Source organism: Chelmon rostratus, chromosome 7 (genome assembly GCF_017976325.1).
Source record: "Chelmon rostratus isolate fCheRos1 chromosome 7, fCheRos1.pri, whole genome shotgun sequence".
Classification (NCBI taxonomy): Eukaryota; Metazoa; Chordata; class Actinopteri; order Chaetodontiformes; family Chaetodontidae; genus Chelmon; species Chelmon rostratus.
The window spans coordinates 27,785,942-27,851,569 of NC_055664.1; the positions used below are offsets into that span (position 1 = coordinate 27,785,942).

A 65,628-nucleotide genomic window follows, 5' to 3' on the forward strand; every position below is an offset into this window, starting at 1 on the left:
TGTGGGTTTAATATCTACCACACACACACACACACACGCACACACACACACACACACACAAACAGAGGCAATCTCAATGCGGCTGATTTCTCTCCAATCCATATGAACTGAGCTGGTGTTTGTTGGTCAGCCTGACTCACCACTCCCCGAAATGTCATCAGTACCCTCTCCCAGCAGACACACACACACACACACACACACACACACACACAGCTGCAGGAACACAAGTGTTATTTGTGTGTTTTTACTGTATTTGCTGCTTTAATATCAGTGATTACATTTTGGAGCCGCACTGAGACTAAACAGATATGAGCCTGATGATAAATCTGAGCTCCGGTTTCAAAATTCGTTCTCGAAACTATGAATGTGAAAACAGATCTGCAAAATGTGTCTGTGAAACCTTTACTGCCGACGTGTTTCAGCTCCAACATGATTCATGTTTCTGGCCAAGCCATCAGCGAGGCGTTCAAGGTCCCAGAGGATGAAGCCCCCCCGACTGTTAATGTAGCACCACCCGCAGGTCAGACGCCACTCATCCTCTGACGTACTTCAGTGTTTCACTCGATGGATTCTGGTACGAACATTTATGATCCCCAGGAGATAAATCCCACTGATCCAGCAGGTTGGATTCTTTGCATCTCAAGGCGCCTGGTTCAGGTCCAGGAACGACTGTCGTTTTGGTTAAAGATTGAAAAGTCGAAGCTGATTTGAAGTGGAAACAGTGCTGAAGTGTTAAACGCTTCATTAGTTAACTGGACCACCAGCTTTCCTGTGAATGAACAAAGGTAGCACCCTGTATCCAGAGGAACCAGGTGATTCCTCACATCACAACGAGCCAGTGTTCGTTAAAAAACACAGTCCTCCTCACTGTCCTGCTCCTCATCTTCCTGCCTGATAGATGATGAAGGTGCTCCTCTCAGTGCCTGGTGGAGTCTCAGATCAGCTGTCTCCATCCACCGGTCAGCTGGCTTTGGTCACATGTCTCTGTGGTCGTCTCTCACAGGTGAATGTGGATCAGGGCTGACAGACCAGATCTGGACTTGGTCCTGAGAACCTCCTGCATGCTGCTCTGCTCAAAGGCAGCGGCAGAGACGGTTTGAGCATCTCGCTGATGTTCAGGAACAATCTGGATTCTTGTATTTCCTGTTTGGACGCTGCCGAGCATCGTGCTCCCTCAGTGGAGTCTGTCAGGCTGAAGGTGGTTTCTGTGAAGTCCTGGATCAGCAGCAGACTGCAGCTTTGCTCTGGTCTGACGTTCCTTCTTCAGAATGTGTGTGTTCGGCCTCACGAGCTGTTGGCGAAAAGCTTGTCGTTGGTCTTCATTCAGCTTCTTTTCGCCATTTAACACAGCTGTGATTGGTTATAGACGTATTTCTGATTTTGAGTATAAGTTTTGTGCCCCCTGATTACAGATATTAGTGTAAACCGCAGTTCTCAGCCTCATTTACTGTGATAACATCCCAAGAATAGCTCAGTATGTGTGTAGCAGAGCTACAGAACACCCTGATGTGTGCAGGCAGTCAGAAAGTAGAGCACGGCGGTAAACGGAGTTCAGAGCATGCAGATGTGTTTTTATATCTGTGTATAATGTCTGAAACTGACTGTCGTTCAGCCGAAAGAAGCCTGATTTTCCAACAAAGTCGACGTTTTGCAGATATAATGTTTTCACCGACATCACCCCCCCCCCCCCCAACAGACACATGAGCACACAAGCTACACGCCGCACAGAAGTACACACTTTAATTCAACACATGCTGGCTCCCTCCAATAAAATCCCACCATCCCACATCAGCGATTACCACAGAAAGGGTGAGAGAGGGGCGAGAGACACAGGCAGCGACGGGCAGATAGCATCGCTGTGCACTCTGCAAAGCCACGAGGCATCAGGGCCTCGTTCGCTGTGCTTTTATTATCCGAGCCTGGCACCGAGCAGCAGGGTGGCACAGTGACTAAACTGTCAGCGACCGCCACAGAGCCGGCGGCGCTGCGCAGAGCAACAGTGACACCTGCTGGCCCCAGCGAGCTCTGCCACCGGTTCACATGCTCTTATTTTTACCCTCGTGTATCCGGGGAGAGTAGAGGGACGCCGTCGCTCACGTTTATGCATTCACACATTGACACTGGGAGTGAAAGCGGCATGTTCAGACAGCCTGCATTCATTGTTCTCAACAACAAAAGAAAAAGAGTTGTGGCACAAACAACAAAAAAAACTTCTTTTTTGTATGTCTGAGGACATGAACCCCAGTCTACAGCACCTCGTCCCAAAAACATCACCTTCCTTTTGACTGTGCAACACAGAAACATTATATTTCTTCCTGCGTCTGCTCTGAACGTTGGCGTCAGATGGATCCGTGTGACGCAGAACGATGTGATGATACTCGGACAGCGTTCTCATCAAGACTTCAATTTAAAAGAGAACTGTGATTAATTATTAGCTGGACAAAAATTAGGTGAAACACAAGCAGTTAGAGGACTTTAAACAAGCCGCCAGCTCAGCTAAACGAGCTAAACGAGCGCACCTGAAATGTCTGTGGTCATCCCTCATTATGAATGCTCACAGCTGGGACAAGTCATTGAGCAGCAAGTGTGAAACACACACTTCACTGTTCTGAGATCTGTTAGTGAGCATCATGTTGTCGGAGCTGATAAACCGACGGCTTGAGCTGCAGCTCAGTCTTTTACAGTTTAGTTTTATTTGTACAGCTGTCACCTCTGAAGGTTTTGATCGTATTTCACTCAGAAGCTGGAAACAGCAGACAAACAGTGCACAAAGTTTAACCGTTTTATCCTCAGTGAGAGCATCAGGAAACAGAGTTATAATCATCAGACGACAGGAACGTGAAACAGAGCCTCCATGTGCATGTTCCTCGTTTTCACTGTCAGAGGTGGTTTAACTGTGAGAAGATAACAAAATAAATTCTGCATCAATCTTTGAGTGCACATTAAGAGAAAGCAGTGAAACCCCGACTCATCTATTTTCTGTTTTCACACAGAGGCTTCAGAAAGCCTTCGACTGAATGAAACAAAGTCAAAGTCATTTTAATCTGCGTCTGAAAAAGACCTGCGTGTTTGTGCAGAGGAGGCAGAAAGACGGACGGACGGATTGTGGGTTTAGTTGGAGGAGAGAGACGCCCAAAGAAAGACAAAGCGAGAGAGACAGAAGTGAGGATTACAGACTTATATTTAGTTAGTGAGACAGGAGGAGAAAAAATGACAGAGAAACAGGCAGCGAGAGAAGTACAGATGAGTCACTGAGCCCCGAGACGCCGTTATTGACGAGAAAAGATGGAGGGATAAAGAGAGAGGGGGAGAAAATGAAAACTCACGGATGAGGGGGAGGTGGAGGAGGGACGGAGCGAGGGATTGGGAGGAGATTGGACATGAAGAGGATGAGAAGTCTGTAAATAGAAAGCTGAAGCCCAGAATTTACAGCTGACTGAGAAAAGGCAGAACGGTTATTTATCCATCTGGAAAATCTGAATTAGCATCGATTCACCCGTTAGTTGTCGCTCTTTGTTTATTCGCTGCTGTCCTCTGTCTCTATCGCTGTGAACAAAGTGAGTTTTTGGACTGAAAAGAGACATGAAGACTTTCCAAACATGACATTCGTCACTTTTGTTCTTTTCTGAGAGCAAACAGTTGAAAAATCAGCTGATTTCCTTAAAAATAGCAGATTTCCTGATTAATTGATCAACACGTTAAAGGATAACTTTGGTTTTTTACAACCTGGACCTTATTTGTAGCATTAAATACGCCCATTTACTCACCCAGACAACTTTGGTGGCATTTGGAGTCGTTTTGAAGAAATTAGCCCCAGAGGAGCGGCGCGTATATCCGTATAATGCGAGTACTCGGGGCATCCATGCAGCCTCTATATAACGCATAATCTGCAGAAACTCGTTCATATTCTAATATTTTGTTATGATATGCTGGTGCTATTCCCCTCTGAGCCCGTGGTGGCATGTTATCACCATCCGGCGTCTCTAGGCAACTACCTCTGACGTGGATGATGTCATTACCAAATGCCGGGCGCTGCGAGCAGCCAGCCACAACACGGCTGACTCTGCGGCGGTCAGCTACAAATACGCAATAACGAACCACAGCTGTGCCAAACTACAGCTAAACTAGCCGACCGCCGGCTCAGAGGGGAATAGCACCAGCATATCAGAACTAAATATTGGAATATGAACGAGTTTCCGCAGATTATGCGTTATATAGAGGCTGCGCATGGATGCCCCGAGTACTCGCATTATACGGATATACGCGCCGCTCCTCTGGGGCTAATTTCTTCAAAACGACTCCAAATGCCACCAAAGTTGTCTGGGGGAGTAAACGGTCGTATTTAATGCTACAAATAAGGTCCAGGTTATAAAAAACAAAGTTGTCTTTTAATACTCTGATTTATGGCGCCTTCGTTTTATTGCACTCGTAGCGGTCAGGTTAAGAAGCAGCAGCGAGAGCTCCGGGAGCTGCTCCGCCCTGAGTCTTCACTCCAGCTGCACCAGCGAGGGCGGAGGAAGTCCTGCTGAGGGTTCGGAACAGCTAATATTCCCCCCACACGGCGGCAGTCGATGTGAGTTTGGTCTGGCTGCAGGAAGTCCCAGCGCCAAGACTCGGCCTGGCACCGCCACAACACGTCCTGCTCACACCTCCTGCTTTTGATCTCAACAAACGCCATGCAGCATGTTGATTAGTGAGCTGTACAGGTGGATGTGATACCTGGACAGACCCAGCACACCTGACCCCCCCTCCCGTCTGCTTTCTATCGATCCATCAGTCTGATTCCATCTTGTCGTTTCTTTGTGTGTGTTTTTCAGATTTACTTACATTCAGCTTCACAGCGCTGGAGGCAGAGGAGGCGGGAGAGGTGAGAGATCACACACACACACACACACACACACACACACACACACAGGTGAGAGGGGAACCACTCATTGTTCCATCAGAGGAGCAGGAACGTAACATCTTGAGGGAGAGGGGGGTGGAAACACGCCAGGCATACTCAAACAGGAGAGATGAAAGCGGAGGGTGGGAGAGTGAATGAGGAGGAGATGGGGGGGGGGCGGCCATTAGCAGGCCTGGAGTCAGTCTGCCTCTGAGTGCTCTGTAAATATCGCCTTGCCTTAGTAAACAACATTATTCCTCTTTATTGGGCCATTATATAATGGCCTGATCCCCCACAGTATGCAGATTGGTGTCGCTCCATTATGTAAGCTTTCTCTTCCATTATGTAAGCGTTCTCCTCCACTCCTCCCTCTTTCTTCTCCTCCTTCTCCATCACTTCCTCATCACTCTCTCCTTATCTTTTTAACTCTTTTCAGTCTTTGTTTCTTTCTTTTGTCCTCCTCTCTCTTCTTTCCTTTCTTTCTCCTTTATTTGTCCTTAATTTCCTCCTCTTTCTACTTCTTCTTCTCCTTCTTCATTTTTTATCCCTTCCTCTCTTGCCTCCTTTCATTCATCTCCTCCCTCACCTGGCTTCTCTCCTCTCCTCCTGTCTTCCTTCTCCTCCTCCTCTGTCTATATTTGTCTTACACTGGCTGCTGATTTCAGACGGCTCCATCGCAGCTCAGCGGGACGAATCTCGTTTCTCAGCTGCAGACAAGTGAAACAAACTGAATGAGTTCAGACGTGCAGGAAGCAGCTGAGCAGAACCGAGCAGAGCTGCAGCACTGGCAGCTGGACTGTACTCTTCACTTCATATTCATGTCTGAACGCGCTCACGCACTGATGCTTTTTACATCTCAAACCTCTGAATGCATCTGATTTCTGATTCGTATGAAGCCCTCTTCATCTGCCTCTTCTTGTGTCTGCATCAGAAGCACAAACGCATGAATCAGCTTGTATTCATCTTCACTTTACCTGTTTTTGTAAACTTTGAGCTTGTATGTAGAACTTCATGCCGTCCCATGAGTCGGAACAGTGCTGTAAAATTTGCTAATTAATTAATTGTATTTCCTGTTTCTGTTTGAAGATGATTTTTGAATTTAGTGATTAACTCACTTCATTCGTTAACATTTTTCATTTCACAGTTTTCATAGTTTGCTGTCTTTTAAAGGTGAGCTCTGATTGGCCGAGCACGTAGCAGCTGACCACTCAGAGCTTGTGATGCAGCTTTTTAAAATGTATTAATATATGCATTTATTATAATGAAATACTTCAAGGCCTGTATTTATTCTGGTGGCTCACTCGAGGCTCGTAGCACAGTAGAAACCCAACAACTATTGACCAAGTTGTCATGTGATTATTGATTATTGTGATTATTATTGAGTTGATGAGTTGTATAAGTCTCCTTCTGAACATACTTTTCCGTGATTTGCAATTACTGCACTTTGGTTGAACTACTTCAATGTCTTTGACCTTTATGAGTCAGACGGTCGTCACCAGGTCGTCTGTGCGGGCAGGTTCCACCCATAGGACGAAGGTGGAGCTTCACAGGTCCGACCTGTTGCTGGTCCTCTCCAGCTGTGATTATCGTTCATCGTCTGTCGAACTCTTCAGGTTTGAGGACGGGTCGTGTCAGTGGTATCTCCCCGTGCTTCGCGGTGCAGCTTCACCATCTGCTTTATTTATCAGACAGTGTTGTGATGCCGTTTGTTTGCCCACGGTCTGGATTTCAAGTACAAGTACAAAAGAGCTTGTGGGTGTGAAGAGGTAGTTTCCAAAGCAAAGTTCAGGCAGGAAATGGGTTTTAAAGCCTGGAGTCTCAGCAGTTTGCCAAGCTGCCACTGAGTCATCAGTGCTGAAGAACAACCTTACGGACCCCTGCAGATACTGTGGGTTTTTGTGATTTTGGACAGGGTGGGCGAGGATATGTGCACTCCTTTTCTCTTGTCCAAAAAAAAGCGATGTCTGAAGTGGAGGTTCAGAAACGCAAAAACAGCAAATACTCAAAGAACGTGCAAACTGTAAGAGAACGAGCTCCACAAGAGGCCGGCGGATAAAACCAGTTTATTTATAAGTGAGAGAAGAGAGAAGAGAGAAAAAACCCAAAAATGTTTCCAACAGAATGAATTTCAGTTAAGAGACGTTTCTGCAAGAGCAGCAGAGAGCTGAACTGTTCTGCTCCATCTCAGAGCCAAATACTGTACTTTGTACTGCACTCCATTTATTTGACAGCTATTGTTTCTAACTTTAAGATGAAGATTTCAACCCCCCCCCCCATGAGTTCAGTTTATACAGCATGATGCACTGCAGAAATTAAACCCTTCTCAACCTGATACACACACACACACACACACACACACAAACACACACACACACACACACACACACACGTTAATGCATCAGCTATATAATAATACAATAATACTATAAAAGAATAATACAATATATAATCATGAAACACTCAATGCTGCATTGAGTACTTTTACTTTTGGTACTGTAACTATATTTTGCAGATAAACTTCCATTATTGCAGTGGAGTATTTTTAAATCGGGATGTGGTTAATTTATACTGTCAGAAAATGTTCACCATGAGTTCACACTAATTTCAAACTTCATGCACCTTTAACTGCAGCAAGCAATCAATCAATCAATCAATCAATCAATCAATCTCACCAATCTGTACCTGTCCCCCCCTCTCATGTCTCCTTCAGGTGCCCCAGGTGGTCACATGGTCACATCCTTCCAGTGAGCCCCAGTGATCAGGGATTGGACCCAGAGACACACTGAACCCTCCGACGCCACCCCACACCAGAACCAGACGGGGTGCGATGTGGACCTCCTGTGGCAGCCAGAGGGGGACGCACGGCCCCCCTGTTGACACGCAGAGGTCTCCACAGCGCTGGACATGTCGGGTACAGGTCATGCTCTGGGCTCTGAACCCCACCGTGCTCGGTGCTTACCCGGGGCTCCAAGCATTGGATCGGAGGGATCTGAGGGAACACGATCTGGGATCTCTTCCTCTTCTGAAGGGAGCGTCCGATGATCTGACGGAGTTTTAAAGGGAGTCGGGTGGATTTAGCCTCTGCGTTTGACAGTCGGAATCCATGCCGACACTAAATGCTGCTCTGGGAATGAACTGAATGGATTACTGTGGATTTGGGAAAAACCCTTTTTGTGACATTTTTCCAGGATGTTCTCGGTCGTGGTTCGTGGATGGTCGGCGGCACCGCTCCTGTCCTTCCCCAGCATACAGTCACATGCCAAAGGATTACTACAGTATTATGACAGCATTATTTCGATAGTGGGAGAATATGCAGACTTCCACAAGCACACCTCTCTCTCTCTCAGCAGTCGAAGAGAAAATACATGTTGGGCCTTGGATTGAAAATACGAGCACAATGTCGGCGTCTTGTCTCGAAGCATCAATAATAAACAGTGAACTTCTCTGGCACTTTAATCGTATGTTTTCATCTCATCTCTCTCTCCCTCTCTCTCTCTCTCTCTCTCTCTCTCATTCTCATGAACAGAATAGTATACTCTCCAGTATTACCAGTCTAACTCGTCTGGCTCTGAATGACTTAGATAATGTTGAAATAATCGGTGTGTTTGCGTCCACGGTGGATTGATTCTGTCTGTGTCGGAGTATAAAAAAAAAAACCTTGGTGTCCTGAGAACGGAGCCTTGAGGAACACCGGCGAGGATTCGTTCGAAGCCCAACTCAAAGCACAGACGTCCGGCTCTACGTTTGATGGTGAAAATGGTGAATTCTGATGTTCTGTTTGACGATGGAAAGCAACTGTACTTGTACGAGACTATGGTGAACTTGACCATAAGTGTTCCTATTACTAAAAGCTGGCACTCGAGATCGTTAAATGTATTAAACGGTTCTAAAAGATGGCCAGCGGAACTTGCGCTGTCCCGTCCCCTCCCTCGCCCTTCCTCCCCCTTTGCCGTTTGACAGTGTCTGTGTTTGTATGTGACATACACCTTACAGTCTTCAATGGTTTGATACCCATGATTTACTTTGAATATAACGAAACAAATGACCACTACAAGGAGAAAAAACACAACAACGTGCGAAATGGGGATTTTATGCTTTCATAGATACAATTATGTGGATTTCTAATGAAATAAAAAGGTATTTTTCTTGGAAAAAAGTGTGTGTTGTTCAGATTTTAATAGAAGCACTGTGTTTATTTGAGGAGGGGAATTAAAGATGGTGCTAGTCTGTTTGATGTTGAGCATTAACAGTGTGGAAATACTCCCTCCACAGGAAATACTTCTTTGTTCTGCAAATGCTGAAGATTTTGGCTGCATTGTGTCGTGTCTGCTTGCTGATTACATCAACCGTCATCACATTCTGTATTCTTGTTTTGAAATGTGTACAAATTTTAGCATTTTTTATCCTGAAGGATCAGCTGTAGACCTGAATAATTGACTTGAGTGTAAGTTTAAACAACTTTTGTTGTCCTGATAACATTACTGAGACTGTAGTGACCTTTCTGTTTATTTAGCAGCTAATGAGACTGTTGCTCTGTTTGCAGGTCTAGATCAACACAAGTCAGTCAAAACACACCGTGTGAGAGTCAGACAAGGACCACGAAACGTTTAAAATCAGTAATCGTGTGCAGCTCCAGCTGGTTCTGCACAGTCACGTCTGAACGCTGAGATTTTGTCACGCACAGATCCAAAAGCTGACTCGTGCTGCGACGTCTTGGTGACGGTTGCCATGTTTCACGGCGCTGGCGACCGTTTCTGTGTCGCCTGATTGCGATCGTCGGTTTTAAATACACGAGCTGAGCTGCTTGTCGTGGTCGGACAGGGGTGAATGTTTTCAGATGAGCCTGAATTGCCGCTTCAGTTACCCAGAAGAGAACTTTTAATGATGACAGGCAGCACTGCGTATCATCTTCATCATCATCCTTCACACACATCTCCAAAATGTCAGCCTGTCAAGAGTAAGAAAAGCTCATTCTCCACTTTGACGCGTTCATTTCTCATGTTTTACAAAGGATTGTCAGTGTTTGGCTCAGACTCTGGGTAATATTGGACTTTTTGTGCCTGAGGAACAATATCTGCCTTCAATAAGGCTTTAAATAGTTTCCTTGGCACTTTTACCTGGCATCAACTGTGGAGATACAAGGTTGTCCTTCAGGATCTCAATTTAGCAAACAATGAAGTCAACAATGAAGGCTCCTGAGCATAAAAATACACAGTGCGTGCGTGCATGCGTGCGTGTGTGTGTGTGTCTGAATGTGTGTTTTAGGACCCACGGCTTGGTCCAGTGTTTTGGTTCAGTCTCACGGCTCTCATCGACTTTGTTTGTTTGCAGCTGTTTTCAGGAACAAAGTGTCCTGATAAATCAGCTGTACACAACCTTCTCAGCACCGAGCAGCAGACAAACACAGAGACGACCAGGTGAAGAAAGTGGAACGTCTTCGTCTGAGTCGGAGGAGATCAAACCAAATGCTGGACTTCCATGAGCAACAACATGAATCCAAATGAAAGATAATGTTGTTTTCTATCTGCTGCACATGTACAAGGACAACTGTTCAAACTTCATACGCCAGATGTTGTGTTCACAGCTTGTTCCAAGAAACCAGCCATGGCTGCGTTCAAAAACCTGTCACATGACTTCAGCTGAGGGCTTTTTGATGATCTGTATTCGTCCACATTCCCAGCTGCCTTTTGCTTTTAGGACAGAGTAACAGTATAACTGTTTTTTTATGTGTGCATCCTGCATGAAGGACACACTGTGTCCATCTCAGAACCACTGAAGGCTTGTGTGTTTTTAAATTAAAGACTAAATTAAAGAATTAAAGGGATTATGGAAGACTTGTAACGTCAAACATCATCATATCTTTGCCCTGTGCAATGGTTTAAACGTTGGTAATTTTACCTTTTTTTGGTATGAAATCCATATTTTACCCTCTTTGACATCAGTGCTGAGTCCTCTCCAGAAAGGTCCGGATGTGCAGCTTGAAGATGCTTCCCGAGCTCCCGCCTCTTCACCCATCAAGTCTTCATCGCCTTCACCGTCTTCGACGCTGTCCTCTTGTCTTGATATCTGCCCTCTGGTGGCCAACAGAGACATGGTCACAGAAGCTTCATGCTGGTTTCAGTTCAGTACTGATTCATTTTATTGTTTTTCCTCATAGTCTAATTACAGATTACGTTTTGGTATTTGTGGATGTTAAAACACTTAAAACACTATTAGCTTCCACAACCTGTCAAATAAATGCCAGTAAAAACACAGAGAGGCTGTATTTTTACATAAAAACAACACAGTGACGTGATCCTCGCCTTTCTCTACTTTTTAACACAAATGCTGTTTTCATCCTTTTTTTTTTTTTACCACTTGCTTCTACTTTTCTGTTGCTGTTGCACCATCATCAGGAGAAAAAAATCATTTCCTGCAGATGTTTCAAATTAAAAGTCAACCAGGGACTTTTTATGTGAGACGTCAGTACAGAAAACACGATGTTACAGAGCAGATATGCAGACTGCAGCAGAAAAAAATAAAACTCAATTTCAGTGCATTTTACATTTTTAGTGTTTGAATTCCTTTTGTGCACTTTTTATTCTCTGTCCTCTATTTTGATATTATTGTTCCTGTAAAATGAGCCTAACACGCTGATCCAAGGCAGACACAAAGAAACCTGAAAGCTGTTCCTGAACCATCTGGACTACATACAAGGTTCTGGTCTCTGCTGAAAGCTGAAACTCTGATCTTTTATCACCAGCAGTCAGAATCACTGTAGAAGTTTGAACAAACTGAAGTAGAACATTTTGAATATACTGACTGTCTGCACAGCATGAAGCCTGACTCTAGTCCAAGTTCAATAAAAACAGATATAATAACACCACAGAAATTGAATATTTTAGGTTTGTCCTTCTGTCTAGATGAATATTTATATTCATATTCAGGCCATCTGTATCATCTATATGTAATATCTGAATTTGCATTTGCATCCTCCTTCCTGAATTTCATTGGCTAATAGAAACGCCAGTCATCTGCATCTTTTGCAATTGGTTCAATCCTTGCATGAAAGAAGACAAGGCCCGTCCATCCAGCACAGACTCTCATTGGCTGTTACGAGCTGTGAGGATGAAATGGAGGATCCTGATTGGTCAAGTGAGGTGTTAATTACACGGTCAGAGTGCGGCAGCCATTTTGAAACCAGCATGTCACCTGTGCATGCATGCCCTCGGGAGTTAATAAAACAACTTTCCGTGGATTATTATCGTGTTTGTGACTAAATATTTAACTGGACTGAATCATCTGGACTTTTGCCGACGTAACCAGCCTGTTTTTGTTGATTGGTGGATTGCTGTGAGGCTTCATTGGTGAGTTGCTCACTTTGGAAATGTTTGTTTCTTTGTTTGTTGTCGGCATCGATTGTTCCTGCTGTCGTGATTGTATTTTAAAATTGTTTCATCAATCGAATCACAAGAACCTTAACTTTCCACCGATGTGTCGCATGAGGGTGAACTGAAACACAGCAGCTTTGTTCATAGACGGGGGGGGCCTGAACGCTACCACAGGACCGCCGTCCTGCTGCAGACCCTGAGGAGACCTGATCTGACCTCATCCTCTAGTTGTTGTTGTTGTGTGGTTCCTCTCTGAACATCATTAACATATAGTACTGCAGTACTCTTTATTCTCTGTATTTCAGTCAAGTGTGAAGGAGTTCTGTCATCTGTGAAGCAACTTTTAACGCTGTAGTGGCACTCTGTGTCTTCAAAGTTCGTGTGTCACCTTTGCAGCTTGTCTACAAACAGTATTTGAATCACTCGACTGAAACCAAGTCTTCCTTTTATGCTTTTTACTTAAAGAACGTGTATACACATTTTACAGAATAAAAGGGGTTACAAATTGTTTCTGTAGTTTCAGTACGGTCAAAAAACTGTGTTGCTTCCTTCGCGTCCAGCTGCAATCTGCCTTGACGTTCATGCAAGCAAAATTAAAAAGACGTGTGACGCATTACGTAATGGAAGCCAAAATTACATTTCACAGTAAAAGTTTCTTTTTAAATTAACTAAGTTATGTATTCCTATGAAATATAATACACATCATGAATTTCTTAAAATTAAATTAAGCATATTTATAAATTTTTTAACTAAATTATTATACTCTATAAACTCCCCATTAATTGGCTCTTACAAACGCCATCGATTGGCTTTTTTGACTGTTTTTAAAAGTATCAGTTCATCTTTAGTTTCTCTTCACAGTGAACACATCACGTCACCAGAGTGCATTAAACTTTTCATTTACTAGACTTTACACTTTCTAAAACAACAGAGGACGAGCAGAGGTTTGTGACTAGAATAAGACATTAATTAGCAACGTTAATCACTTTAATATATCAATTTGTCACCATCGTCTCTGACAGTCGTGTTTTGTCATTCAGGGTAAACAGCAGCTGTCGTTCACTTCAGTTCACTCAGTGATAATGATATGAAATCCGTCTGACCACGATGACAAGTTCCAAACTCTCTTTAATGTCTCCTACGTGTGTGACAGACGAGAAGAATTCATCATCCGGCAAATATTTCATTTGAAAAACTAATTTGACTCTTGTCTTATCGCAGTTATGACGCTCGGCTCTTATCGTTTCAGGACGTGTAATTTCATTTCTGGTTGTCGCTGTGTGTTCGCGCTGCTCTCTGTTCAAACGCAGCTGGTGATTCAATGAGAGGAGTGCAGATATGATGCTGATGCTTGTCTGTGTGGATTAATTGTGCGTCGACCTGTTGGTAATACCTCGGGGCTCCAGTAGGGGGCTTGCGCTCCTCTTCCTCACTCAGTACAGACGGGTGAAGGTGAGAGCTGTGCTGCCCCGCAGGAGAGGAAGCAGTGACCCGGTGGAAAAAATACAAAGATCAGCAACTGCTGTAAATCAGACACCTTTGCATAATTATTATACATTATTCACATCAAACTTGTCTCTGCAACCAGCAGATGGAGCTGTTGAGACAAATTTCTCTCTTTTCATGGAGCAGCATTCAGCAGGTCGGAGAAATAAAACAAGAACACAACCTCACGAAGAGAGACGAGCAGCTTGACAGCCTCGTTCACAGGTGTGGCTTTCAGAGTCTGGACCACCGAAGTGTAAAACCACTCGTCTGCCGTTGGACCGTGCGTTGAATCCAGGAGGAATCGAAGCGCTGCTCCTACACTGCAGAGAGGCTGCAACCAGTCGAACGAGCAGTCCTCAAAACCCACACAGCACCCTGACTCAGCCAGTAATATGCTGAGTTAAGGCGGTATTGTACAAAAAGTAAACCTAAATATCAAAAGTAAATAGTCATAAGTCATATCAAGACCTTTGTGTAAAAGTTTATTTCACAAAAACACCATCAGTCATAAAATGAATTGAGAGTGTCAGTAAGGTGAAGAAAGGCTGTGACACCGGTGATCCTCTCTCAGTAAAAACGTGAAGTGGAGCCACTGGAGGTCAGGAGGTGTGAAGTTCTTCCGTCAGCGGGGCTCCTGGACTCTGCTGGCCCGGAAAGACGGGATGAGGGTGAACTCACTGCTCTCCTCTGACTGCGTATATCACTCTGAACACTCAGTTTAACCCGTGAATGACTGTACCTTAGAGTGGAGGCAGAGCGCAGCGATGAGTGACGTTATACCCAGCAGGAGGACAAACAGTCTGATGATCAGCTCTGTTAGAGATGCTGAAACACATTCAGAATCAAGTGGTCACATGACTTCATTATAATTAAAGGTAAAGTCGCCTGAAGTTAAGCCATTAAATAAAAGTAATGATCAATATTTAATTAATTAAAATCATCTCAGCGGCTTTGTGAGCAGGAACAGGAAGAAGAAGCTGCGTTTAAATTTCAGCTTCCTTCGATCACTTCAGTGGATCAGAAGTTTAATATCAGTTTCCTGACTGATAAATAGTCACATGCAGAGTCGCTGCAGAAAATATCAAAGTCACCAGAGCAGTCCAGTTCCTGTTTTCACTCTTTATGTCGACTTTGTGTGCATTCACATCATGTTTGATTATTTTACTGAACAGTGTAAACTGAACCTGCGGAGGCGTGAACCGCGTCGGACGGTTGCTTCCGCGAATTGTGACTCGTTGTGATGCGTTGCCAAGGTAACCAGCTCTGGCCACAGAACCTGCAGCTCTTATATTAGGCCTAATCAGGGCAGTTAAAACCTTAAGAGACTTCCTAGCTCAGAAAAACATGGACATCAACTTTGAGAGCTCACTGCCACTACTCTCAATGACATTTTGCGACTTTCATGCGTCTGTCCAGTCGACTGAGGAAGGAGGAGAATACAGTGCTGCCAGTTTTAGGAGTTTGAGAGCCGGCATTAATCGACACTTTAGAAACGTCAACATCATTAGCGACACTGTGTTCAAGGGCAGTAATGCTGTTTTTAAGGCGATACTGAAGCGTTACAGAAAGAGTGGGAAAGACGCCAGCTTCCACCATCCTCGTATCCCCGAGTCGGACCTTGAGATAATCAGATGTTCATCTGCCCCTCGGCCTCGTCAGAAAGTCTTCAAAATGATCAAATTCACCAAATAGGTTAAATGAAACTATAAAATCACTCATGTTTTGTCTACTGTCTTGCCGTTGTGATAAATAAACTGTGAAATAATTATAATAATAATGTTCTGAGTTTCTGTTGCCATGGTTACCAACTGGCGTTTGAGCCAGCGCAATAATTTAGAACAATCAGGCTATTTGACCGGAACTTCTTTTATAGGTGTCCTATGACACTTTTTAACGGACACCCTGCAGCCAATCAGAATCGAGTATTCACCCAGACCATGGTATATGTACTAATATTTGTGTCACACACTGCTGGTACGCAGGAATTCAGGTAACAGTCTGATAGCAGCACACTGATGTTTATTTGAATTAAACCTGCGCGTTAAGACGTTAACATTCAGTAAGAAGTTACCTGAGACAGCGAGATGGAGCGGCTGGCTCTCAGAGGAGACGTTCTGGGAGAAAACATGGACGTGATAAACACAGCGGTAGCCCCCCTGGTGGGTGTGGTCCGCAGCAGGGAACAGGAAATGAGCGGAGTGGTTGACGGCTGGCAGGGTGTAGTTCTGTGCTGTGCTGGAGGTGGTGAAGATCAGCTGGAAGGAACCCCCTTGGTACTGTGGTTCAATAGAGCATGTGATGGTGAAGTCGGAGCCCATGAGCACCTGAAGCTCCTGCCGCTCGGCCTTGGAGACCCTGTTAGTGGAGGGGGAGGCGGAGATGTTTGGCTGGGCCAGAAAACCTGTTCAAAAACAAGGAGATGGAGGCTGGTGGAGTAGATCAGAGGGCGTGGTGATTATTCCATACACTCTCAGCCAGTCACATCGCCGGTCTCATAGATCTTAAAGAATTGAGCCAATCACAGTGAAGCTCTACAAATGGGAGCATGCCACATCAGGAAATTGTATAAAACTCAGTATTACCTGAGCATATCACTTCAAGGCTGAGATAGCTTTGAAGATCAGCAGTCAGTATTAAGCAGTCCCGCAGTGCAGATGCTGACTGGACACAGGAAGACTTGATCCACCACACAGGTCTCTCTGAGTCCTCATCCTCAGCCAGCTTTGTTGAAACAGCAGAACCACAATCCAGCAGTCGACACACTGCAGCCGCAGACTTCTGGTCCCAGTTGGAATCCAGGTGAACCACTGGTCTCCACTCGCCCTGGTTTGTCATCTCTAGTGTACCGGCGCAGCGGCTGGCCTCTCCCACCAACCGGATATCACCTGGATCTGAACACAGACAGGACATTGGTTAGTCGAGGAAGCAAGCTAGTGAGCCAATCAAAGCTGCAGCTCTTCTACCTGAGCAGGTGAGTCCAACAGCTTTTCTAGAAAAGCAGGTGTGTCTAGCTGAGCCAGACCCTTCACAGTCCAGGAGAGCAGACTCATGGCCTTCACACTGGAACGCTTTGGTCCAGACTGGAACATCGAAGTCTCCATAGAGCGCCCCCTTGAGGACTAAAGGAACACCACAGCCGAGCTCCCTGCAGACCACCTCTGCATCCCGCCGGTTAAAGTCATCGTCACACACTGAGGACCAGGACTGGTTAGACTTCACCTCCAGTCTGCCTGAGCACAGGTTAGCCCCGCTCACCAGCCTGACGGAGTCTGCGGATGTGGCAGTGATGGAGGAAGCAGAGCAGAAACACCACAGTGCAGAAAAACAAGTAAAAGACCTGAATCAGACAAAAGATCTGCACACTGCACCAACGGCAAGAGTTTGCATGTACAACAGGTGTCATCAATGGTGTTACCTGAACAGGTGATTTCCAGGGTGGAATCGCTGGTCTGATCCCTTGTCGTCACACATTCCTTCAGCTTATAGTTAGACTGGACGCAAGAAGAGTTGATCCACCACGCAGGTTGTTCTGTGGAATTAATTTTGGCCCCTGCTGAAACAGGAGAGCCACAGTCCAGCTGTCGACATATGATGGCTGTGACCTTCAGGTCCCAGTCTAAGTCTCGGTTTTGCGCTGCTTTCCAGTCGTCGTGGTGTCTCACCTCTAGTCTACCTGCACAACGACCAGTTCCTCCCACCAACCGAACCTCATCAGGGTCTGAACAAAGACAGTGATTAGATGACAATTAGAAAGAAAAAAGACTTGAAATAAAAGAGAATCAAAGCTGCAGCTCTACCTGAGCAGGTGAGTCCAACAGCTTTTCCAGGTGAGCAGGTGTTGCTGGCTGAGCTGTCACAGTCCAGGAGAGCAGACTCATGTCCTTCACACTGGAACTTCCTCATCCACACTGGAGCCTCCACATCTCTATAGATCGCCCCCTGGAGGACTAAAGGAGCACCACAGCCGAGCTCCCTGCAGACCACCTCCGCGTCCTGCTGGCTGAAGTCTTCTTCACACACTGAGGACCAGGACTGGTTAGACTTCACCTCCAGTCTGCCTGAGCACAGGTTAGCCCCGTTCACCAGCCTGACGGAGTCTGGAAAGAGAGAGAGGAACTTTATGATGGCGAATCACAAATTCTTTGAAACAGTAAAGAACAAGACTCACACATCCCAGGACCAAACAGGATGGGAGCTGGATCACAGACTGCCTCGCAGAGCAGAAAAACAGAGAGACCTGAACACCAGAGACGGGGTCTCAAGGACTTTAATTAGCTCATTGATTAACGTCCTTCAGCCGGAGCTGAATACACAGCAACCTGGATCGCACTCAGCAGGTAACAACGCCACAAGGTGACAAAGTTCCCTGTGTTAGGGGCATTTAATAGAAGCATTCGTACCAATAAATTAAGCTGAAATAGGAGTTTAAACGGAGAGCGACGTGGTGCCGTGTTTCAGTACTGATCTGGATTCTGATTCAGTTCTTCAGCGGTTGAAGGTGCTCTGTGGAGTCGTCTCGTAAATAAAGTTATGTTGAGGTCCATGTTCACAGATCATGGTTTAGGATCATGACCAAAACCAGGATGAAGGTGTGATGGCATAGATTGGTTAGACCACATATGTCAAACTGGCTCCATAAAGGGCCGTGTGGCTGCAGGTTTTCGTTCCAACCAAAGAGGCGCACACCAGGCCAACCAATCAACATCAAGGGATCACTAGTTATCAGCTGAAGACTGAAATCAGCTGATTAATTGATTCCAGCCGGGTGTGCTCCTCCTTGGTTGGAACGAAAACCTGCAGCCACACGGCCCTTTACGAATCAGTTTGACATGCCTGAGTTAGACAGACTCTCCCCACACCTTCACCTGGACCTCGTCATGATGACAAACCTTCTACTCCTACACCTTCTACCTTTTTCGGACAATGCAACATATGAACTTAAGGTACACAGTAAAATAGTTGATATTAAGCCTGATATTTTGGGTCAGTTGGTAAAGTTTAAAAGTCAGGTTCTTCTTTAAACATCCAACAAACACAGAGGAACATTACCTTTGAGTTTAGAGAGACTCTGAATGTCTCTCAGTGTGTCTGTCTGCTGTTTGAGGCTGAGTAGTGATCAGAGGTTTTATTTCATTTCCCACCTCTCTGGTGAATGTTCAGGTAACAAAGCACTTAAACTCTCTTTGGCATTGCTTTTGTCCTGGATGACGTTGTTAAGTAGACAGTGAATATCAGTAATGTTTACCTGAGCAGGTTAACTCAAGGACGGCAGAGGAATATTTCTGTCTTTTGACACATTTCATCAGTGAAGATTCTTCACAGTCAGATTTGAATCCCCAAACAATGCTGGTCGAGGGCGTCCTTCTTCTTCTGGTTGAAACAACAGAGCCACAGTCCAGCAGTCCACACACTCTGCCCGCTAACCTCAGGTTCCAGTCCGTCTCATCCACTGGTTTCCATTCGCCCAGTTCGTTCATCTCCAGCTGTCCATCGCAGCGGCCGGCTCCTCCAGCCAACCTGATGTTAGCAGGTCCTGGTTTGAAACAAGAAAAATCCAAACAGACATGAACTGACAGGACTGCAGCCAGGGCTCACCTGGGCAGGTCAGGTCAGTCACAGGGCTGACAACTACTCACACTCACATTCACACCTGCAGGAAATGAAGGCGGGAAACAGGCGGGAATGTTTTCTCCTACCTGAGCAGGTGAGTTCAACTGCTTTTCCAGAAAAGCAGTTGTTTCTAACTGAGTTGTCACAGTCCATGAGAGCCGACTCGTGGCCTTCACACTGGAACCCTTTGGTCCAGACTGGAGCGTCCAAGTCTCCGTAGAGCGCCCCCTGGAGGACTAAAGGAGCCCCACAGCCGAGCTCCCTGCAGACCACCTCTGCATCCCGCCGGTTAAAGTCATCGTCACACACTGAGGACCAGGACTGGTCAGACTTCACCTCCAGTCTGCCTGAGCACAGGTTAGTCCCGTTCACCAGCCTGACGGAGTCTGGAAAGAGGAGAAGAGCAGCACTAAGACCTGCACCTGAGACTCATCCTGCTGGTATTTGTTAAACTGTGGATTCTGCATGTCCAAAAACGTCTTTTGTTTTGTGAGAAACAGCTGAAATTCATTTTGAAAAGGCAGCTGCTGCTTGCTGTGGCTCTCGATAACCTCACTTTCATCTCCCCATGTTTCCCGTCTGCCTCTATATGATCCACTGTCTAATAAGGGGGCGTGGGAGACCACTGTTTGCTTCCTGTTTCCATGGTTTCTGACCATGAGCGTACCTTGCACAACAGCAAAGCTCCCCTAACCGAACAAAGAACTTCTTCCCAAACCCTGACGTTTTCAAATTAACCAAGTTGGTTTTGTGCCTAAACCAAACCAAACCAAACCTTCATACCAGTGTCAGATCAAGTCTTATATGTGTGGTTCTGGAGACTAAATACAACCATGGTGTGTGCAAAACCTAGTTTTAAATCCTTTAGTGATGGACAGAGAGAGAAAGTGAACTGCGGTAGCAGCAAACATCACCGTCGATGACACCGACCTGAACACTGGATCTCCAGATTGGACGAGAGAGATTCATGTGACACCACATTAAAGATCTGTAGGAGGTCAGAGCTGAAAAAGTCAGGAACGATGCTCTGTGTCGCAGAGAAATTCTTTCTTTGGAAAGAAACAACAGGGCCACAGTTGAGCTGCCTGCACACCCCGGCTGCCTGCGTCAGGTTCCAGTCATTGTACTGGTCAACCACTGCTTTCCAGTCCCCCTGGTGTTTCTCCACCAGCCTACCAGCACAGTGGCTGGCTCCTCCCACCAGCATGATGTCGTCAGGTGCCACTCTGTTACCTGAGCTGTGAGTGTCTTCAGCCCAGAGCCCTGCAGAGAGAAATCAACAGGAAGTAAGGAGGTTTCATTCAAAATCCTCAATTTGTAGCTAATAGGTGCCAATAGGTTCATCTGGCCCAGCAGAGGATGTACTTCCTGTTCCAGCTCAGGAAGTTCAACCTGCCTCAGGAGCTGCTGATCCAGGTCTACTCTGCAGTAAGCCAGTGTCAGTGAACCACAAACAGGAACAGAACAGCAGACACAGTAAGGACCGCAGGTGCCGACCTGTCCTCCATTCAGGACTTCTACAAACACCACTGCAGAGCCGTCACACCCGGGACACCACCTGTTCCACCTTCTCCCCTCTGGTGGACAACCAAAGCATGTTCGTATCACCGTGCACTGTGAAGAGAAACCCTGCCCGCTGTATATAATCCTCTCCGCTGTTTGTATTGTTTACGAGTTACAGAGCTCTGACTTATGTTGTGTCACAAGAACAGACGAGACTGTTTTGTGTGTGCATGAAAAAAGTCATATATGTTCATTATATACTCATTTTTTGTGCATAAATCTCCTGTTTTTTCATGAACACACCAAATAGTCTCATCTATTCCTCACGTTTACTTGTTCGGCTTTGTTGTCCTCATTCATTTCCTTGTATTTGCACACCCACTTGTGACTCTTCTTCTGATTCTGTTTGTTCTTTTGTCTTCATCGGTTCCTGTTAATGTGGTCCATGCATCATCCGATCATTCAGTTTCAGACCTCCTGTGTTGTTTCCTGACTGAAATCTGACCTTCGACCTTTACGTTGTGGTTCAGGTGCTGGATTCGGTCACATGGTGTAAAAGGTCCAAACAGGGAGCACTTGGTTGAACGGTGCCAGTCTGAGCCTGCTGGCCGTCTTTATTTATTTGAACTCATTGAAGAGCACTTGGTGCCTGTGCCAACCTGAGTGGAGGCTGTGTGGTGGGGGCGCAGCACTAAACTCGGTACCCTGCACATACACGTTCCCTATGGGCCCCTCCTCACACCCCACAGCTGTTCATTCTAGTGCCCCCCCCCTCACATGAAAACCCTGCAGACTCAGTCCAAAACACATTCCACCCTCCTTTTAGTGGCTGAATACAAGAGGAAAAGTTAATGTAGTGTCCTAACGAACAGCATGCCAGCAGCTTCAAACAGAGCGCGCTGCCCTCTCCTGGACACCTGCGTCAGGTGTGGTTAAGCCATTAGCGTAACTGCTGACAGGAAGTTACTTCCTGACTTCTCCCAGGTGTGGAGCAGTGGAGAACTACAGGTGAATCCTGTTATTTCTGTGTACTAAAAAGTGACTGAATACGAAACAAACTGGAATCATGTCTGCAGGACGTGGCGAGTTTTTCCTCATTAACCGAGAAACAGATGAGATAATTATGAAAGTCTTTGAAAAACTAGTTTGTTTAGAAATTCTGAAAAACACAGAGAATGCAATTGATCAATTTCAGTTCGCCTACAGGCCGAAAAGGGGAGTAGAGGATGCCACACTCACTCTCCTTAACTTGCTTTTTAAACATCTCGAAGGGAGTGGGTGTCACGCACGTCTTTTATTCATTGACTTCTCCTCTGCTTTTAACACAATTCAACCGCACATTTTAACACAGAGACTTTTAGAGCATTTTAACTTGAGCAATAACCTTGTGGGCTGGATTTTAGTTTTTTTAACGAACAGGACACAGAGGGTCAGAGTTAATGGCTTTTTATCTGACAAGGTGTGCTCCTCCACTGGCTCACCACAAGGGTGCGTGCTCTCACCCTTGTTATTCATACTGTACACTAATATATGTCAGAGCACTTTTAAGAACCGTTTCATTTTAAAATACGCAGATGACTCGGTTATTGTTAGCCTGCTCCAAGGAACAGAGAACAGTCTTGGCCCTGTCGTTGACAACTTTGTCAAGTGGTGTGAGGACTCACACCTACAGGTCAATGAAGCCAAAAGACATGGCCATTGATTTTAGGAAAAATGCCAATACACCTGAACTCATCACAATCAAGGGACGAGCCATTGAGCAAGTGCAATCTTATAAGTATCTTGGGACTATCATCGACTCCACTTTGAATTTTAAATTAAACTGTGAAGCTGTGAGCAGGAAGGGACACCAGCGTCTATTCTGTCTGCGGAAGCTGTCCCGCTTCCACGTTGATAGGACCATGATGACACTTTTTTATCGTGCTTTTATTGAGTCGGTTTTAACTTTTTCACTTGTGTCATGGTTTGGAAACCTGCCCGTAAAAGAAAGGAACTCACTGAACCGGATCATTAAATGGTGTGGTCGACTCATTGGGGAGTCACAGCTGTGCCTACAGTCGCTGAACACTCGGCAGGTACAGCGACTGGCCAGCTCCATCTCTAGTTACAGAACTTACTTATTTATGTATTATTGTTTTACTGTCCCTTGGATCATGCTCTTATGTTTTCTTAGCATGCCATTAACAGGTCTTATATTGGCATTTTTAGTGATATTTAATGACTTTTTATTTATTTTAGTCTTTTAACCATGATCAGTGAGCTGCTGGGAGTACCTGTCAATGTCTGCTGCTAATCTGTCTTCTGTATGTGTCCTGTGTTTCTAAATGTTGTGCATAATGTTTGAGACGCCCTCTCCAGACTGCAAAACAAATCCACCTACGGGTATCAATAAAGTTACCTTGACCTGGACCTTGAATTACTTGTTGCCTTTACAGGTTCTGCTGTTACAGCTGTTGGTGTGCACATGTTACGCTTTGACACATGAAAGTACAATAAAACTAAACTGCGCTGCTTTAAAACAAGAAGCACGGTGGAATTAGTTTTGTTTCTGCATACAGAATAACTTAGAAGCTGAAAGGTGAAATGTGTTTTAGATTTGTTGTGTCACTGCATACAGATGTCAAATATTCCTTTAATATTGAATACTATCCATGCTGATGTGGGTTATTGATGTTTTCTAGTGGATTTCCTCTAATGTGACATTCTGACTTCATATATCTCAGTTTTAATTGATCATTTCTTGTAGTCACATGCAGTACATTATGTCGCAGCTACTCATTATGATGCATGTTATAGAAATATTCCAGACACTGTCCAACCTGTGCAGAGGTTTCCAGATTCTGGAGGAAGAACAGGATCATCATCAGTGCCATCAAACCCAGCACAGTGCATCCTTTGTGAGTTTTTAAAACACAAACACACACACACGCAGCCTCTGCCTCTTCCCAGTAAAACCAGAACCAGAGTCCTACCTGAGGTCCAGAGCGACAGAAACACAAGCAGCACGCTGTGATCCATGAACCCTTGGCGTGACGTCTGAAGCAGCCTGTCAGCGTGTCTTCATCTGGCCAGGAGTCCCGTTCAGCCCTCAGGCAGATTTCTGCTTTTTTTTTTTTTTTTCACTACTTCCTGTTTGCCTCCACTTTGGGCATTTCTAAAGCTGTGATATGAGCTGCTGTCTCTCAGGGCGTGAAATACCTTATCTGTTTGGTGAAATATGAAAATTCAGACATGTTGTCATTAATACTGGAGGAGACTTCAGCAAAAATCTGCTTCATTTAGCTTCCAGCTTGAAATACGATTGACAGCTTATTCACAAACAGGATGTGGACAATCTGCAAAATGTCAAAAAACACTCAGTGAGCGCGTTTCTGAAAGTTCAACTCACAGTGTATCATTATCATTATTACTATAATTCACAGCAGAAGCACGCTACATTTAAACTGTTTGTTTCCTGACGTTTGAAAAATAATGCTTCCTGCTTCCAGATTTCGTCTGTGATGGTGTCGGCTGCTGTGGTTGTCATGGGAAATATAAATGTAAATGTATAATAATCGTGCTGAAGTGTTTTGATTTGGACAAATTGGCGCACAAACGCCATGCTCGCGTGGTGTGAAAAACCAATTAAACTCTTAATTTCCATGATTCTCCACGAGCAGCGGCGTGGATCCTCCTGTCACCGTTATTCTTCTTTAGAAAATATGCGTCCAAAGCATTTATTAATTTTAGCTCGTCTTTCACTTTTCTTAGTTTAAATGAGTTTACTGGAGGAATAAAAAGGAGAATCGCCGTCTGGTCACTGTAATTAGAGCTTGAACTGCTCACTATGCCTGCAGGTCAGAATACGTTCAGCCTGACTGCGTTACGCCCGAGTGACTGCCACAGGACTGAAGAGCCTCAGAAAGCATCATTATCAGCGTCTTCCTGCTCAAACTGACGTCTCTGAACTGAAACCTAATTAGCTGAGGCATGTAGGACGTGAAGACGAGACTGTTAGTCTTCCTGAAGATGTTATCAACAATAGCTCATAATGGAAGAAGAGTTGTATAAATGATTTTCTCTAATTCAGTTTTGGCCTTTTCTTGTGAGAAATAATAAAATCCTTCAACCAGTCACAGAAGGAAACATTTCGTTCACCTCGGGTCTAAAACTGAGGCCACAACCTGCGATGAGGCCTCTCAAACTGACACTGACTACTTCCTGCACACTTCTGCTTTTCACCTCCTGATATTACTGAACCACAAAATTTTATCATTTTGCAAAAATACACTTTGAGAGAGAGTGAAGAGATCAGCTCATCCGGTCAGAGGTGCCGTTTCCTCTCCATCTTTCTATCATCTCACCACGCTTCCTGTTGTTCTGATACAAAGCTGCTTGAACAAAACGTGACCTGTCTTATCGTTTCATTTCCAGGTGTTCACCTGGCCACCTGGACTGCAGCGGAGAGCTCCTCCTGCCACCAGACAGGAGTCAACGCTACGGTAAGACCCCACTTTAAAGCCTCTGGTTTATGTCCACGAGGATGCTGAGCGATGTTTATCTGAATTCACGTGTTGAGCAACAATACTGGTTAGTGGTTGGATTTAGACGCTGTAACTCTGCCTGTGATTGGCTCTGATGATTGATGACTACACTGAAGTGGTACTTAATTAATTTCATGTTGAAGCAGATGATACAAAACAGAACCATCAATCACTGAATATTGTTCACATACTCAATTCTCTCAAGCACATATGTCAAAGTCAAGGCCCGCGGGCCGGATGCAGCCCGCAAATGATTTTTATGTGGCCCCCCGGACGATATTTGATTAGTATTAGAACTGGCCGCAGCCGCCCGCTGGTGTTTTGGTAGCCCACGAACTCACTGCAGCGCGGCAAGCGGGCCTCGGCTTCATTATTGATCAGCAGCCAGAACAGATGTTAACTTTCAGTTACCCACTCCCCAAAAAGGAAAGTATTGTTTTGTCTGTGTCCTATAGATTGTTTCTTTGGCCCTCTGTTTATTTGACTTTGAAATCCCTGCTCTAAAGTGTTTTTGTTGAACTGGACTCGACAGTTCCCACACCCCTCTGTACTGGACACACACGAAACCAGTATGATCAGTGGGTGAGTGAAGGGATGAGACGAGCAGCAGTGAACTCAAGGAACTAAAGGATAAACTGTTGTTCTTTATTCGCCTCCACCCTCGACAAATTCCACAAAAAGCCCAAAACCAAAATGTTTGTCCGTCCTCCTGTCTGTGGCTCTCTGCTCTCAGCCCATTGGTTCCTGCTGAAGACATAAATCTTTTGTTTTTAAGAAAAGCTGAACAGTTTGTGTGTGTTTTGTGCCACAGAGGATGTGACGCACACACTTTTCAGCAGATACGTCCACTGCTGGTTTTGGTCTTTTCATGTAATTTATAAGAAAAGTAAAGAAGAAAAACAAAAACAAAAAAAAAACAGAAAATACAGATCTGTCCGCTTTCAATAATAAAATCTTTATTGGCAGGATCTGGTTGTAGGAAACATCACAAAGCCCGGCGTCACAGCAGACAGTTAGGAGTCATTTGGTCAGTCAGTTGGTCAGAGAGCGGCTGGTGGGGGGGGGTCTGCAGGTGGAGGATACGATGCTACGAGCAGCACAAAGGAGGCCGAATGAGCACATCAACGTCAAGTCACCGCCAACATCCCAAAGATTCACGCGGACATGAGCTGAACTGTTTGTTGGCTCTGAGGGTTTTACGTTGGGGCTGTCGTGTATTTCCAGAAAAGCTCATGAAGGAAAGAGAAAGCTGATGTTCAAGGAGTCGAAGCTTATTCTACGTTATGAAATGTTTATGTTAAGACTTCCCCCCTGGATATTTCCATTAGTAGCTACAGTTTTACAAAGGTTTTCCTTCATCCGCTGCAGAATATAACACTTCTTCTTCTTGACAGAAAATGAATTAAAAATGTTGAAAAGCATCGTTAACCAGCACGTTTCTGAATCATCTGTGAGAGACGGCTGATCACAGATCAGAGAACAAACTGCAGCTCTCCGGTTCAACACCGGGGGTGAACCCAAAGGTGAACCCACAATACTGACGGTCTGAAGGAAGTCGTGACCCACAGCAGGATTTAGCTCCGTCCATCTCTGTATCTACTGCAAACCTGCCAATGCAGCGTTCAGATTAACTCCCAGCAGACAATCAAAGCGCAGAAACTGGTTTGTGGAGACTTAAAGTGCAGACTTTGTCCAGTCGACATGACAGTAAATAACATTAGAATAAAAAAAAATGCTGACTCAGGGTTTACCTGCTCAATACAGGAATAAAATACTTCAGCACAATGTCAGCAGAACTGAAGGACTTTGTACCAAGAGTGGTTAAATATCAGAATTAGACATCACTTCAATAAATACTTTATTAATACCCTTTAGGGAAGTTTATTTTTACTCCACTGTTACTTACTTTAAAAATAATACTTATTCATGTTCCCCCACGGCCACAGGAGCCCTCTGACCACACGATAACAGCTGTTCCTTCTGTTTTTAGCTCCGTCAGCTCTGACCTGATGACCTAACAGCCAGTTATTGGGCAGATTTAAAGACTGATCAGTAATCAGCCTCCTCCACTCAGTTCAACTTGAGACAGAAAAGTCAATAAATAAAAGCATAATCTCTGATCTGACCATGACGCTGAGGCAGTTTGGAAGCAGGTTACAGATAAATTACAGGATCTGAGAATTATTTGTCCTATATTTGGCAAAATGACTCAACAGGACCGTTAGGAGACACTAACTTGTTTCATCAAAAAAGGCCAGTTAACGAGGATTTGCTTCCTGCTCTGTCTGAACAGCTCCTGCCGCGTCGCCTTTGAGCCAAACACCAAACCAGGAGTGAGCTCTGAGCTGAGCGGCACTGACGGCCTGAGGGATGACCCCACCCTGGAGCTCAAACGCAGGGTCAGTGCTCTGATATTCTACTGATGTTACACTTGTTTGTTCGTTTCCTTTCATTAATCGGGACACTCACACCGAGCGCTGCAGTGCACTCGAGAAGTAAATGAAGCGCGAGACTAGAACGAGCGTGTCTTCATCTGTTTTTATCAGCACAGTGCAGTCAGTCTGAGTTCATGTGGGTTGACTCCTGCAGCTCAACCTTTTATATGAATGGAAAACACAAACAGTAAATACAGATGAAAAAGATTCAGGCACATAAATAAATGTTCTCTGATATCATGTTTTAAAACTCTGTTTCCGCTGGTAACGTTCTTTCAAAAACAAAACACTGTGACCAATCGTGTGATCCGCTTCCTCAACACATGTTGCTGTTAATCTACCCGTGAGACCTGATCTGGCCCGGCTCTCCTCTGTGGAGAAGAACAGGAAGTGAGACAGCACCGGCCAGACAGGTGACCCACGAGCAGATTATCACAGCTTCTGTATCCTCGCAGCGCAGCGAGGACAAAGCCATTCCATCTGCAGCACGTACGGAACGACCGATGTGGATTCAGTCCACGTTGGACCGGTTTGTCTGGATCTAGTCTGCAGGGGAGATCAGACACTAGACTGATAAAGCAGAGAACTGCAGAGTAACTCTGTGTGTCACATCTACACTTGTGTCCATGCTCTCACTCCCTCCCCCTGAGGACAGTACAGTATGTTTCAACAATATTAAATGAATACTTCCATATTTTACAGCCAGCTCTATAAGATCCAGTTTATAATCAGCCAAATCTCACATCCTGTGTCACTGTACAGCTGACTGGACTGAACTGTCTGCAGGAGTCTGACAGGATGATCGGGGCCCTGATGTCGGTTAGCTTAAGAATAATCTTACTGATCATTTCACTGGTTATTCTTCTTTTGTTTTCTTATTTGTTACATGTTTGGAATAAAATCTAATTAATTAAAAAACAAAAACGACCTACTAACGGACTAATCACAGATACTGTAGCATGCCACCTTTTGGGTGAAAATTTCACCTTGTGAATAGCAAAGGGAGTAAAAAATGACCTTTTCAAGCAAGATCAGTGTATTATTTTTGTTTTGTACAAATTAACAGTGAATAAAAGGAAACGAGCACCGTGTGAAAGTTTGAGCGCTGACAACTTTTATCAAGGTCTCTGACCTTAATCGGCTTGTTAGGGCTCAGTCTTTAGAAAAGGCCAAGTGGTTCCATCACACAGAAGCACAATATACATCCTTTCTAACAATGACCTCAGTCCTGTCAATGACCTTGTCAATGTATCATCATCATCAGACAACTGGAGGACTGAAAACTTGCTGCAGTTAAACAAAGACGAGACTGAGATCGTTCTGGCAGCTGCTGGAGATCAGAGACAGGAGATCCAGTCCAAACTGGTCTCACTGTCTCTGAAACGCAGTGAGCAGGCAAGAAATCTAGCTGTTACCTTGATTCAGAACTCAACTTCACAAACCACACTGCAAGTATAACTAGGACAACATTTTACCACCAGGACAGCATTTTCTCCAAAGTTAACTCCATCTGGTCTCCGTGAGTGAGAGCTGCTGAAAAACTGGTTCATGCATTCGAGTTCTATTTAACTTTGTTCATATTTGTTGAGGGTGTGAAGCACGTCGAGCCTGCATCATGTGAGCTGTGGTATATGAATAAATAAATGCGATTTATAAATAATCTCTAAGCAGCAGCCTGCACTCAGAGACTTTAAATAAACGATGGCCACAAAGCAGGAGACGATAGAAGAGCAACATGTTCAGGTTGCTGTTTCCATCAGTTTGTAATCAGTAAACAGGAGCTGTGGAGGTCCAGTTGAGGTCTGGAAGACCAACAAATCATCATCTTTTACTCATTTAGCTATTCACAGTAACACATTTTGACCAGGGTGCCCAAAACTTTGCATGCCACTGTACTTGTGTACTACACACACAGCCAGTATCCCAGCAAGAAAGGAGAAAATACGACTGTTTTAACACTAACTTGTTTATTTTTCAGCTCCTAAGAGAAGCAGGAGAAGCAGACTCACAGATTTACGGGACTCAAAGACCTCCACTGTGTTCAAGGCTGCTGCCCTCCCGATTTCCTATATGCTTTGGACACCTTCGACCAGCAGAAAGGCTGTGAGAACGATAGAAAAGGATCAGCTATTCATAATCCTGGAGTTTGAGTTTGAAGGCATCGACCTAGAGAGCAGCAATGAAACGGTGACATCGGCGGCGAACAGCCTCCAAACTCAAACTCTCTGGAAAGTGGACTGATGCTGGTCTGCCTCATTGACTACTCTCTCCAGACCAGAAACCGGTGATCTGACAGTGTGCTGTGATATCTCAAAGGATGACGAGCTGTCCATGGGCCAGGGGGCTGACAGACTGATGGAACGGGAGAATGCAAACACCTGGAGTAACGACCACCCCCATAACAACATGCTGTGGCTCCACTACCTCTGCTCCAAGCTGCTTTCCATGGAGTACCAGGGCTCAGGAGGGAGCTAAGGGACGCCAAGGACATGCAAGAGGAGCTCAATCGTTTCTATGGATACGCTCTACCACCAGGATGCTGCAAGACAGCCCCAAGTTTCAGTAGTAAATGAGCACTGAACATATAAAGTGTGAGGATGTGCACACGCAGACTGGGTTTTACTATGAAGAAGGTGCAACGTATCTCGGCCTCCATCAGTCAGCAGTCTGCTCGTCTGACGTATCAAAGTCAAACCTCTCGTTCACCTGGACACACTGAAACTGCTCGTGTTGGTGCATTTAGTCCCATTTTCAGCAACGGAAAGCAACTTTCTGTCCAGCAGCGATGGTGGCTAGAAAAGTCTCTGTCATGATTAGATGTTGACATCAGAAGGACTCCACGTGGTGGCTGGCTGCCTGTCATCTACTCCTAACGCAAACATTTACCTGCACGTGGCTCGTGGTTGCTTTCCATCCTGCACATGTCGTCTCTTTTGAAAGCTCTATTTTTCAGAAGCGTGAAGCGGGATGATGATGATGATGATGTGTCGCCATTTGTCCACTGTTGGCTTTGTCTCTAAGCATAGTCAGCGTGGTGTTGGAGAAATCTCTCAGGATGTCCACTGTCTCCCTCTGCAGCAGCAGAGACTCCTGCACAAACTCCTGCTGGCTCTCCACCAGCAGCTGGACGGACTGAGCCAACGTCTCCAGAGACTGAGACACCGAGGTCAGAAGCATCCTGCTGGCTCGCTGCTGCTGGAGGCTCTGAGAGGCCATCTGGGCCACGTGGTCGTGGGCCCTGCGGGAGGACGCTCCAGCTGGCAGAGGGTCAGAGGGGTTTGAGCCTGAGGTGCTGGTATGATTGGGTGGGAGGACTGAGGAGGAGGAGGGAGAAGGCTGATGAGAGTTGGAGGAGGGGACAGAAGAGGAGGCAGCAACGGAGGACGAAGAAGACACGGCAACAGAGGAAGCAGAAGGAGCGGGAGGCGGTGGGATGGAGGAAGTGGAGGGCGCGTTGTGAGAGGTAGAGTCATTGCTCGCAACAGATTTAGAGGAGGTGGCAGGAGGGAGAGCAGAGGAGGAGGGGGGAGCAGGGACGGAGGAGGCAGTCATGTTTGAGCTTGTGGGGGACTGCGACGGGGGAGGCGCAGCAGAGTACGAGGCGGCGTCTGCATCAGGAAAAACGGAAGAGGTGGAGGCCACAGAGGAGGAGGGTCCAGGTGGAGGTCTGGACGAGGTGTTGTTCTGGCTGTTGTTTCGGGAGTAGGTGTGGACCGGCTTGATCCTCAGCAGGGCGTTGTCAGGCAGGGGGTCCAGGGAGGTGGAGGAGGGCGGGGGAAGAGAGGGAGGGTAGGAGGAGAATGTGGAGTCCTCATTTTCGTCAAAATCCGTCATACGTTCTGGTGGATCAGAGAGAGACGGAACATGTCAGTCAGCTTCACGCTCACCATCACAGGGATCTTTAAGAAAAGCTGCTTTAGAGCAGAGCTGCCCAAAGCGGGGCCTGCGGCCCAAAGTTGACCCACCAAAACCTTCAATTTAGCCCACCAGATGTTTCTAACAAAAAATAAAAATATATTAAAACTTTACTTTGAAGAAATTATAATCTAAATCGCCGTTTTATTTTTTGTGTGTACAAATACCCTTTAAATGTGTCGGATCCCTAATTTTTTATTTTTCAGAATCTGACCACGGTGGGCTTTGTGGCACTTTGTGCATTAATCAGTCATTAAGGGAACTTGGGATCCTAGAACTGTTTACTATCTTAACAATAAGCGGCTGTTTGCCTTCGGCCCGTCGCCCACCGTTAAGTTTAAGTTTCAGCCTGTCATGAGAAAAAGTTTGGGAAATCATTGTAAGGTTTCATTCATCGGCATTTCATCTATTGGTCACCTGGGTCTCCTGTTCACAAAGCCAGAGTGCAGAAAACACAACATGTGCTGATTTATTAAAGTAATTTCTGATTTTCCAAGAAGCAACATAAAAACTCCAAATCAGTGTTCAGTATCTTGTAGGAGTTCACTGATCCAATTCTTTCTCTTCCAATTCAAACTCAATGGAGCTGCACCAAGCACTTATCACACTGGTGCTTTTTCTTTGTTCTGATTGGATCATTCTTTTATCTGTGAGATAACGAGGCTGAAATTTCACCTTACTTTCCACCATTCATTCACCAATATCTAAGCCTGCACAACTTTGATGTTTATGAAGTTGTTGTCACTAACTTCTTGCATTATTCTAGAATGTCATAAGATCCTGTCACCAACAAACCCATCTTGTATGCTTGTCTCACATATGTGAGGTTTAACTTTCCCTACAGCCACACCTCAACAGTCAGACCGCTTGGCTGAAAACGTCAGCTGTACAAAACTACATTCTTACCTCCATCGTCAGCCAGGTCTAAGTCAAAGTCAGAGGAGGAATGGAAAGGATCGCCTGCAAAACATGGCAACGTCTCATCACCATGGAGGGCTCAGCAACAGTTGGATAGTTTGCAATGCCAAAATGTGTGAGAATACCTCAAACTTTGAGTAGAGGAGAGGCAAAGTCGTAGAAAAGGAATCGAGCATGCATAAAATCAAACTGTTGTCATCGACCACACCACTGTGAGGAAATGTGTTTCGTCTCATTGCCAGTCAAAGTTCTTCTGTATTAAGAAAATCGGGTGTTGGTTTTATGCTTCTGAAAGCAAAATAAAACATGTCTGTTTGCTTATATATTTTTTTTCTTACACTCGTGGTGCATACCAGTGGGTCAGGCTAACATTTTTCTTTGCTTTGGTGCAGGATTTGATCTGGGATCAATTCTGGGTCACATTCTGGAATTATACAGGAATTGTGGGTAACCAAACTTTGAAGAGGCATCTCTGTAACATGGACTGAGATCCCTCAAAAGAGTCGCAAATGTTTTATAGAAGGTCCAGTGTGTAAGATTTAGGCGCATCTAGTGGCAGAATATGGCAGAAATGGAATATTTGTGATTAACAAACGGACAAACACAACATTGACAAGGAGCAACTTTCGCATTTTTCGCAGGCGAGGGATATTCAGTTGGTTGCAATCTGCAACCTCACCACTAGATGTCAGGAAACCCTACACACTGGACCTTTAGGTCTTGTTTTAACATCCTCATCCATAACATCATATTCTCACAGTGGGGGTTCTTGCTCAGACTGTTGTACAAAGATAAACTTACCTTTTCTTAGTATTCTGTAATACTTTTTTCTTTTATATTAACAAAGTGATGGAGATATTTTGATGTTGCGCACCTTTTGTCTCTTTAAAATTAGTAAAAAAGTAAGAGAAATGTTCCTTTTTGAAGATTAGTGTTAAACAGGTCAGAGTGCAGTTGCCTATTTTAATCTGTTCGGGATGATGATCGCAGAGGGAAGGAAAAGTTTGTTCTAGATGCTTTTCCAGGCCAGTAGGACTTTGTGGCGCTGAGCGGGTGTGTATAGTTCAGATAGGGGGGTCTGGGATGAGCCAATTATTTTTCTGGCCTGATTAGCTATGCAGGAGAGTTGTGTTTCGTGAGGTGGCGAGGGTGCTGTAATGTGATTTAATGTTTGAGAGGAGTACAGATTCAATTAGTGCCTTGTAAACCAGTGTTAAAGTGGCCTCGCAGACATTAAGAGTCCCGAGCTTCCTCAGCTGATGGAAGTGCTGCTGGGCTTTCTTTGCACACAGAGTCGGTGTGCTGGGATAAGGACAAGGAGGTGTCTCTCTCCCTCCAGATGATTAAACTTGTTCTATCTGCCGGCCCTTGATATTGAGAGGTTAGAAAAGAGGATGTTGTTGTGAGTCTGGTCTCACAGCACACCTCCTTGGTCTTGGTGATATTCATCTTGAGGGAGCTTTCCTGTTCTCCCCAGACCAGGTTTTTTAGTGTCTGATGGTACTCAGACAGAGCACTGGGGCTTTTTTTTCCCACTAGGCTTTGCTGTTCACATTCTGATTGTGCGCTGGTCTCCTTTCTACTGTGTCTAGTCTGTGAAGCTCAAAAAGGTCTTCCTTCACATATAAAAATCAGACCAGTCGATCGGCATTCTGCAAATAATTGTGTACTCAGGAACAGAGAAGAAAGCTGCATGAAAACTGTGCGAACTGAGGCGATTCAAGCCACTACAAGTCCTCTTTCTTACAGGAGCAGGCTACGTAGACGTACACATGAATTTCCTGTCCTGGCCGCAGTACATGTAGCTCATGCTAATTGCTTTTCTTAATATTAGTAAGATGTACTTACCACCGAGTTCTTTCTCTGGTGAGGAAAGAGGAGAAATGTCAAAGGAGGATCCTCCTGGTAGAGAGTAGGAACTGTCTGTCAGGTTGAGGTAGGAGTAGGGAGGAGGGTTAGACGGTGGGTCTTTACTGTAAAGCTTTGAAAAGTCGTCGTCTTCGCCAAACTCCAGATCACTGTTGCCATCTGAGAAAAAAAACAAATAAAAACTAGTTAATTAAGGAGAAACAACGACAATTTGATTCATTGAAAAGTACATTTGGCATTTGTCCCTCACTGGTCTCCCATCCAATTCCATATACAGTGATCCCTCACTCCGCTTCTTCTCTACCTGTGCATCAATAACGTTGCAGTTTAATATGTACTCGTACGTAAAACAGCTCGCCAAATTTACATTACGTACGTGCAAATTCTCAATTTGGAGTTTTGCCTATCACCGTGTTCTTCTCCTGAACAAACACACCTGCACCGCGAGCTTCAGAAGAAGAAAACACTGCAGAGCGGAGTCAGGATGCAGCGGCTCAGTCTGAAGAGCAGTGAAATACACCTGAGTCACTATTTGTCCGACTGTACTTTGTATTTTTTTCATAATCATTTTTTATTTTCTCCCGTTTAATCCAATTACTCGGGTCGCGGTGGGCGGTGCTAATCTCCGCAACTTGAAGCCTTCTGTTTACGTCGATGATTAAAATTATTATTTGACAGTACAGTACAGAAGTTATTTGTTGAAAAAAATGTTTCTAAAGTACTTTTATTTGTGAAACAAATGCTTGAGCCTGTAAAATGGTTTGTTCTTTCTTTTCAATGTATAATAGAGTATTTAATTGTACAATAATTGTAAAAAAAAAAAAAAAAGGTTTCTACTTCATGGATTTTGCCTATCACGGGTTCTTTTTGGAGCGTAACCCCCGCGAAAAACAAGGGTATACTGTAGTCTCTTCTTTGTAGGGCCTTTATGTTTTTTTGTTTTACAGCAGCTGTTTCATCTAGGAGTGTAATGGTATGCAGGAGAGGCAGATCGAAGCACATTTTAACTTATGACTTGCTTGTTTTCTCTGTCGTACACTTCACTTTACTATGCATTAAAGCCGGTTTAAACCGGTAAAACCACATTTCAGAGACTGCCTGGCTCTCTTGTCCTCACCTCCTCTGGGACTCATCATTAATATCTTATGGACCATCCTCTCCACGGGGCCCAGGTTCTTCTTCCTCATCGTATTACCATTGGGGCCTCGGAGGGCTATGATGCGCCGCTTTCCATCACATTTGAGGTCCGCCCACTTCTTCATGATCTGACGCACCTGTGAGAAAATAGATCCTCCTTTAAAGTATTCTACTGTGATGATTCACATCTTTACCGTCTGCTACTCCTGCAGCCTCTGCTGATGCTTCAGCCGAGTGCTGAGACTATTCGTGAATTAGTCAATGAACAGATAATTAATTTCCAGCTATTTTGATTTGACATAAACCATTTATCAAGCATAAACAACAAATACACTTCATATCATAGTAAACTGATCATCTGACTGGCAAAATGATGAACTGATGAAATTAAACTAATACTACTAGAAGTGTTAATCATTCATTCTTTGCAACCGCCAAAGAGGCATCATGAGATGGTTAATAGAAAAACATATTCCTGCTTTACCTCAAAATGGGTCAATAAGTTACTCAAATAGAAGAATCTGAGAAGAAAGGATCCGACTTTATTTGAACTGGTCAGACAAATGTAAATTGTGCTACAAGTTCCACACTGACAAATCATTTATTTGGCAACCACTGGCTTAATATAAAAGGACGACTTACATTTTAAATTACTAATGAGAAACACTTTGAATGTAAATTTTCCAGCCATGACAAGACTTTCCAGCCAGTGAAGAAAAAGTATTAAGCCGGGGGGGGGGGCATTTTAAACTAAATTACAGTGTGGCTGAGGCACAGCCTACAATTTCATATGACATTGGCCTGTTTGACAACACTGCCTGTTGTAGTGTGAGAGTCTTAAAGCTGGCTGTACTGTTAAGAACAGAGTTTAAATAAAGCTGCTGCTGCTGCTGTTTGCTGGTGTTACCAGCCTGTTTACTGAAAATGTCCCCAATGCGTAATGTGTGTAATCAAACACTGAAGACAACTCGGCAGGACACAGCTGAGCGCACACACACACACACACAGTTTCTCCATCATCATGCTCACATTGTTCTGAAGAGGAAGCTGTAGACTGTATTTTATTACCATCAAAACTAATCTATTTAAGTGGCCGGTTGGACTTAAAGGAGTAGTCAGCTGTAGTCAGCTGTTTGGCCTGCAGTCTGAGCTTTGTTTATAACTAAAACTAAATCACATCAGAGTTCTTACCTAACATTTACAGAGTCAAGAAAGAAAATCAAAGATAGCCTGTAAATTCCCACAGCTAATATCAGCAACACGACAATAACAAACCTCTCTGTGATTCTCTCCCAGACCGTTGATCTGATCCGTGATTTCAGCCCAGGTCTGTTTCTTGGTTTCAGCCGACACGCCGTGGTTAAACTTCCCTGCGGGGAGGAAATATAACATGTGAGGCTTAGTTGGCATGAGAGACATCTGTTCATCAGTTCATCCGGCTCATGTTCTCCCTTTGCTGGTAAAAATCCTTACACTCAGTGTTGAGTGCACACAGAACATCAACACGGAAAACAAGCTGCCAGCACCTACTGATAGTTACAGCTGATCTGCTGACCTACTGATAGTTAACGCTGTACCTGACCTCTGACCTGCGAGCCACCAACAGAAGCTTCAACACCAACCGATGACACTGACCTCAATATATAAGCAAATGGGCACTACTTACAAAAGCCATTTTATTCTTCAGTTAGTTTCACTTTGCTGCTGCTACCTGGAGATCCCACCAGGCACAGCTGCGATGTATTCAGAAGACCACCGGGGGTGTTTCAGAAGTGGAACATTTTGCCTGCCTAATTCTGTTGACGTGCTCAAACTTTGCTTGTTATATTTCAATGATTAAAAAAAATTAGGTCTATGAATGTGCCAAGGGTGATCAAGATTAATCTGAACAAGTTTATGCACTCATACAACTATTAGCATTTTGACTGCTGGTCTCCTCTCATCAATAGATCCACTGCAGACACACAGCAGCTGATAGAAAGAGGAGGTCATGTTATACAGAGCAATATCAGCTGTTTCTGGATCAATAAATGTTCATGTTAGTTGAAATTAAGGTAAAAAAAAAAAGGTCAACGAGAATGCTGAGCTTTCAAGTTTCATCAAGCACATTATGTTTTAGGAAAGTAGTTTAAAAACATGAGCATGAAGGGTTTAATGCAAACTGCTGTTAGAAACAGAGTGCAATTAGCTGATGATCAGCCTGATCAGCCACCGTCGGTTATCAATACAAACACGCACTAATAGACTGTAAACCATTAATTAAGCCAATAACCAACTGCTGTCAATGAATGCCAGACAACCTTATCACACTTTAGCAGTTAACTAGTGTTTCTGTGGTGGTGAAAACACGTTAAAAACCAGACAAACAGTATTTGGACTAAAGGGAAGCTCCCTGCAAGCTCCATGGAAATTATTACGCCAAACCCCCTTTAAGAAGTACGACATATTAACAAATCCTTACACATCCACAAGAACACATTACTCTACAAGCACAAGATAAAAGGCGTTGCATGTCGACAGCCTTTTTGTCAATTCAGCATTAATATCACCCATAAAGATTAACTGTATTTCCTGTTTGGTTAGCTGTGCTATTCTGGTGGGAATGAGGAGAACCGTTTCAATACTTCAGATGTGTCACTAAAATATGTTCAGATTGGTGTATTACATTCACACTGAATTAAAGAATGACTCATAACTCTATTAAATCGCTGTGTGTCATCGGGGAAAAATAGGGTGGGGTCTCCTGAACACATCGATTTACTGTGCCCTTTTGGATTGTAACACAGGCCACAACAACATCACCGTAACCTGAATATTACTGAATGCCGTATACGGGGAGTTTTAGCCCCTTGTCCATATAAAGTGTGGCTGAGGCTACTGGGCGTTCTAGTATTTAGAGCTACATAAACCTATGACATCTATAAGTTATCCAGCAGACTCATGATGAGGAACAATGACAAGATAACTGACAGAAAACTTTTAATTCATAGCGGCTCCACAAAGCTGCGTAGTTAGGGGAAGCTGTAGTGGACGCCCCTGGTTCCAGAAGTAAATTTTCCCCCATAGACAGTATTATCTGACACACAGAAAGGAGCACTTCTACAGCTTGAAACAGCATTAAACTCCCCGTTAAATCACCAGTACAGAATGGGAACAAATGTGTTAGAAAATAAGTACAAGCCTGCGTACTAACAAAGTTTGGGGAGGAAGTTAACTCCAGCTCTATTTAGTGATTTCTGGCAGGAAACATCCAATTATCAAGCGTAAAATTCTGTCTCGTGCACTGCTAAAGGCTAATGTGAGCTAAAGATTACTACAGAAGAAAACTGATTTTACAAACTAAAAGCAACTTTAGCGCCACATTTTGCAACAACAAAACATCCTGATTTTATCCTGCTCTGAGCCTCTGACTTTATATATATATATATATACAAACAACTATATAAAGAAACCTGACACAAAATAGACAATGGGAAAGACACTTGCAGAACCAGCGATATTTCTCACTTTGCAACTCTTCCATCAGCACTGAATCTGTGTCACCATGTTCCTGGCTGAATCTGATCCTCGTGTCAGACAATAAAACAATAACAGGCTTAATAACTCTTCAGTCAAGTACACAGAGAAAATACACCACTTTATAAAAGCTTTGGACAAGAGGCACCCAAAAGATCTAACCAAACAAAAGATAATCTCCTTTTAAAAGCCAACACACACACACACACACACACACACACACACACACACACACACACACACACACACACACACACACACACACACACACACAGTACTTCCTACTCACTGAGGATGATGTATCTGTTCCTCTTCACCGCCTCCAGCAGCAGTTTGACCTCAGTGAAGGAGAACCTCGGTTTGGCTCTCGTCCCTCCTCTTACTCCTCCCACCTTAGACTCCTCGTCTTCATCACGCCATGGGACCGACATGGCTGCACCCCGCCCTCGTCCACTCCTCCTCCTCCTCTTCTGATGTCCCACAACTCAGTTTGGTACTGAGTCCAATGTCACCTCCCTCCAGGACTGGACTAAAGACACCTGCGAAGGGCCTGCAAAAAAGGAGAGACAGAGAGAAAAGGAGTAGAGAAAGATTAAGGAGAGAGGGAGGAAACAGAGACAGTACAGAGGAGAGAATGTAAGGCAGCGAGATGAAGATGATTGACAGAGAACAACATAAAAAGATGACGTCAGTAACTTGAACTAAACAGAGATAAGAGCTCTGAAATGCACGATTCACCCAATTCTTTTCTGCAGACAAACTTATGAAGATGGAGTATTTCATAGTGTCATAAAGTGACGTAATCAAAATGCATCTTCAGACTCGGTTAAACAAATGAATCCAGACATTACGATGCCTGCCTGTGATGACTCCCTTGCTCATTTTATACATATCGAGCACCACTGATGACTTCAGGTAACAATGGGTAAAACAGGTAAAGATGACAGGTACAGATTTGCTGATCGATATCTTATCAGCTGAGTCACAGCTGTCCACACATACTCCACTCGAAGCAGCGTGACAGGTTGTGCATCCCCTGAGAGTCTTCACATCTCATTCTACCACTACAGATGGTCATTAGAGACAGCAGTTTTATTAAAAAATGGGTTTCCACGTGATGGACGGGTCTTTAAATCAGCACAATGGTGAAGGAACGCCATAGCTGTAGTAGAAAATGCATATAGAACAACACAAAATGATATTTGAAAATAAATAGATAGATAGAAAAACACATTTTTGAGTATAAGCTTCTGTACAAGTTGTAGATCAAGAACATCATGTTTTTCCCTTCGCTTGTGTCACTAAAGCGCCCCCTTCTGGTTGGATTTTAATGCCTTGGTGAAAAATGACACCCAAGGATGAGAAATGTTTTGTTGTGCTGTGATTAGGTGTCCATGTCAATCAGATAAACAAACTATTATTCATTAGTGCACGTTTTAAAGTAAAGACTATATTTAAAAATAACTTATTTTTTTACAGAAGCCATTGTACATATTATGTGACACACACCCTGAAATTAAACTAAAAATTAAACTAAATTAAAACAAACACCATGAAAATGCGTTAGCCTAGAGTTTCCTAAATGTTTTCCCCTTTCTCTTTCTGATCTGTCTTTAACTGGCTATTCTAAGAAAGCGTGATTTTCCCACAATACGCCAGCACAGAGTTAACACGCCTGCTGTCAAACTGTTTACGGCAACGTATAAGTTAACACACTAACTGTCGAGAACAACTTGTCGATATAAATGATTTAAATGAACGTTGCGTCTGCTCTGACCACGTGGCCTGTTTGAGTCAATCAGCTGTGATCTTCCTGTGTCTTTGTTGCGCTCGTGCCTGCCTCTTCCCCTGCTGCTCGTGCCAGGCAGCTCACACAGCGAGCAGCCCGCAGATTCCGCCATCTCTGTGCGCTACGTAGCGGTAAACCGGCGCTGCGTTACACCGGCGAAACACGGCTTAGTGCGAATTTTAGCGCAGATACGTGAAGTTATCGTGGACGTGAAACGCGCGTTTACAGAACAGCGCGTGGCGTTTGAGCACCGGTCCGCTGCTGTAAGTGCAGCTACGTGACTATCGGTGGCCGAGATACAGCCGAGATGTGTGCTAGCTTGGGCGGTACGCTGTTTTTTTCGCGTTGTTGTAGCTACACATGCTTTTCAACGCTGAATCTGTACGCGAACGGTCAGTTATTGAGTATCAATCGCGACGTGTGGGGTAAATATCTGTTTCTGTGGGGGGAAATTACCAGGAAAAATGGCGTTGTTCTCTCCCTCCTCTCCTTCCTCCGTGCGGTTCTCCCGAAAGTTCGGAGTGACGAGAACAACGGAACTGCGCAGACTCCGAAGCGCGAGAGATTTTTTTTTCTTCCCTTGAACGCGCAACATTTTCAGCTCGCCGCGCGCCCCCAGCTGCCCCAGATACGGCGTGCACCAATCAGTCCCACTTTCTAATCCATCAAGCATTAATCTCACGAATTCTGCACAATTAACTCATATTTTTGTTATTTCATGTGAAAAACTAATGGCCAAACCTCCTCGCGACGCTGAGAACTCCCTCAGAGAACCCCTCCCCCAGCTATGACATAATAACCCCAAAGCCAAACGCCATATTTTTGTACACAATTTTTAATCATAGTGTTCATATTTCAGCATTAAATCACGACAAACACAAATAAACATGCTCTCCAGCTGTCCCACTCTGCCCTGGTCCCACTAGTTGTCTTTAACCTGCTGTGTGACACCATGGCCTGTTCAGCTCAGCAAAGGTCACGAGTTCATTATGCTACGAAAAACCATTAAACACGAACCGTAAGATGTGAATTCCAACATTACTTCACACCACAATGAAGGTCAAGACTGTCTGTGGACAATAACAGCAGGGAACCGACGCGTCTATTTCATGAACCAAAACGTTATGTAAGTGGCTATTACGAAAAACACACACACACACACAAACAACAAAATAATTCCGTTTCATTTTCAACAAATGTGATTCATGTGGGTTTTTGACAGTGAGCGCAAAAACCTTGATGAGTTCAGATTCTCCTTCAAATGAGGGAATGAGATCAGAAAATGCCACCACCATTTTCTATTAACACGGGGGAGGGAAGAAGATGGAGAGGCCAGGAGGAGCAGGTTCCATGCTTGTCCGCTTAGTGTCGCCAGAGATCCTCCTCCGGGGACAAATACGTGTTTCCTTCTTGTGAGCGATACCCCGTTTGGCCTGCAGAGGGCGCCATCATGCACGTGTTTCACTCTATGGAACATTTCAGACTAGAAGGGGGGGTGTTATACACTGATGTTTACATTGGGAAATAAACTGGTTGCTGGTAGTTGTGTATGTATTTTATTCTCTTTAGGAATTTGCTCATATAGGCTATTCTCCACATAAGGTTATTCTGTTTTTCCTGTAGTCCGGTAGTGGAGAAAGGCCACTTCCTGGCTGAAGATGCACGCCCCGGGGCCACAGAGCCGCTCCTCACCGTGTTGCTCTCCACATGTTCATCTTTTGTGAAATAATTTCTGGATTTATATGTTTGTGTGAATGTGCTCTCTGCTGCTGCTGGTGGTGCTGCTGCTGCTGCAGTGACCCAGTTTCCCCACAGGGATCATTAAAGCTCTCTGTGCTCACAGAGGCCACCTTGAGGGGAAATACGCAGTGTGAAATGCAAAGTGACAAAGGCCTTGCTGTGAAATCCCCACAGAAGTGGAGTTCTAATAATCCTATGACACATTTCAGGAGGGTTATGTCATATCAGTACCAGAGCAAAAGTGTAACTCGCTATCAGATGGTTATGAGAGTAAATAGGACTACTACAACACAAGATAAGAGACAATGAACACCTCATAGGTCACTATAACCTCACTACGGACACTCGTGGACACATCGTCCCTATACGACTATCAGAGCAATGACATTAGAGGAAGTTTTCATGATGAAAACACCACTTAAATAGTGTCCTACGTAAAGGAGAGAGTAATTGCAGCAACACTTTTGGCACAACAGGCAAAGCACAGTAATTGCAAGTGGGATGAAGTAGAAACGGCTGAAACGGGAGAGCGCTCCTTCTATCGTTTCATTAGGTTGTTGGCTTTCTGGTTGGCAGCGTCGATGCGCGACACGTTGAGAATAGCCTGCGGAGAGAGAGGAAGACAGACAAAAGGAAGACGAAATGCTAATAAGAACCCGGGGGACAGAACCACTGGAGCTCCCCCTCTATTATTCACATTCAGGTTGGCTTTATTGCAATGGCTAATCAAATACAGTCTTCCTGAAGCAGGATGTGCAAGCCTACACTGTGAGCATTACAATCCATCCAGGGTGAACAAAACAACTAACTACCTATTCCAGCATTACAACAATAAAAAACCTGTCCTGCTTTCAAGTCTCTCTCTGCTGAAGTGACGGGCCCTCACTGATGAAGGTCTGAACTAAGTGGCCAAAGCATCGACTGATTTTGTCAGGTAAGAAAAGTCAAGACGTGGACTGAACGTGCAGGCGCCACCGGCCTCCACTCGCTCTTTTCATTCTGTCTCAAAACTCAAGAAGATCAGACAGACTGTTCAGCGAGGAAGAAGCTGAGGAAGGTGAGGGCCAGTTCGATCAGCTGAGAAGGTCTGTGTGGCTTCCTGCTGTTCCCACTCCTGCCTTTGAGCAAGGCAGGAGTGGGAACCCTTCAGAAAACTGTTGTCAGGAAACACATTTTGATTGTTAATGATTGAATCTGGTTTTATCGACTGAGTCCAGACTCGTTGGAATCGGGGTCGTCGTGCTTTTATAGCGACATGACGTGATGTTCGCTGACACCTGTGTGGTGATGTCACAGCAGTACCTTGCCCTGGATGCGTTCGATCTGGACGTTCTGCGTGTCTATCTCGTTTCCCATGTCCAGGGCCATGCTCTTCAGGTTCCCTATGATGCTGCCGACGTGAGCCAGGTTCTCCTCCATCTCGTCCTCTCGGGCGTCGTTAGTCACCCTGAGACAGAGCGGAATAAAGTGTGTGTGTGTGTGTGTGTGTGTGTGATAATGTCCCGTGTTTGTCCAGCTGCCTGTATGACTGATGATGGTATTATTACATGTCAGTCTGTTCTAAAGAAGAGCAAACACACCCTCCCCACGACACCACAGCCGCTTCGCTTAACACAACTCATTTTACTCTTCTGTCTCTTTCTCTCTACCTGCGTATGTGTCCTCCGCTCATGATCATTATCTCCCTCTCATCGACGACACGAGACGACGGCGGCTGATCAGAAACAACGCCGTCCTGGCCGGAGGCTCCGCCCCAAACCGCCTTGTACGCCCCGCTCTCTTCAAAGGCCTTCAGTCTGAGGGAGAGGACGACCGCGTGAGCGTCTGTTAAGTGTTCATACTGGTTCTGCAGCCACAGAACTGTGTGTGTTCTTCAGTTAAATCTGCTCCCAGCAAACACGCTTCATGGAAAGGTAACGCGTGCACGTCTCTCCAGTGTGGATGCAACAGCGGCAGCAAAGCAAGCGGCAACAAATGAAAGCTGAAGCAGCCGAGATCAAAGCTGCCACATTAATGACTGTGTGTATCATCCATGTGCTATATGTCTAATGAGCTAAATCACACAGAGATGATGATGATGATGATGATGAACACATACTTACCTCAGAATGATGTGTACCAGTCAAACAGACACACACACACACACACACACACACACACACACACACACACCTCCACCTACTTATCACAGGAGCAGAGGCCACAGCACTTGCCCAGATCAGTCAGGTTTTTCTCGGCCTCCTTCATATCCGAGTTGATCTGATCCAAACCCTCCTCTATACGCTCCAGCTGCTCTACGAGAGGAGAAGGAGGAGGCGGAGGACGGAGGAGTAGGCAGGAGGAGAGGGACAAAGAGAGGAAGAACCAAGGTAGGCATGGAGGAGGAGGGAGGAGGGGAAGGGCAAGACAGGAAGGAGGTGGGAGAGGAGGTGGCAGTGAAGGAGACATAAAGGTGGAGGTGAAGAGGATAAGAACGAGCAAGGACAGAGGCAAGAACATGGAGGAGGAGGATGAGGAGGAGGAGGAGGAAGGAGGGGAAGGGCAAGACAGGAAGGAGGTGGGAGAGGAGGTGGCGGTAGAGGTGAAGGAGACATAAAGAATGATGAAAGGAGGGAGGTGAAGAGGTGAACACGGAGGAGGAGGAGGAGAACAAAACAAAATGCAAAAAAAAGAAAAAAATCACCAACTCTGTCCCAGAAGCCCCCCACAGCTGAACTAAAAAAACCAGCCACCAGCAACTGAACGACACAAACTACAAACATTCACCCACAAATCCTAAAAAACGTCTCCCTGCTCCGACCGCTGCAGCAAACCGGGCCGAGCTGTGCCAAACCGTGCCCACTTCCATTAAGATTTCTCACTCAGGTAAGATATCGTGTTCAAGGGGGTGAAAACAGCCAGAATGTGCTACTTGCAAACAGGACTGTGCTGCATTACTACTTACTTTCTGACTGTTTATGTGTAAGTTAATAAACCTCCTCGAGGTCATTGTGGAACACAGAAAAGTCTGAAAAAGTCATGACTGACAGCGTTTTATCAAACGTCTGGTTTGGAAAGTATCGTCAGCTCTTGTTGATCAAATTAAGGGTGATGAAATGTGCATTGTAAGCATTAAATAAACCAATGGTGTGCGAGTATTCCATATGGATGAGCTGGTGTGACGGATGAACGGAAAGAACAGATGATGGATGGATGGATGCAGTAAATTAGTGGTGTTCTCGCTGCGGAGCCAAACTCCAGCACACACCATAGTTTATGCTCATTTAATGGAACTGGGCACCAGTTGTGTGAAGGCGTGGATCCTGGAAACCAGACCTACTTCCTGATCGGCCAGACACACAGACCACAGCACTGAGCCATGTCTGTCAGATTCTTCTCCGCCTCCCTCATGTCCCTGTTGATGGAGTCCATGCCTTCCTCAATACGCTCCAACTGCTCTGTTAGGAACAGGAGTTTTATGGCGGTGGGTTTATGGCGTTGCAACAACAGTCGAAATGGACAGCAAGCGACAGATGGCTTTAACCGACAGATCTGATTGGTCGAGGGCGTGTTCAGACCACTCTGACGTGAATCAAATCTGAGATGTACGTCTTCGAACACAAAGTGCTGGAGAAGCCGACTGGGCCGCCTGGATCTGACACATTATTGACCACAGCTAAAATCTAAAGAGCGTTCAGATAGAAGTGATTACCTCCTTGTTCATCCAGCATAACCAAAGCTCTGATCCCAGCGTCTTTACTCTGAGGAAGAAGAGCACAGAAAACCACATGAACACAGGAAACATTACAGTAAGCTGAGCCATGATTCCCCTTCCTGCAGGCAGCCACTGGCTTCAGGTCAGACCTTCCAGCAGATGCACCTGTGATCGATCTGCAGCGAGTGAACTGACTTTCATAGAAACAAAGTGAAACCAGCTGCTGCCCACTGCAACTTCTTATCTTGTCCTCTGTGCTCTCGCCCACTTTAGCTCTCAGTAAGTCAAAGCCAGCAGCTTGAAGTTAATCACATCCCAGTTAATTGTCTTGTCATTGTTTGACCTGTTTCTTTTTATTTGAGTTTTTATCTCTGTAGGGCTATATAAAGTGTGTGTGTGTGTGTGTGTGTGTGTGTACCTCCTCAACCAGCTGCATCATCCGCCTCGTGCTCTCCAGGGACTGAAAGACACAAAACACACAGCGCTTCAGGATACATTCAAATAAAAAGCAATAAATAAAACAGAACTCGTTTCAGAACATTTCCTCGACCTAAACCTTCTTCTCACTTATCTGTAAATTCTTCATAATTTCTTCGACACCTTCCTGACAATAACTGTTGATTTTGGTGCTAATTACAGGTAAAATAGAGACACTGAATGTTTTTCTTCCTTCTATAATTTCTAATAAATCAGTTCCAGTTAAGTGCAGTGTAGTGAAACACAGCAGCGGGAGATCTGAATGTGCAAATCTGGGCCATTTCCATAAACATGGAAAATAAAGTCGACAATAATAAATGAATAATGAATCGATGCTCAGTCAACTCCAGTAGATTCATCTGGCTTTCCTGTCTTTCATCTTGTCTTATGAATGTTTTCCCAGGAAATAATCAGGAAATAACGAATCTATTAAGTAAAATGTTGCTAAACTTTCAGAAACTGAACACACAGCACACAGAATGACCGTCACACTGTACTGCAGCCACACAGCCTTTGTGTGTGTGTGTGTGTGTGTGTGTGTGTGTGTGTGTGTGTGTGTGTGTGTGTGTGTGTATTGTGTAAATATCATGTCAATCCCTGGGGACTTCCCCACCGAGGGGATGATGAGGTGAGAAATGGCTTTGACCTGCAGTAGCCTTTAATCCCCACAGTGTGTGTGTGTGTGTGTGCGTGTGTGTGCGTGTGTGCGTGTGTGTGCGTGTGTGCGTGTGAGTTTGTATGAGCTCATCCGTTCGTGATGTTTCGCTGCTGATTGTTGCACTGGGAGACAGGCTGTCTCTATGGCAACCAGGTGAGCCAGGTTTCCTTTCAGGGAGCGTCCCCTCAGGCAGAGCAGGAGGTGTGACACATCAGCCACACTGATCCCGTCTCTTGTGTACGTTTCTGGTTGGAGCTCTACAGTTAAAGGTTTGTTCTGTCCATCACTGGACTGCTGGTTGAGTAAATCAAGATTCCTAAACGATGAAAGTAATAATAATTATCTGCAGCCCTTGTTACTGAGGAGGGTGGACACCTTTGGATCCCACCTGGTACAACACACAGCAGTTTATTTTGCCTTTCATTAGAAGATCAGGAACATCCATAAAGACCAGCCTGACGCGCTGATCCTGAAAACTTCAATTAATCTAAAATCTGAATTCACATATTTCACAGTTTTGTGCATACACGTTAAATGTGCAATAAGTCGACCAGTGAGGTCAGAGGTCATGAGCTGGTTATGGCAGTGGCTTTGTTTCAAAGATGTTTTGACATAAAGCAAATCTGGTTAATTAAGCCTGGTAGCAGGAAGCCAGGAAATCAGAAAAGTAAGTGGCTTCGACGTCAATGACAACCAGCATTACTGTATTTTATTTTTGAACTGATGAGTTCTGATTGGTTAAAACTGCATCCAATCACCTAAAAACTATTAAGTTTCTTTGAACCAATAGAAACGCACACTGAGTCTCACCAGAACACAGAGACTGAGGTGAGATTTGAGAGTGAGAGTCAGTGTTTATCTGACGATGTATTATTCTAACGAGGTAAAAACCATCTTGTGCTCAAAGCGAGTTTTTAATATTTAATAAAGCAGCTGCGCACAGATACGATCATTTACTACTTTATCTTTCCACTACTTACCTCATCTGTGACCTGATTGGCTCTCCTCTGCAGCTCCTCCTGCTCTGTCAAGACGGGCAGGTCTGACGCCATGTTGGTCCGTGTGTGTGTGTGTGTGTGTGTGTGTGTTCAGTCCCAGGTGACCAGATTAGGCTGAAGCATCAGGTGGTTTTGGCACCTGGAGAGCAGAGCGACACTTCATTAGTTATAATAACTGACAATAGAATCAGCCAGAGAGCCGAGCTGACGGACAGACGAGATCCTCGTCTACATGAATCTATTTCACCAGGATGATCCACTCAGAGGCAACGCTGCTGTCCAGGGAGAACAAACAGGACCTGATCCACAGTCTGTGGATCCACAGTCCGTAGATGTTTCCTGTGTAAAGCTGTCCAGCTGGGTCCTGACAGAGGCCGTGACACTGCAGGCATTTGAACGCAGCATCTGTGCTGCAGGGGTTTCAGACCCACAGAGACTTCCAGATTCACCAACCTGCAGCTGCAGTGTTTGTGCAATTACTTAACTCAATGATAGATGCTACTGGTCAAAATAATAATCAGAAGATCTAAAGCTTGTTTTCTTTTTGTTTCTTAAAATCGCTGAATAAATACAAGAGGAAGAAAAAAGCTTCAAATGTGGGATCACAAAATAATCTGTGACTCAGTAAATCAACACATTAAAACTGCAGTGAGAAACCACGTCAGTCATTGTAGGCTTCCAGCAGCAGCTTCTCCTGGCAACCAGGCGGCCGACACCAGGCCGGCCAGTTAGTGAGCCAGCTAGTAACCAGTCAGTCTGCATCCATCCTCACTCACTTTAAACCTTTAATGAACACACAGCTGCTAGAAAAGCTGGTTCTCAGCTGTTTCAGCTTCCTGTCTGTTTCTCTGAGTCAGAAAATCCCGCTTGTTCGTCGTTACCTGGGATTAAAACGTTTTTACAGTTAGCGGGATGTTAAACGTTGCCTGATGAAGAGTCACTAACATCTGATTGAAGCACATCAAAACTACAAAACCCGTACTGCTGTAAGAGGAATCTCTCCTTTCTCTGATCTGACGTCCCCACAGTGTGAGCGTCCAGCCAGGTGTCCTCACAATATCATAAAAACACCCCCCCCCCCCTCCCCGCTGCAGTTCCTCTGTTCAGACACTGTGTTATCATGCTGGAGCTTCATAATTAGGCCCAAGCAGTAATCAGCACCTGCCGGAATAAAGACGAGGAAGGAGGAGCACAGAGAGGCAAAGAAAAGAAGAAAGACTCGTCACGTTGTTTGGTGCAAACAGAGACGCTACGGTAACCGAACAACATGTTGATCATATCTGAGTCTGTAAGATACAGAAAGTAATGAAACACAATCAAAGCTGTGCAGCGAATAATGATGTGAAAGCAGATCAATACGTTATTCCATTACGAGTCTGCATACTGTGCTACGTTTGCTTTAAAAAAGGAATTTAGCTTCGACCTTCTGCAGATTTTTACAATTTTAACAGAAGTTTTTCACGCTTTCCCAAAATATTTCTATTCAAGCTGCAGCAGAACACCACAGTTCAGTAATGTACAAGCACCGGGCACCTCTGAACTGCTGGAAACTGGAATATTCATGACGACCAACCAGGAGGCTTAATCGGAGGTACGAACGTTTGATAAATTGGCAAAAAATAAAGCCACTTCACACATTGCTCATATATCACCGCAGCATTGACTCAGCTGACCCAGCGGCCTAAGACGTGCTGTGATGTTCACGTATTCTACAATACATTATTTTGTAACCTAAACATTTTATTTATTCATTTCATAGTTATACTAAGGTAGGTTAAATTATTTGCATGTTTTATTTGATGGCCTTGCTGGCGTTTGGCCTTTGTGCCAACACCTTGTTTGTCAGGTGCCGATCCATCGCTGACCAATGAGATGACAGCCGTCACCGACGTGACCGGAAAAAAAATCACCTCAGAGATCCCAAAACTGTCACATCGTGGCAGCATGTGACTTCAGCATGGCGGGGAACAAGCAGGCAGCTTCCTGCCACCTGCTGCACCAGGTGACGGAACCAGTTCACCACACCTGCACTCTGACCTGCAGGTGTCCAGTACGAGGAGCTGAAGGTGCTTTACTGTACATGTTAAACTTTACTGCCTTCACTGCGAGGATGCTGCTTCATTTCTGATTTTTAAATGTGCAGATGCTGAATTTAAAGATGATGATTGGTGAAAGTCACACACACACACACACACACACACTGTGTACATACACATGCAGCTGGAGGACAGACCTGTCCGCCTGCTGTCAAACACACTCACTGTTCTCAGTGTTTGCACTGAGACAAAAGAAGACAGAGACACACTGAGGCTTTTACATCAGGACACTTAACGATTCATTCATGCTCTTTAGTAATTAAACCACTTCTACTCAGTTTGCTTTTACTTTGCAGGACAGCTGCAGGGTTTCCATTACGCGTCTCATCTTATACCTGCAGTCATTTCCCGTTAATGCGCTCTGGACTAGTAATAAAATAAATTAGGCTTCTATTAATAATCATCAAAGTATGTTTCAACACGTCGCTGCTTCTTTTTAACAAGAGCTGTTTCTATCAAACATCAACTTGTTGGACTTGAAGCGAAACGCGAGCAGGCGGACAGTTACTTTAAAGACTCCTTCATTTCTTTCTGGTTTTAAAACGAGTAAATTCCGCTCAGCTGGTCGTCATAAACCCGAAACTCAGCCTCCTACCTCTCATCAGCTCCTCTTCTGATTCTCTTTGACTTTCTGTCCAGATTTTCCGCATCAAACCGTCTGCAGCCTCCGGCACGAACCTGTTGTCGCTCCTCAGCATCTCTGCTTCCCCCTGCACTCTGCACCGCCCCTCTCCGCCACACCGGCCCCGCCCCGCCCGCCACCAAACGCACATCCGCGCCTATAAAAGCTCCTGATATCAAATAATCCGAGTCCTTAAAGGACTAAGATTTTTCTATATGTCAACAAATCGTATGATATGATCTAACATGGAATGCAAATTAATTTACTGTATTAGATTTTTTTCTATTTCATTTTATAATCATAATTCTGTTTAGTCCTGATTTTGGTGCATATTTCTTTTCTCTGTTATGTTGATGATGTCTTATGATCTGTATTTGTTGTTGGTGCCTACCCTGTCCAAGAAAATCAGATCTTTAATCCCAGTGAGGCCTGGTTTCACAAAGGTGACCCAAACTCCAGATTGTGGAGGTGAAGTCCCTGATAACCTGCGGGAAGAAACACCTGAAACTACACGAGTATAACAACAAACTCAACCTCACGAGCTGCAGCTTAAACTCCATTTTTTAAAGCTCATATCGTCCTTATAAAATCTCTACGGACATTTATGATGTAAATCCAGCCCAGCTTTAAAAGGACAAACCAGTGAGTCACATATTCAGATATGTTCTGTCTTATGTTCTTGTCATCTGAAGCAGAAGTGATCCAGGCTGTAACTTTAACTCTTTTCTGCCTGAAAGTAAAACATCAGCACTTTCCTTCATAGTCAGGAACAAACGGAAAAGTCACAACAACACCTGAATGTCAGCTGTGTCACTTTATTCTCTTAAACACTCGATTTCAGCCCAATAAAAATGAAGAACTTTTCAAATTTGCCCCAAAACATCAAACATAGAAATCTGTAACATGGAGATGTCGTAGCGCCGCCGCCTGGCAGCAGCAGGACAGTGCAGCAGCAGCATCGGCTCGACTTTGGTCCGAGTTTTCTCCCCTGACTTTAGCTCTGCCCTTCTGGCATTTTGGTCCTGTTACCGTGGAGACGGTGGGGTTTCAAACAGCATTGCACTTCCGTAAGCACACACAAGTGGAAAGGGAGGGAGTGGGGGATGAGACGAACGAAGAGGAGAAGCTTCCCGCCGTCACTTCATGAATACATGGTCAGCTGGAGCCACTGAGAGACAGACGGAGAGTCAGTGTCACAGCATCTCTGCATGTTTTACCTGCTCAACAGGTGCTTTCACTCATCTGTGGATTCATATTTTCTTTTTCTTACTGAGGCTGCACTGCCTTGTTGGAGAAGGCTGCATGCAGCCTGAAAATGAACGCCTGCAGGCGGCACTCAGGGCAAAAAACAAATAGTTACTCCAGCTATGTTTCCTGGTTTAAAAATATTTCAATCTGTGTTTTATTTATGATTAATATTACTAAAAAAAAGCTTACACCACCTATCAGGAAGTATCAGGGATTTTCACAGGAAGTCATAAAGGAGAGGATTATAATACAGATGTTTATGCTGCATCTTTTTTGTTTTCTATCACCAAATGTCCTCATCTGGGGATTAATAAAGTTTATCTTATCTCCTCTTATTGTTATTGGTGAAATAAACTTTGTTTTACCTCCTTTATGTCCAGATCAATGGAGCCGCTGTTGTCCTTATCCAGAGTCTTAAAGGCCCCTGCAGAACACACACACACACACACACACATTATGCACACGCCTGATCAATCAATACAGTCGTATTAATATTTAAACAAGTGAACGCTGATTGTTGCACAGTTTAACGAGCAGCTGATGCAAAAAGGTCGTCAGCACTTTTACAGGGAAGCTGTGACTCCACAGGTTGATTCCCGTCGTTCACTTGATGATCCACATCATGTCGAACAGATGAGGAGAAAAATGGCCTCAGACACTCTGAGCTGCACGATCACTATTTTTAATTGTTAGGGAGGTTCAGTGGATAAATGAACTGTGCATAAAATGATGCATGACACATCTAGAATATCATTTGACCCAGTGAGGCCACCGTAGAAAATATATGTGATATCATTGTACAATGTGGGACAAGAAAGAGTTGAATGAAAAGAGAACTTAATGGTAAAACCTGAGTTTACGGGATTTTAAAAAGGCAAAACAGGTGAATCAGCTGCGTCGTTCTGTGAATATGAGCTGCACTGAGGGTGAGGAGGGTGAGGATGAAGAAGGAGAGACTCACTGCACATGGCGTCCAGTCGCACCAGGCAGCCAATGTAATTGTCAAAGTCCATGTCGCCGTGCTCATCGCTATAGCGACGGATAATCAGCTTGTAGAGCTGGTCGTTCAGAGGGAAACCTGCACACACACAAACGCACTTAGTTTGATACTTGAAACACACACACACGCACGCACACGCACGCACACACACGCACACACACACACACACACCTGCAGCCTTGAAGGCTTTCGGCAGCTCTTTAGAGCAGATCACACCTGAACCATCGGCATCATGGGACACATAGATGCCCTGCAGACAACAAACATAAACAACAGAGATGGATCAGACAGGTAAACAAACGTCTCCTTCAGGTGTTACAGAGAACCGAAGCCTGAACGCAGCCGAACGCAGACTGACGCAGCGTTCAGGAGCGTCTTCCTCCTCCGCGGACGCCAACTGACCTGCCACTTCTTGATGTTGTTCCACAGGTATTTGAACTCGTGGAAGCCCAGTTTCCCTGTGCTGTCGCTCTGAAGGGAGCCGGGTCAAAGGTCAAACTCAGAAGCCACTACTGCAACTAAACATTTTGAGCATCACTAGTTAACTAGTAAGGTCAAAATAAACCCCGGCTAGTTAACTAGCCATCATCTTCACCTTGACTAGTTAACCTGCGAGATGCAACATGCAGCCACTTGTTAACTAGTTGCAATTCCTCAGTCACAACAAGCAAATGAAGCAGTCGGGTAATGACAAAACCTGAGTTCTGATTGGTCAGTATTTTTGATTTTGAAGTGGAGAGCCAATAGGAAGCTTCGGTGCACACTTCTTCCCAGCTCCTCATTAGCATTTGTACGACTAGTGTGACTAGTGAGCATTTTGTCCTTCACTAGTTTAGCTAGTAACATTTGCCAGCCTTACTAATTCACTAGTATGGTCAAAATATGCTTTAACTAGTTCACTAGTTAGGTCAAAAAGGCTTAATCTAGTTACTACTCTACATTTTGGCTTTCACTAGTTCATATAGTGAGATCAAAATAGATATCAACTTGTTACCTAGTGAGCATTTTAGCTTTCATTAATTCAACTAGAGAACATTTTGGACCTCACTAGTTGACTAGTTAAGTCAAAATGTCTCACTTGTGTAACCTGTAACTAGTTAACTAGTAAGGTCAGAAGATGTTTTAACTAGCTAACCAATCATAGTTTTGGCCTCCACTAGTTAACTTGTGCATGTAATTATAGGGCACTAGTTTGCTGAGTGTTGACTAGTTGACACGTCAGACTTTTTGTAGCTCACTAGTTAACTAGTTAGACTTTCAGAGATTCTAGTTTGGGCCAGAGGGCCACTAGTGCTTCAAAAAGCTGACTAGTTGGGACTTTGGTGCTACTAGTGTAGCACAGGGCGATACTGCATAAGGTTTCTGTTGGAACTAGTTGGACCAAAGTACTACTAGTTGCAGAAAAAAGAGAGACTAGTAAGACTAGTAAGAGTTATTGTTCAACTAGTACAAGAAAATGTCCCAACTAGTGCTGACGTTTCCTATATAAAGACCAAACTAATGGAAGACACTAACGTCTCATATCTAGGGCATGGAATGATCCATCAATCACTGAAGCTACTGTTAGCGCTGACATACTGTAGTTCGTAGTATCACTGGTGCTGTATTGCGGTAGCAGCTTGTACTGTGTTAGCAGCATGTACTGTGTTAGCAGCATGCATTGTGTTAGCAACATGCACTGTGTTAGCAGCTTGCATCGTGTTAGCAGCATGTACTGTGTTAGCAGCTTGCATCGTGTTAGCAGCATGTACTGTGTTAGCAGCTTGCATCATGTTAGCAGCATGTACTGTGTTAGCAGCATGCATTGTGTTAGCAACATGCACTGTGTTAGCAGCTTGCATCGTGTTAGCAGCATGTACTGTGTTAGCAGCTTGCATCGTGTTAGCAGCATGTGCTGTGTTAGCAGCTTGCATTGTGTTCGCGTCACACTGTGTGGAAGGATACGTCCATGACAGCGACCATGCTCCTGCAGGACTCGATGCTGAAGCCGTCAGTCTTCAGGCTTTCATCTGAAACAACAACGTTGAGTTCAATCGATTTGCATATTGACTAAAAGCAAATACTGAATCACTTTCGTAAGAACAAGAGCAAGCTAGCTGTTAGCACGGTGCAGAAATGCCTTCATGGACAGTAAAGCAGACTCACGGTTGCTGAGGACTTTGTTGAGGATTTCCATCAGCTCATTGGGACTCACCTCCATGTCCTGTCAACACACACACACACACGCACGCACGCACACACACGCACACACACACACACTGATTGTGTGTTTCCACAGAGGAAGCCCCTCAAACAAAGTGAGTCACATGATGTGAGTGTGACTCAAACCAGACTGAAGCTGTTTCCTTTTATTTCCTTTGATCAGTTTCTGACTCACTGCTGAAAAACAAACCATAAAAACACGCAGGCTGATCATGTGACCCCCCCCTCCCTCCTTTAACTTGAACAGCAGCGGCTTGGTGGTGAATCCTGGACCCTCAGCGTCCGTCAGCACCTGCAGCACGGCCAGGTGAGTGCCAGAAGAGTTACTACGGACATCTTCATCCTCGTCATCCTCAGCCTTATTACTGCTGTTGATGTAGGAAATCCACCCACTGCCGGTCTGAGTTCTGGTCTAACTGGTGCACACGCCCCTCTGATGAGTCAGAGAAAACCACACGCGCGCACACACACACACACACGCTACAACGCCCCTCGGGCACGAGCGCCTCCCTGCCTGACAATGGCAGGAATGCGGAGAGCGAGCTCGCCGTCTAACACGCCCTGAAGCCGTTTCCACACATGTTCATCTGGGACGCCATAAACTGATTCACGGTTTATCTCCGCAGGACAGAAACATGACATTTAAACTCCGGCTGATACACAGAAGTGAGTTCATCCGTCCAGGACGAACATGCAAACCGACTATGTAAATAGACCAGACAGACTGTTCACAGACTTTAACGTGCAGCCGGTGATGATTAAAGGACAAACTGGACTGAAGTGAGACACTAAAATTGTACGTTTGATGTGGTTGGAGAGAATTTCACTGCTTCATGCAGATGCAGTCAGCTGGATTTCAGCCTCAGCAGGGATGCACCTCTTCATGTGTTTGCAGCCGCAATTAGACGAGAAGAGCAGGGAGGAAGACCACAAGGTCCAACTTAATTATACGAATTCAAAATGACTCCAGCGCCGAAGAGGCGACTGAAGGTGAGTAAAGACGGCGACTCTCTGCAGGAGGGAACAGTTTCCTTTCAGTTACTGAGGTCTGGTGTGAAGCTACAGAACCCGCCAGGCCTGACCACGAGGCAGACAAAGACAGGGAGGGCGGGGCGGGGGAGGGTGGAGTTCGGAATGTGGCCGACAGCAGGCAGACAGGTGCGACCAGAGTGATGAAGAGTCAGGTGAACAACAGGCGGAGAGAAAAACTACATGAAAACCAAATCACCTGCGACCAATCAGGTCTCTCAGAAACTTCCTGTTCTCCACTGAGGAAGACTGAAACTCTGTGAGCAGGTGGAGCAACAGGTGGATCAGTAAACCCCTCCCAGAACAGGAAACTATCACACTGAGAGACCACTCAGACCTGCACCAAAGCCTCAGTCCACCATGAAGCTGGAACACCTTTCCTGAATATCTCCGACTTCATTACAGACAGTTTGCACCTGGATGTAAGAGCAGGATCAGCTTTATGAAGGTGGAGTCGCCACATTTCTACGATGTTTATTCCACCACGACCATCAACGTTAACCAGAGTAAAACATAATGACCGCGTCCGCCCTGTGACTCATCTGTTATCTTCGCCTCACGCTACACCCTCCCACCGAGTGTCAGGACATCAGGCCAGTGGCTCCTCTGGAGAACAAAAACATGGCCGCCCCAGAAACAGAGAGGACTCAACCTCATGTGAGGAGTCAGAGACGACCACAAACGAGTCTCTGCGCTCGCGTGTGGTTGGCTGAGAGGCCTGCAGTCACGTGACCTCAGAACCTGCTCGTTCAGGTCCGGACTGAAACACACCTGATGGATGAACGAAACGCTCGAGTTCAGACTGAATGTTACGGACTCACATCTCCGGCCAGCTTCTGGAAAACTCTCCGGAAGTTCTTCTCCTCATCGCTCTCGTGAGACTCAGCGAAGTTCAGAGGTCTGCGAGGTGGAGGCTGCGCGCGCACACACACACACACACACACACACACACACACAAAGAGCGACTGTTAGAACACACACACTCCTCAGTCTGAGCATGTTGACATTCAGTGTTTGTTTGCTTCTGAAATCACAGAAATGAGGATGAATCAAACTTCTGTTCGCAGTTCAGGAGTCGGGACCCGGCGAGGGCTGAAGCCCGATAGATAATGCAGACAGGAGAAGATGCAGGAGGAGGAAGAGGAGGAGCTGCTTCATCCCGTTTCCGTACTTACCGGGTCTGAAGGCACAAACTGACCGGGGTCGATGTTGCTGTGGGAGGAGAAAACAGAGTCAGAGATACAGGTCCACAGCACAGTTAGCCTAGCTTAGCACAAAGACTGGAAGCAGAGGGAAACTGTTAGCCTCGCTCCATCCATCCTCACCTCACGACATTAATAATGCCTTTGATGAAAGAACCCACCCCAAACATTTTGGCGGCTGTCTGACACAGAAAGAGAAAACATGATGATCAACAAACACGTTTCACGTACGCGTCCGTGCTACTTTACATTTCTACTTCATCACATACATTTAGTGCAGTAACTCTCCAGCGGCAGCTCCGCTCACTCTGCAGGTTAAGATTTCACATGAAACGACTAACGATTCACTGTCGGTTACATTTTTCAGATCAATGAATCAACTGATTGTTTGGTCTATATTTGGTCACAATATTCTGTGAACAAATGTCTTGTTGTGACCTAAAATATTACATTTATAACAATGTGATCAAGAAAACAGAAAACTCTCACATTTGAACTGCCAAATATTTGAATAACTTTAACAATCAATCAATCAATCAATCAATCAATCACCGGGGAGTATCAGTATTAGCGTATTTGTTACAGCTCTAACTGAAATCAGTTCTATCTCCATCAGCTACATCACCTGCCGCTCATGCATCAGTAACGATGAATACTTTTACTTTGAAAATCTTGTTTGTCTCCAGTGTTTTACTGCTTTACTTTGACTGAAAACAGGGTGTCAGGACTTCCTCCATTCACTTTAACTGTCAACACCTGAACTCACTGAAACACCTTTAACTCTTTGTTTGCTTCAAGTCGAGTTAAACTTGATGTACGACTGGATTATTTTATTCTTCTTCTGTACTTTTCTGTACCATCACTGCAGACCAGACTGAACAATATGTGAAGCCTCAACACTACACAGCCAATCCAGTGTCAGGTTTCCACACACACACACACACACACACACACACACATAGAACAAAAACAGCACACACACAGTTTCTAAAAGCAGAACACACACGTCTTCCAGCTCTGACCTGCATTTAAACTACAAACACATGTAAAAACATGATCAGCGGCAGGTTTTCTGCTACTTACTGAGACTTCTGCTTCTGTTGAAGACTGAGAGGACAGAGTGACAGGGAGGGGCGAGAGAGGTAAAGACACACTGACAGACAGAGAGAGAGAGAGAGAGGGAAAGATATTCAGGGAGGAGGGCAAACCCACCACTCCCACAGCCGGAGTGTAAAAAAACCAGCAGAGCAAAGAAAACAGCTTCTTTCTCAATGCATCATCCACCCCGCCCAACACACACACACACACACACACACACACACACACACACACACACACACACACACACACACACAGATGCCTCCAGGTCCTAAAGTCCACAGATTCCTGTGGGTGGAGAAGACAGACAATAAACAACAGTTCGCGGTGCATTCAGGGGTCAGCAGGAAAGCTCAGACGATACAAACTCCATTCCAACGACTCAAGTCAGACAATAACTGTTGATTTTTCAATTTGTTCTTTTTTTGGTTATAAAAACAAAATCAATTATGTTTGACAACTGTGTGGTAAGTAGGTAGTTGTAAAAAGTAATTTGGAAGCATTTGTACCTGCAGTATGTACATGTCAGCATTACATTTATTGTAACAGTGTGTCGGCTGGGTTAGTACAGCTGCAACTGGACATTATGTTCATTTTCAATTAATCTGACAATCATTTCCTAAAGTAAAATCTTTTGGTCTATACAACGTCAGAAGACAAAGAAGAATCTCTGCCGCAGCTTCTTCGTCTTTGTCTGACCAGCAGTCAAAAATGTAAAGATATTCAGTTTCCTCAGATATAAAACAGAGTTAAGGAGGAGAGGCTGGAACCCATTTAGTGACTTAAACAATTAATAGATTATTAAACTTCTTGCAGCGCATTTTTCTCATCAGTTGATCGACTAACTGTTTCAGCTTTGCAGATGAAATTGATGTAAGATGACAAAATTGTGCAATAAAATACGAGCCTACCAGTGATCTCCACCTGCAGAAACACAGAAATATTCAAAATATGAGCCTGAACTTTATAGATATTGTACCGTATTTTATTGTGTTGAAGGGACTGAGCAGATTGTCTTTTATTCGTGTTGCAGCCAATAATATCCATATTATTATCATTGTTTTTACCCACAAGCCCACAGAAAAACAAAAAGCAATTCTGATGCACTTCAGTTTCCTGCAGAACGAAACAGAATCAGTTAACAAACAAACAAATGTGGCCAAAAAACGCCTACTAATACTCATTGTTAGCCATAACTTAGACACCTCCCACTACCTTTAAAAAAAACCCCAATTTGAATAAAGTCAGACATTAACGTGTAAGATTACAAAGTTATGACGAAAACTATTAAGTTTACATAGAGACTATTATTATTCTTCTATGTAAATAAAAAGATAAAAAATAAGACTTATTAAAGATGAAAAAAATAATGGTCATTTGAACTTTTTGTTCCTTGTTCACACTGAGCAGAAAAATACATCAACTTTAATATTTGAGTTTTTCATGCTTTATTTTGAAAGCTCTTACAGGAAGTGTAAACTTGTTATGTATGGTATCGTTTCTGCTTTGACACTACTGGTAATCGCAGTTGGCATGAGTGTGTGTAAAAACATGCCCTTTCGCTGCCATCCAGTGGTGATAGTGAGGAACTGCACTGCTGTAAATAAATCAGAGGCTGTCAATGTTACTTGCTGCTCAAAGGTGATTAATAACATGTACAGATCGCTGTTCACATGATTATCACACTGAGTGAATTTCTCCATTGTGAGATCAATAAAGTCTGATCTAATCTAACATCCGTATTGGTCAAAGATAGAGAATTTAAGACTTGTTTTCCTGTCTGGAGTTCAGGGAATCAGGTCTGTCTGCTAATGGTGTTTACTGCCCTCTAGTGGTCACACTATAATAAATCTTCCGTTCAAAACTTCAAAATAAATCTATAGCAATTGAGACGCGTGCAGCGCTAAAAATACAGGAACTTCCTGGAAACCAAATGGGTTTGTAGAGATAAACGTGTATTTCGCACTGACTGTCGCATTTCCTAAAAGGTTACCACTGCATGCCAGCCACCGGTAGACACCTGGCACTAGCTAGCTAGCCTGTCACATGTAATTGGTTAAACGGTAGTTAGTGGCAGGCATAACTATAAGAAATAAACGTTAGCTCTACAGATATTTAGTGACAAATTAACAGATTCCCAGACTGTCAACGGCAGCAGGTAGCATGGGTTTAAACTACAGGTAAAACTTCACTAAGACACATTCCAACAGGATGTCATAGTTAATATGAAGAGTCTCTGCACACCTGGACCACTTAGCATAACAAGATGTATTTTCCACCCAAAGCCACCAGCCGCCCCCGGCAGCTGTCACCAAGTTCAACACCGAAAGTAACCACCAAAGCGCTGCCAGGTGCTGTTAATTAAACAGGCTCAAACAGGAAGTAGCGTTAATTAATAGTGTGAACTCTCGCACCTCAAAACAGCCGTTTCTTCTTCTACAGTTTCTGAGTAAAAGGCAAAGCAAGTTTATTGTTGTAGCACATTTCAAAGTTCTTAGCATATGACACAAAGCGCATTAAGAAGAAAAACACATGTCAACATAAAGACAACACAATACATGTGACGGCAACCGTGTGTTCTATACGCTGATCTGAAAGATTGCCCTCTAGTGGTCACAATGACAAACTACACTGATATGCGTCAAGTTAGATGTGGTATAACAGTACCATTTCCCATTAAAACCCTTCAAAATATATCAAAGTGACCAAACTGAAGCCATTACTAATGAATGAACAGAAATTATTTTATCATATTTTATTATTCCACAGTGGTAAAATTTAGAAACTACAAATCCATACTCTTCAGTGGGAATTACACAAATAGCTGTTGCGTTTTTAAAACAGAGAACCACACTTTTGCAAGCTAAGTTAAACTTCCCACGGCCTCTGAATGCATCATTCCTCTCCTGTCACGTCAGCCGGAACCAGGAAGTGTCCAGCTTGTTGTGAGTTGTCGCGGATAGTTTGCTGTTGCTGGCTTCTTCTTCCTTGTGGGGCAAATGGCGAGCTCCAAAGATCCGGGTCGGACCGGGCCGGTTCTCTGGTCCTCTGCGCTGCTGCTGCTGGTGCTGACGGGTCTCATTAGGCCGGTCGGTGCCGTGTCCGAACCGGGGAAATGGAACCTGAAAGTCGACAGTGTGAGTTTCCGGACCGTAGCGGCGCGCTGACACACTGGATGCGAGCGTCGGGCTCTTTTAGCTGTTAGCTCACAGTTTGATATGAAACAGGCTCGACGTGAACCGAAGGAGGTCTGGTGCGGTTTTCTTGTGGTCTGGGCGGTTCAGAGGATCTGAAACACATCGCTGCGCCAGAGACGTGTCAGCAACGTTAGCTGATGTTAGCTAACATTAGCCAAACACGCTGAGAAACCAGTTCTGCGGGTTTGAGGGGAATCAGACAGAACAAGTTGTTTCCAGCAGATGTTTCCAGCGGTGGTTCGTCTCACTGCGCTGCTGACAGATTAATTAATACTGACAGAAATCTCACTAATTACTCCCATAATGATCTCTGAGCTTCATATTGATAGTAGTAGTTAATGTATGTGAACATTGAGTGTTACTGTTGTGGCCTCTGATAATGATGATCATCATCAGCATCATCATTACATCTTACGTCAGACGTAAAGTGGTTTGATCAGCAGTTTGATCGATAGTTTGGTTTGATCAGTAGTTTGATCAGCAGTTTGGTTTGATCAGTAGTTTGATCAGCAGTTTGGTTTGATCAGTAGTTTGATCAGCAGTTTGATCAGCAGATTGATCAGTGGTTTGATCAGCAGTTTGATCAGCAGTTTGATCGGTAGTTTGATCAGTGGTTTGATCAGTAGTTTGATCAGTGGTTTGATCAGTAGTTTGATCAGTGGTTTGATCAGTGGTTTGATCAGTGGTTTGATCAGCAGTTTGAACAGCGGTTTGATCAGCAGTTTGAACAGCAGTTTGATCAGTAGTTTGATCAGTGGTTTGATCAGCAGTTTGAACAGTGGTTTGATCAGCGGTTTGAACAGTGGTTTGATCAGTAGTTTGATCAGTGGTTTGAACAGTGGTTTGATCAGTAGTTTGATCAGCAGTTTGAACAGCGGTTTGATCAGTAGTTTGATCAGCGGTTTGAACAGTGGTTTGATCAGTGGTTTGATCAGTAGTTTGATCAGTGGTTTGATCAGTGGTTTGATCAGCAGTTTGAACAGCGGTTTGATCAGCAGTTTGATCAGTGGTTTGATCAGCAGTTTGAACAGTGGTTTGATCAGTAGTTTGATCAGTGGTTTGATCAGCAGTTTGAACAGTGGTTTGATCAGTAGTTTGATCAGCGGTTTGATCAGTAGTTTGATCAGCGGTTTGAACAGTGGTTTGATCAGTAGTTTGAACAGTGGTTTGATCAGCAGTTTGAACAGTGGTTTGATCAGTAGTTTGAACAGTGGTTTGATCAGTAGTTTGATCAGTAGTTTGATCAGCAGTTTGATCAGCAGTTTGATCAGTAGTTTGAACAGTGGTTTGATCAGTAGTTTGATCAGCGGTTTGATCAGCAGTTTGATCAGTAGTTTGATCAGTAGTTTGATCAGCAGTTTGAACAGCGGTTTGATCAGTAGTTTGATCAGTAGTTTGATCAGCAGTTAGAACAGTGGTTTGATCAGTAGTTTGATCAGCGGTTTGAACAGTGGTTTGATCAGTGGTTTGATCAGTAGTTTGATCAGTGGTTTGATCAGTGGTTTGATCAGCAGTTTGAACAGCGGTTTGATCAGTAGTTTGAACAGTGGTTTGATCAGTAGTTTGATCAGTGGTTTGATCAGCAGTTTGAACAGTGGTTTGATCAGTAGTTTGAACAGTGGTTTGATCGGTTGTTTGGTTTGATCAGTGGTTTGATCAGTAGTTTGAACAGTGGTTTGATCGGTTGTTTGGTTTGATCAGTGGTTTGATCAGTGGTTTGATCAGTGGTTTGATCAGTAGTTTGTCTGTTCCAGGAGAGGCTGAAGGCGCAGAACTTCTTCTTGTTCAGCAAAACTCTGTTCAACAGCAGCTTCATCCACCTGAAGCGTAAGTAGAGCCTGATGAAGATGAAGAGAAAAAGTCCAGCAGCTCATCGTCAGTGTGTGGTTAATGTGTGTGTGTGTGTGTCTGTCTGTGTGTGTGTGTGTGTGGCAGTGGTGTCAGAGACCTGTAACGCCTCGCATCCCGTCCAGCTCAACGTGTCCTGGTACCTGAGGAACTCGCACTGCTACGATGAAGTCTTCCACCCGGACGTGAGTCAGACTCTTCATCACACACACTGTGTACATGATCTGTGTGTGTGTGTGTGTGTGTGTGTGTGTGTGTGTGCAGTTTCTATAACAGAAGCTGAACCAATCAGAGACAAACAGAAACTCATTTATTAGTTAATGATCGATTAATCATTAAGGTCCGGTCGAGTTTGTTCGACCAATCGATGAATTATTGAATCCTGTGATCGTTGTTAAATGACTGTTATTGGCTGCATATTGATCCGGCGGCTGCGGTCTGAGCTGCCCGTCTCGCTCTCATGTTGTTTGTTTGTTTGTTTGTTTGTTTGTATGTTTTTTGGTCTCCAGGCGACGAAGGCAGCGAGTTACTTCAGGTCGACGGAGGTCAGGCCGGGAGGAGGAAGTGGATACTACGTTTTTCACCAGTATCCTGCCGTCACCTGCCAGCCACACATAAACCCCAACACGGTGCTGCGCGCACACACACACACACACACACACACACACGCGCGCACACACACACAAACACGCAGTGCAACCCAGTCAGTAACTGAGTGTGTGTTCTGAAGCGGGTGTGTTTGTTTCGTGACACAGTTCGGCCTGGACGACTTCCAGATGAAAACACGACTGACAGAACTGCCGCAGCAACAGGTGAGAGTCACTTCCTGCTTCTGAGCCTCCGCGCTTTACCTCCATCCTCCAGACGGAGACGCCACGAACGCCTCGAGGGGTTTCCTGCAACACGAAATGCAAGAATTCAAACGCTCGTTTTTACAGAATGTCACACGAATGTCTCAGAGGATGGAAGGACGACGTCATTCAGTTGTTGTCGTTCATCATTGAGAACGGTTTTATTTCTTTCACTAACTTCCTTCAATCTGTTTGTTTTCCAGCCAACCACAGACAAGACTCCAGGCAGGAGGAGGCGGAGAGAGGTGGAGCCTCCACAGCCGAAGGTGTGCACCTCCGCCTCGCTCATACGGCAGCACGTAGAAAATCATACACGCAGAACCTGACGGAGCCAAAAAAACCTGACGGAGCAAAAAAACCTGACGGAGCGCACACCTGCAGTCGCGCCTGCAGTCACGCCTGCAGAACGTGCAGTTTAACCTGCTGCTGCAGTGACGACGCTCACAGAACGTGACGGAGAACCAACATGAGATTAGCTCTGTGCCGTCGTTCGTGCAGCAGCAGCGACACCTGCAGGAGATCACGTGACAGCAGGTGTAACGTTTGAGTTGTGACGAACTCGAAAAGCGCCTGCGAACGGAAACGAGTTGAGATCAGAACAGAACCAGAACCGGCAGAGCTCAGGGTTCTCTCGTCGGTTCTTTAGATCAGCGCTCAGTCAGTTTATTAAATGTTTGACTCTTTCTGTGATTTTCCAGGAGATGAAGAAG

At 44.7% G+C, this 65,628-nt stretch overlaps 4 protein-coding genes across 7 annotated transcripts in view; 1 reads left to right on the forward strand and 3 right to left on the reverse strand.

Moving 5' to 3' along the window:
* Positions 1 to 26,319: 26,319 nt before the first annotated feature.
* zgc:113149 (uncharacterized protein LOC541363 homolog) lies at positions 26,320 to 41,479 on the reverse strand. 2 transcript variants are annotated; one of them, XM_041941423.1, is made up of 7 exons: positions 41,415 to 41,479; positions 39,459 to 39,719; positions 36,929 to 37,023; positions 35,634 to 35,790; positions 34,496 to 34,675; positions 32,636 to 32,689; positions 26,320 to 31,653 (listed from the first exon to the last, which is right to left on the reverse strand). In XM_041941423.1, exons 2-7 carry the CDS (start codon positions 39,598 to 39,600, stop codon positions 30,764 to 30,766), a joined length of 1,518 nt encoding a protein of 505 aa, XP_041797357.1. In that variant the 5' UTR covers positions 39,601 to 39,719; positions 41,415 to 41,479; the 3' UTR covers positions 26,320 to 30,763. The 2 variants fall into 2 exon arrangements, with proteins under 2 accessions (XP_041797357.1, XP_041797358.1); XM_041941424.1 differs by lacking the exon at positions 32,636 to 32,689.
* A 330-nt stretch (positions 41,480 to 41,809) lies between these two features.
* On the reverse strand, positions 41,810 to 51,308 carry zgc:101731 (SNARE_SNAP25N and SNARE_SNAP23C domain-containing protein). The gene is made up of 8 exons (XM_041940653.1): positions 51,217 to 51,308; positions 48,508 to 48,664; positions 46,811 to 46,852; positions 46,390 to 46,438; positions 44,881 to 44,992; positions 44,348 to 44,494; positions 44,001 to 44,145; positions 41,810 to 43,302 (listed from the first exon to the last, which is right to left on the reverse strand). The coding sequence occupies exons 2-8, from the start codon at positions 48,577 to 48,579 to the stop codon at positions 43,237 to 43,239; spliced, it is 633 nt and encodes a 210-aa protein (XP_041796587.1). The 5' UTR covers positions 48,580 to 48,664; positions 51,217 to 51,308; the 3' UTR covers positions 41,810 to 43,236.
* A 730-nt stretch (positions 51,309 to 52,038) lies between these two features.
* On the reverse strand, positions 52,039 to 59,153 carry capns1b (calpain, small subunit 1 b). Of its 2 annotated transcripts, none has more exons than XM_041940823.1 (11): positions 59,008 to 59,153; positions 58,048 to 58,106; positions 57,898 to 57,934; positions 57,544 to 57,636; positions 55,637 to 55,694; positions 55,436 to 55,500; positions 53,894 to 53,962; positions 53,663 to 53,741; positions 53,453 to 53,569; positions 52,857 to 52,915; positions 52,039 to 52,411 (listed from the first exon to the last, which is right to left on the reverse strand). In XM_041940823.1, exons 2-11 carry the CDS (start codon positions 58,092 to 58,094, stop codon positions 52,385 to 52,387), a joined length of 651 nt encoding a protein of 216 aa, XP_041796757.1. In that variant the 5' UTR covers positions 58,095 to 58,106; positions 59,008 to 59,153; the 3' UTR covers positions 52,039 to 52,384. The 2 variants fall into 2 exon arrangements, with proteins under 2 accessions (XP_041796757.1, XP_041796758.1); XM_041940824.1 differs by having other exon boundaries at positions 58,048 to 58,102; positions 59,008 to 59,085.
* A 2,800-nt stretch (positions 59,154 to 61,953) lies between these two features.
* The window catches only part of zgc:162698 (uncharacterized protein LOC560165 homolog), a 15,020-nt gene continuing 11,345 nt past the window's right edge, over positions 61,954 to 65,628 (forward strand). For both annotated transcript variants that reach the window (XM_041940603.1, XM_041940604.1), the window contains exons 1-7: positions 61,954 to 62,159; positions 63,974 to 64,046; positions 64,155 to 64,252; positions 64,577 to 64,696; positions 64,823 to 64,879; positions 65,122 to 65,184; positions 65,617 to 65,628. The exon at positions 65,617 to 65,628 is cut by the window's right edge and continues 51 nt beyond it. In XM_041940603.1, the coding sequence (XP_041796537.1) occupies positions 62,022 to 62,159; positions 63,974 to 64,046; positions 64,155 to 64,252; positions 64,577 to 64,696; positions 64,823 to 64,879; positions 65,122 to 65,184; positions 65,617 to 65,628 (561 nt within the window). In that variant the 5' untranslated portion in view covers positions 61,954 to 62,021. The remainder of the gene's footprint in view (positions 62,160 to 63,973; positions 64,047 to 64,154; positions 64,253 to 64,576; positions 64,697 to 64,822; positions 64,880 to 65,121; positions 65,185 to 65,616) is intronic.

Bases quoted from the DNA above. Each gene is read 5' to 3' on its own strand.
- zgc:101731 (XM_041940653.1), bottom strand. From the start codon at position 48,579: ATGGCGTCAGACCTGCCCGTCTTGACAGAGCAGGAGGAGCTGCAGAGG. The intron at 44,993-46,389 runs GTAATCACTTCT...CTCCTCTCGTAG, and splicing joins TATGCTGGATGAACAAGGAG to AGCAGCTGGAGCGTATAGAG. The intron at 44,495-44,880 runs GTAGGTGGAGGT...CCTCTCCCTCAG, and splicing joins GGCCTCTGCTCCTGTGATAA to ACTGAAGGCCTTTGAAGAGA.
- zgc:113149 (XM_041941423.1), bottom strand. From the start codon at position 39,600: ATGTCGGTCCCATGGCGTGATGAAGACGAGGAGTCTAAGGTGGGAGGA. The intron at 37,024-39,458 runs GTGAGTAGGAAG...TCCTCCCCGCAG, and splicing joins GAACAGATACATCATCCTCA to GGAAGTTTAACCACGGCGTG. The intron at 31,654-32,635 runs GTAAGAATGTAG...CTGATCCACCAG, and splicing joins AGACCTGGCTGACGATGGAG to AACGTATGACGGATTTTGAC.
- capns1b (XM_041940823.1), bottom strand. From the start codon at position 58,094: ATGTTTGGGGTGGGTTCTTTCATCAAAGGCATTATTAATGTCGTGAG. The intron at 53,570-53,662 runs GTGTGTGTGTGT...GTGTGTGTGCAG, and splicing joins GAAAGCCTTCAAGGCTGCAG to GTTTCCCTCTGAACGACCAG. The intron at 52,916-53,452 runs GTGAGTCTCTCC...TGTGTTCTGCAG, and splicing joins GCGACTGGACGCCATGTGCA to GGGCCTTTAAGACTCTGGAT.